At 32.6% G+C, this 53,734-nt stretch overlaps 4 protein-coding genes across 6 annotated transcripts; 2 read left to right on the forward strand and 2 right to left on the reverse strand.

Moving 5' to 3' along the window:
• Positions 1-10,055: 10,055 nt before the first annotated feature.
• LOC126660790 (thylakoid lumenal 15 kDa protein 1, chloroplastic) lies at positions 10,056-15,213 on the forward strand. 2 transcript variants are annotated; one of them, XM_050354465.1, is made up of 9 exons: positions 10,056-10,226; positions 10,318-10,398; positions 10,482-10,577; positions 11,118-11,190; positions 11,905-11,966; positions 12,047-12,128; positions 13,211-13,271; positions 13,489-13,624; positions 14,963-15,213. In XM_050354465.1, the coding sequence occupies exons 1-8, from the start codon at positions 10,113-10,115 to the stop codon at positions 13,538-13,540; spliced, it is 621 nt and encodes a 206-aa protein (XP_050210422.1). In that variant the 5' UTR covers positions 10,056-10,112; the 3' UTR covers positions 13,541-13,624; positions 14,963-15,213. The 2 variants fall into 2 exon arrangements, with proteins under 2 accessions (XP_050210422.1, XP_050210423.1); XM_050354466.2 differs by lacking the exon at positions 14,963-15,213 and having other exon boundaries at positions 13,188-13,271; positions 13,489-13,627.
• On the reverse strand, positions 14,990-21,144 carry LOC126660789 (uncharacterized). Its single transcript, XM_050354464.2, has 3 exons — positions 19,941-21,144; positions 16,023-16,568; positions 14,990-15,297 (listed from the first exon to the last, which is right to left on the reverse strand). The coding sequence occupies exons 1-3, from the start codon at positions 20,778-20,780 to the stop codon at positions 15,187-15,189; spliced, it is 1,497 nt and encodes a 498-aa protein (XP_050210421.1). The 5' UTR covers positions 20,781-21,144; the 3' UTR covers positions 14,990-15,186.
• A 6,454-nt stretch (positions 21,145-27,598) lies between these two features.
• Positions 27,599-31,765, reverse strand: LOC126660702 (uncharacterized). 2 transcript variants are annotated; one of them, XM_050354335.2, is made up of 6 exons: positions 29,921-31,765; positions 29,572-29,716; positions 29,334-29,481; positions 28,996-29,241; positions 28,446-28,706; positions 27,599-28,026 (listed from the first exon to the last, which is right to left on the reverse strand). In XM_050354335.2, exons 1-5 carry the CDS (start codon positions 31,593-31,595, stop codon positions 28,455-28,457), a joined length of 2,466 nt encoding a protein of 821 aa, XP_050210292.1. In that variant the 5' UTR covers positions 31,596-31,765; the 3' UTR covers positions 27,599-28,026; positions 28,446-28,454. The 2 variants fall into 2 exon arrangements, with proteins under 2 accessions (XP_050210292.1, XP_050210291.1); XM_050354334.2 differs by having other exon boundaries at positions 27,599-28,706; positions 29,921-31,764.
• Positions 31,766-47,610: 15,845 nt separating this feature from the next.
• Positions 47,611-48,369, forward strand: LOC126661983 (probable transcriptional regulator RABBIT EARS). The gene has a single exon (XM_050355866.2). The coding sequence runs from the start codon at positions 47,736-47,738 to the stop codon at positions 48,345-48,347; it is 612 nt and encodes a 203-aa protein (XP_050211823.1). The 5' UTR covers positions 47,611-47,735; the 3' UTR covers positions 48,348-48,369.
• The last annotated feature ends 5,365 nt before the right edge of the window (positions 48,370-53,734 follow it).

Consider the following 53,734-nt stretch of genomic DNA (forward strand, 5'->3'; position numbering starts at 1 on the left):
TTAATAATTGAATTATACTAATTAATGAAGTAACTTAATATGATAGTTAAATTTAAAATACAATTATAAAGGTCACTTGAAAATTTTAAAATGACATTAATAGATAATATATATTTATTTATTAAGTTGTTTTATTTTTTATTAATCACTACTTTTATATAAGCGATTGTGAAAATTACATTCAAGACATGATGCTAAAATATTATTTTGTATATAAATATTTTGAAACACAAAATAAATTTATGTCTCAGTAATTTAGTTTATTTGTTAAGTATATGTAATTTTTTAATTTTTTTCAGTTTGATATACTATTATAATAATTTTTATTAAATTTATCTATGATTTTAAAATTAATGCGGTATGGTATTATACATTTATATTATACATAGATAATTTTTATGGTCTAATAATTTTATAAAAGAAAAATCAATTGATACGGGCTCTCAGTAGTATGAGTGCAGATGCTTCAGTACTCTAATGCCTATATCTATCTCTTCATATATTAAATTTTAAAGTCATTTCATGTGTATTTATGTAAATAAATTGATTAGATAATCTAGTTAGTTGAGACAAAAAAATTATATATATCTCTGTGATGTTTATTACTATAAATGCATAGTCCCTGTCCATTTTTAGGTATGGTCACTCAACAACCACATGCCGTAAAATGGTATTAAGTTGATAAACCAACTCTAGTCTACCCTATTAATTTTTATGGTTATAATTACTAAATGTACCAATTATTAATTTTGTGGAAGCTTCTTACTAAAACTAATTCCCTTGCATAATTCCATTCATTAGCTTTTTGTACTGTTACTTATTTATTCTTAAAAGGCATAGTGCTTCAAAAAAATTCCGACTTTTTAGCATCTTTTTAATTCTATCCGACGTTAAAAACTGGTCAATTTTATCCTACTTCGCATGTTTGTATTTTAATTGTACCCTGAAATTTTAAATTGACGTTTTTTTCGTTTAAAAAAAATTAAAAAAGTTTTCCATGTCTACAATATATTAATTGTATATGTTAAAAATTTATTTAGATTCAGTTAAATTAATTAAAAATTTAAATTAGTTTTAGTTTGTATATGGTTTTTAGTTAGTTTTTAAAAATAAAAGATTTATTTGTATTTTTTTAAATGGAAATAAATTTATTAGGTACAATTGAAATAAAAAAATGCGAAATATGGAAAAATTAACCAGTTTTCAACATTAGGATAGAATTGAAAAGAAGATAAAAGATGCTGGTTTTTTGAGGTATTAGGCCTTCTTAAAATAAAAACTGCAATAGTTCTATTTCTTTTAGTAAGAGTTTCAATGTAAATACAATATTGAGCCGACTCAAAAATAAAAATAGAAATACTTACTTTTTATAATTACTAAATATATAATTTTCTTCTTAACTTTATTTTCTTTTATGAAAATTTAGTTTATCATTCTTTTTACAAATTAAAAAGAATTTTATTTTACTACTTAAAATAACTAGTTATCAACCCTGCACAATTAAGTTAATAAGGCTGTTTTTTAAATTAAGTGAGTTTGCGGGTTCGAACCGTAATCATGTATGCAGTCGTTTAAAATTTTGAGCCGGAATTTATTTTACGAAAGAGACCTACACAATTTAAGTGAGAATTAGTCTAAATATAAAAAATTTAAAAGTATCGTCTTATAATCAGAATCCATTTAAAAAATCTCATATACCCTAAACTAAAATAATAATTAGATTAGTTTACTTATAAATTTATTAGACGATATGCGAGCAATATTACATATTCAGTATTCCTATTCAAATAACTCAGTTTATGTTGGGTCAACAAGGGGCGGAGCTAGTTTTTGTGAAATGAGCGAACAAAATTTTAAAAATTTCCATATTGTTATTTTGTGAATAAAAAATAAAAGTATGAACCAGAAATTAGGGTTTTGTGGGTAGTGGAAAAGACGTCGTCAGAGTCTGCAAGTGTAGACAAAAGGATCGAAAGCCAATGTGATGTAGTGAGCCTTTGCCTCGGCTGTATATATAGTGAGCGGTGCGTGCACATCTATACTATCTTTTTATGTCTTTGTCATTCCTTTTCCTACTTTTTTCTTTGGAGTTATCAATTTTCAAGCGGTAATATTTCCAACTTTCTCATAAATCTAAGTTGAGATGTGAAGGAATAATTTAAATTAGAATTTAATTTAATTAATCTAAATTGTTAATTTAATTTATTTTTAGATATAATAATAATGTAATTTTGATTTAAATAAAAGTAATTAATCCAGACGACAGGATGCCGAAACTAATAAAAATAATTAACTCGTTCTCCTTCTTTCATAAGAAAAAGGAACAGATCGGCTCCTTCATTTCATGAAAAAAGCTACATGAAGGAGGAGCTCCTCCTTCCATGAAAGGAGGAGCACGAGGACCGAAAAATAAAGAGTAATAAATTTTTTTTAAAAAAATAGTAATGTATTCGTAAATTGGAGAAGTAAAATGGTAGGTAGGAAATATTTTTTAATAATTTAATTTTTTAATAAATTTTTTAAAAATAATTAATTATTAAGATTTATTTGAATATTTTTAAAGATGAAGAATTTTTTTGTACATTTCTAAATAAGAAAAAATATGGTATAACCCTTCTATTAGTTGTTATTAACATTTTTATCTTAAAATTATTTAAATAGTTAATTCTAATTTTGGTTTGGTTGAGGTCAAACATGAAAATCCAAAATAGGATATGAAAAGATAATGAAGAGCAAAAAAACTCTTTTTTGTATTAATTGTATTTGTTGTCTTTACAAGTATGAAATCTACCTCTATTTATACACAAAATGAAAGGATAAAAACAAAGAAAGTTGTTACAGGATGGTGAGGTCACCAGACAGAAAATACTGAAAAACACAGCAAAGGAGCAGTGGTGGAATAGAAGCTTCTGTACCAGAAATCCTAACAGATTTCCAGCTCAGCATGAAGAGCAGATTGGCTGAGGAGAAGACCACAGTAAGAGCAATGGAGGAATCTTGTGAACCAAGGAATTGTACATCCCCTCCTCAAGTTGGAGATTGATGAATGTCATACAATCCCAACTTGAAGAGCAGATTGGTGAACTGAGGAGCTGAGAGTGCCTTGGTGAATAAGTCTGCCTTTTGATCATGAGTGGAGATGTGAAGGGGCTGAATGAGACCTGTCTTGTACAAATTTTTGGCAATGTGGCAGTCAATGTCAAGATGTTTTGTGCGTTCATGAAAGACAGGGTTAGCAGTGATGTGGATGGCAGCTTTATTGTCACACCACAAGGGAATGGGAGTGGTGACAGGAACATGGAAATCCTGGAGAATGTAAGTAATCCATTGCAATTCACAAACAGAAGTGGCAAGACTTCTGTATTCTGCTTCAGCAGATGACCTGGAGACTGTGTTTTGTTTCTTGGTCTTCCAAGAAATCAGAGAGGTGCATAAGAAGATGCAAAAACCAGTCAAGGATTTTCTTGTGTAAATGCAGGAGCCCCAATCTGCATCACTATAAGCCTGTAGCTCAAGTGAAGAATCTGCAGAATATAGTAAGCCAGTAGAAGGACATCCTTTGAGGTATCTGACCAAATGCAGAGCAGCCTCCCAATGAGCTTTACAAGGAATATTAACAAATTGACTAAGCTGTTGCACAGAATAGGTAATGTCTGGTCTGGTAATATTGAGGTAGAGAAGTCTCCCTATGAGTCTTCTGTATTTGTCAGGTTCTGAGAGAGGAGTATCCATTTTAGTAGCAAGTTTCAAACCTTTCTGAAAAGGAACCTTTGCAGGTTTAGCTCCCAAAAGACCAGTATCTGAGATAATGTCTAGAAGATATTTCCTTTGATTGATGGTAGTACCAGAAGGACCTCTAGCAATCTCAATGCCAAGGAAGTATCTAGCATGGCCCAAGTCTTTGATGGTGAATTATGTATGGAGATGAGCTTTCAGAGAAGTGATCTCAGCTTTTGAAGTGCCTGTGATAAGGACATCATCAACATATAACAGGATGGCAGTAAGAGAGGTGGCAGTAGACTTGATAAAAAGACAGTGATCATGAGCAGATTGTGTGAACCCCCCCGACAGTACACCTTGGCACAAAATTCAACATTCCACTGTCTGGAGGCCTGTTTCAAACCATAAAGAGAACGTTTCAACTTGCAGACTTGATTCAGTTAAACTTTAGAGTATCCAGGAGGAGGTGTCATGTATACTTCTTCATCAAGAAAGCCATGAGAAAAGCATTATTGATGTCAATTTGATAAACAGGCCATCCTTTAGAGGTAGCCAAAGCCAGAAAAATTCTTACAGTGACTATTTTGGCAACAGGAGAAAAACTTTCAAAGTAGTCAATGCCTTCAACTTGATTAAAACCTTTGGCAACAACTCTTGCCTTATATCTGTCAATAGTACCATCTGCATTAAGTTTAGTTTTAAAGATCCATTTGCAGCCAATGGCTTTCTTTCCTGCAGGTAGAGTAGTGAGTTCCCAGGTATTGTTTTTCTCAAGAGCAATAAGCTCTTCTGTCATGGCAGTGATCCAAGCTGGATTAGATACAGCTTGAAGATAGGTTTGTGGTTCTTTATGGTGAGAAACATGAGCAAGGAATGACACATAGGTAGGATTAAAAGAGGGATTAGTGAGATAGGGAAAAGTTGGTGAAGTATAAGAAGTGGAGGTGGAAGATGAGCTGCAGATATCAGCAGAAGTGATGAGAACAAAGTTTATGACATAGTCATTCATCCAGACAGATCTAGTTTTGGGTCTAGTGCTATGTTTGATGATAGGTGTAGGATCAGGAGAAGAAGGTTCAGAGGTGATATTTAAAGGAATAGGTGATGTGCACTGAGTCCTAGGTTCAGACACTATAGGAAGACTAGAATCTGTGTCATCAAAAAAACAGGGAAGAACCTGAGATTCTACATTATGCATACTGCTAGTTTTAGTTTTATAAGGGAAAACATTTTCATGAAATTTTACATCTCTGGAAATAAGAATTTTGTGATTTTCAAAATCATAAAGTTTATAAGCCTTTTGAGCAGGACTATAGCCAATGAAAACACAAGTAAAAGCTCTTTCTGCAAATTTATCTTTGTGAGGAAGAGTGTTTGTCACATAGCATAAGACTCCAAAAGTTTTAAGATTATAATAATCAGGAGGTTTTGAGTATAGGATTTCAATGGGAGTTTTCCAAGAAAGAATTATTGAGGGTGTTCTGTTGAGAATGTGAGTAGCCATGAGAATGGATGATCCCCAGAACTTTTTAGGAAGACCAGATTGAAACATTAAAGCCTTAGCAGTTTGAAGCAAATGCTTATGTTTTCTTTCTACAATATCATTTTGTTGTGGTGTGTAAGGACAGGATTTTTGATGAATGATGCCTTTATTAGACAAAAAAGTTGGAAATTCTGAATTAATGAATTATATGCCATTATCAGATCTAATGGTTTTAATTTGAGTATTGAACTGAGTTGTTACCATGTTTGAGAAATTTATGAAAATTTGGGAAGTTTGAGTTTTGTGCATCATTAAGAAAGTCCAAGTAGCTCTAGAATGGTCATCAACTATTGTAAGAAAGTATTTAGTCCCTTCAATGGACTGTTGATTATATGGTCCCCAAACATCAAGATGGACAAGTTCAAAGATTTTTGAGGCTTTAGTGTGACTAATGGGAAAAGGTGTTCTTTGTTGCTTAGCTTTGTGACAAACAGCACATTCTTTAAGATCTTTGAAATTCTTGTTTTTCAAAATATTAATGTGTTTTAAAATGTTGACTGGGCAGTGACCAAGCCTGCTATGCCAGAGATGTGTATGAGAAGAAATGGCATTTTCATTTACAGTTCAAAATAAGAGAATATGTTTGTCTAAACTGAGACTTCTTTTGATTACATTTAAAACTAGCACTATCCAAAATGTAGAGAGTTCCTAGAGACTTTCCTATGGCCATGATTTCTTTAGTCTGCAGGTCCTGTAAAAGACAATCAGTAGGGGTGAAAACACATTTTATATTTGCAGATTGAGTGAGTTTATGGACAGATAGAAGATTGAACTTAAAACTAGGAATGTATAAAGCTTGTTGCAGAGAAATTTTGTCAGAAAAATTAATGTTTCCTATGCTGTCAACCACCTTGACAGAGCCATCTGGTAAATAAACTGGTATGGGGTTCTTGGGTTGTTTAAGGTCATGAAAATGTTCTATAATGTCAGACATACGATTAGTTGCCCCTGTATCTAAGATCTAAGAATTTTTTCCAATCACATCAGTAGTAGCACAGCTTAAAGCAAAAGCATATAATGAAGGTTTACCTGAGAAGTTGTTCATAGTGGCAAAATTTGCATAATTTCCATCTTTCATGATCCTCAGTAACTCCTGCTGCACCAGATTAGCAAGATCATTTTGCTTTTCTCCCTTTGATTCTCCTGTCATCTCAAGATCAAGAGGAGTTTCAGCCATATTTGCTATGGATTTGCCTCCATCCCTTTTATGTTGATCTTTTAGGTCCTTGTACCAGTCAGGTACCCCATGAAGCTTGAAGCAGGTCTCCCTTTCATGCCCTTTGGTTTTGCAATGATCACAAAACTTGTTTTCTTTGTTTTTGAAATCGGCCTTAGATGGATATTCCTTTTTGTAATTGTTCTGAGTTTTAGCAAATAACCCAGTAACTTCAAGTTTTTCATGATAGTTGCCATGAACCTCCCTCTGTTTCTCCACACTAAGAAGCATAGAGTAAGCTTTGTTCACTGTAGGAAAGGGATCCATGACAACAATTTGATTTCTTGTATGATCATAGCACTCATTTAATCCCATAAGAAACTGCATCAGTTTATTCATAGACTGCAGATCTGAAACAGCTTTAGAAGCTCCACAGGTACAAGATGGAAGTGGCATGAGGCAGCTCAAACCATCCCATAGAAGCTTAAGTCTAGTATAATATTTTACAACAGAATCATTACCTTGATTAACTGAAGCAATTTCTCTTTGAATCTGATACAATAGAGGACCATTTATGTCACCATATCTTTCAGCTATCTCCTCCCATAGCTCTTTAGCAGTGGTGGTGTATAAAAACCCATCCACCATCTCTTTAGAAATGAAATTCAGAATCCATGAAGTAACCATGTAATTAGCTCTGGTCCAGAACTCATATTTTTCATCACTTTCCTTTGGTATAGGAAGTCTGCCATCAATGAAGCCAAGCTTGAACTTAGCCCCAAGAGCAATCTTCATAGATCTGCTCCAAGTAAGGTAATTGTTTTCTGTAAGTGGTGCTGTTACAAGCACCATTCCAGGATGATCAGACCCTTGGAGATGATAAGGATCTCCATTAGGGTTATAAGTAATTTCAGCCATTTAGAAACGAATACTGGATCAGAATAGCTCTGATACCATGAAAAGATAATGAAGAGCAAAAAACTCTTTTTTGTATTAATTGTATTCGTTGTCTTTACAAGTATGAAATCTACCTCTATTTATACACAAAATGAAAGGATAAAAACAAAGAAAGTTGTTACAGGATGGTGAGGTCAACAGACAGAAAATACTGAAAAACACAGCAAAGGAGCAGTGGTGGAATAGAAGCTTCTGTACCAGAAATCCTAACAGATTTCCAGCTCGGCATGAAGAGCAGATTGGCTGAGGAGAAGACCACAATAAGAGCAGTGGAGGAATCTTGTGAACCAAGGAATTGTACAGGATACAATTGCATTTTTTTCTAAATCAGAGATAAATATAAAAACGTACTAATAAAATGGACGGTTTTAAAATAATTAAACTTTTATCTTTTTACTATAATATTATTTTGTTTCACCTGCCTCAACTCCAGCAGTTATAAGTATTGCATATATTCTTTTACCTTATATTCATGCTAGTGGCCAAATCATCATTTTTGCTAAGTATGTTATGTAATTTAATGCTAATGTTTCTTCTTTACTCAAAAATATATGGTTGAGTTGCTTTAAGTTAAACAAATAGATTTCCAATACTTATATAATTATATTTGAGTTTATATGCTATTGTCAATCGATATAAAATATTATGCACAAAATTCAGACGTAACTTTTAGATTTGAAGGAACAATTTTTATTATTAGGAGGTCAATAGATCTTAATTAAAGCAATGTTATCTGCAATACTTGTGCTAAGAATGATGTGCTTTATGCAATGAACTTGAAGGCTCAATTTCTCGATTGATTGATATTAAATGATTGGCTTAATCACTCAAAACCCCCTCACTTTATCTTCTTTAACAAATATACCCTGACGTATGAATTTCTTCAATTATACCTAATTTGCCCTTTTATGTTTCAATTGTATACCCTAAAAGCATTAAATTTACCTTTTTTCATTTATATAAAGTTTGAAATAATTTTTTATTTTTTAAATTTTTAATAATATTAGGGTCTAATTTAAATATAGGATAAAAAATGGAGGATTAATTTAAATTTTTTTAAGTGAAAATAGATTTAATTAATACTTTAGGGTACAATTGAAACATAAAAGAGCAAATTAGGATAAAATTGGAAAAATTCCTACATCGGGATATATTTATAAAAGGGACTAAAATTTAGGGTGGTTTAAGTGATTAGGCCTAAATGATTTACTAGTTGTTGTTTGCTTTGTAAAGTTGCTTACATTTTTTAGTTGTTGATGTTCGTTCAAGTATACTAGTTTCTTTGTAAAATTTGCAGGATGTTAAATTGCTCTATTTTTTTAATTATTTGTTTAAAATGTGTTCTCTAAGTATGTGAATGATACAACAAAATATAACTCACCGATTTCGCATGAATCTAATGACAAATAAATAATTCACTATAAATTAATTGCATAACAAATATATAACTCATTCTCACATAAACCAATACGCCCTTTCTTAATATGGAGTGGTTGAGGCTGGGTTGCTGGCCATTATAGCCCGGATTTATCAGGTATGTGGGCTTGCGGGCGGTTCACATCCCGGGATTTGACAATGATATTGAGTTTCGGCTCAGTAGAGTGAGTCCTCGTCACCAAAAAAAAAAAATTCTTATAATTATCAAACAAACTTATTAAATATATATTCATTAATTCACTCTCGCATAGTTTAATACATATTTTAAGTTTAATTTTGATTCTAACTTAATTTTTTTATGTATTTAAATTTGATTTTTAAGAAATATTCTTTTATCCTTGAGACCGACCTAAGCCAAAACTGGATCTGCAAACTGTAATTGTCCACATGTTCCTTGAATTATAAACATACAATTTCAAAATATAATGGTTGAACCGTGGCCACCTCTATCTAAGTAGGATGGCGATCGGAAAGGAATTTTTCGATCCTTAAACCCGCCAAACCCCACCAATTGTCCCTGTGGGTACCGAGATGGGGGAAGATTATTTCTATTTACGGGGATGGGGAGGGGACGGGGTGTAGTCCTCATCCCATGGGGATCTCCATCCATGTTCCTATATGGACCCAATTTATTTTTATATAATTTATATTGCAAATTTTAATATATTGATCATAATTTTTAATAATTTTATTCAATTATTAGGATATTGAGTAATAACTTTTTATTTTATTTTAATATTTAAAATTACTGAATATTTTAGATGATTAATTAATTTTTAAAATAATTTAATTTTATAATAAAGATTAACCCACTTTAAAATCCTTCAATTTTGCTGGTTTTGTTTATCTTGTCTTTAAAGTTTTATTTGGACTTACATGATCCTTTAACTATACGTTTTTTGTTTATTTGGTACCTAAATTTTCATTTGGGCTTATATGATCCCTTAACTTTATATTTTTTCTTTAACTAATCCCTCAATTTTGTGGTTTTTTATTTACATGATCCTTTAATTTTACATGTTTGAGTACTTGAGAAAGGGAAAAATCAAAAATTGATGACATATAAAACTAAATGGAAGTTTAGAAATCAGATAAATAATCTAAAGTCAAAGGATTAAATAACACTAAATAAAAATTTAAGGATCAGATAGACAAAACTCGTAAAATTAAGGGACCTCAAAAATGAGTTAATCCGAAAATAAACAAAAAGTCTTCTTTAGCCAATCATATTACACTCCTTATCCACTACCTCCATTTTCACAGAAACAGTGTATGAAAATTTCTTCAATCTTTTAGAAAATGGCACTTTTCAACGTATCATTATGCACCAAAACCCCTCAAAAACCTCCTCTCTCATTTCCCTCCACAAATCCCCAATTCTCAAACCCTAATTTTCATTCTCTCAAATCCCAAGTAATCATTGCTCATTACCCAATTTTTCCATTTTTTTCAAAATTAATCATGATTTATATTCATTGATACTACCATTTTCTTTAATTAACAGGCTGAAGATCTGGCTAAAACGAGCTTAATTGCTGTTATTTCTGCTTCTGTATTCTTGATTGATCCCGCATTTGCATTTAGGGTAACGCTAATTCAATTGGGTTTCTTGATTTGTTTGGATTAATTGTTTTGTTTTAATTATTGACTTTGAAATTGTGTGTTAAGGGAGGTGGTCCGTACGGTGCTGGAGTAACAAGGGGTCAAGATCTTACTGGAAAAGATTTCAGTGGCCAGATTTTAATCAAACAAGATTTTAAGACTGTAATAATTTAATGGTTTTAATTGTTTCTTGAATTTAAATATTTTTGATATGTTATGTTTAGGGTTGTAATAAATGAGCTAAGTTCGAGTTTTGTCAAGCTCGAGCTTGAATAGGCTTAAATTCTCGAATTCGAACTCGAACTCAACGACATTTAATCTTGTATTGAATAAGCTCAAGTGCACTAGAGAACAGAAGTAATTATTGATAAGATTATTATATGTGAAGAATTTCAACTTTTTAATAATAATATATGTAATTCAATCGATTAAGATGATATATACCTAAATAATATAATAAAAAAATAGTATTATTTTATATTTGTAAGAAACTCGTTTAGACTTGTGAGCTTCACGAGTCTTTTTATCTAGACTCGAGTCCAGCTCGAGATTAAACTCAGGTAGCTCAAGTTCAAGCTCAACTTTGATCTCTCGGAAAACTTACTCACGATTAGCCAAACTTGTTTAAATTCAAAATATGCAAATCTTGAATTTCTTTATGTACATGACAAGGAAGTTGTCTTAATTTATCTTTTGTTTCAGTCTATACTTCGTCAAGCCAATTTCAAAGGAGCAAAATTGTTGGGAGCTAGTTTCTTTGATGCTGATTTAACAGGTATTTCAATCTATTGAACTGTTAATAATTTTGTTTTGTTAATTTAATATATGCTTTGCAGTATCAAATAATCAAAAAAAATTCAAGGTGGCGCGACCTTATTCAAATATTTAACTAATCAAATGAGGTTATTAAGAATCTAGATCTTTTAGTTATAGAAGCTCTCGTACCATATTATATTACCAGTTCATCCAAAGGTCGTATTGTTTGGTGAAGTTACAACATTGATTTTACTGCCTCTAACACGCTATGTAGCACTGCTGTTGAAACAGAAATGGTAAAACAAAAAGTGGAGAAACAAAATTATAAATATAGAGTCTAAAAGCTTTCGTACAATATTAATATATCCGCGTGTCTAAATTTTACTTGCATGTCATTTTGTCTCACTTGTCATTTGAGCTGTCGGCATCCAGCCATTGACATTATGCTTATTAACGTAGTTATGATTACAATGACGGAAATGAGTGTTGATTGATTCCTAATAAAACTCGAGTGATTTAGGTTATGAATTGTAAGTTAGAGACAATGATGGAAGAGAGCAGATAATATGAATAATGTGGCTAAAAATAAGGCCGAAATCCTGTTTTCTGTGTGCAAAAACAAGAGGCTGACTAGTATGCTTACATAGCATTGTGTGTTTTCGTGTTGCTATACGTGCAAGCTTGAAAATTAGCAAACATTAATGACTTTTGCCAATTTTGGGGCATAATGCAGGAGCTGATCTTTCAGATGCTGACCTTCGAGGTGCAGATTTCTCATTAGCAAATGTAACAAAGGTGATAAACGCGACATTATCGGATTATCAATTATTGTTATTGGACTTAACAATAATTGAGTAGCTTACCATTTTGTGCAGGTCAATTTGAGCAATGCTAACTTGGAAGGTGCACTAGCTACTGGAAATACATCTTTCAGAGGTTCAATTATAACTGGGGCAGGTATGTTTGTTCTGATTCTAAACTCGAAAACGTGTTGTTTACGTGTGCTTTACCTTAGGCAACCAATCTTGAACGATGAGTTTATCTGATATGGTGACCGTTAGATATAATAAAATTATAATTGAAAATTCACCGAACAGTTTTACTTTTTGGGTTGATTAGACTTTGGAGCGCTTGTGATAAAAAAAGTATACAATTTTTATATCATAAATGGTCATGTAGTATGAAATTTTTCAGCAAAAAATGCCCGATATTTATAATAAATTATATATCTTCTAATAAAATATACTTAATTGATATAAATTCTTTTTTAATTGCTCAACTTATTTCAGTCCAAATATAAATATTAATATAAAACAATACATAAACAAACTATTATTATTATTTATTTAGAATTATTTTTGCTTATTTGATTCTTTAAAAATAATACATTTTAATATTTTTATTTATATGTAGACTATTTTAATGTGAGAATAAGTTAAGCAATTAAATTACATTTTATTTATGTCAATCCAGTCATTTGAGTAATTCTACTAACCAAAATTGAACATTTTTCGCTAAAAAAATTCATAGCACAAGACCCTTTGTGATGTAAAAAGACTTTCATAGGACTTTGTGTCAAAAAGTTGAAACATATTAAATGAACTTAACTCATCTTTTATAGGACTTAGATGTTAATTTGTCTAAATTTATATGTAATGAGAAATTAACACCAAAAATATTTTTTTCATTTTTAAGTTTGTTTTTTAATAATTAATATAAATGAAATTCGATTACTTAATTAACCAAAATAATCAAACTGTATAATTGTTCCGTTTCGGTTATAGCACGGTTAAGAAAATTTGGAAAAACTCGGTCACGGTAATTCAATTTGGTTCAGTTTGATGAAGGAACTGACCAATGCACACCCCTAAGAATAGGGGTAAGCAATCGGTCTATTCGATTAAGAATCGATCGAGCAACCTAAACGAAAATCTAATTTGCATAATTAACCAAAAATCATAAAAATACAAAATCGACAGCCGGTCGGTTTGTCTAATAATTTCTTGTTACTTTCAGTTATTAACAGTATGTCTGATCAGATTTCACAGATGTGCCCTTGCGGGATGACCAAAAGGAATACCTTTGTAAAGTTGCAGATGGGTATGTGCATGATTATTAATCTTTACAGTCTTCTCTATTCATTTATTCTGTATGTTTCTTCTACCAAATTATCCATAACAGAATTTTTCTAATTTTTCATATGCATAACTGCAACCAAAATATATTTAACCGAGCTGTAAGCGAATCAAAATATTTGTTCGGTTTGGTCGGTTATTTTGGTTAACCAAATTTCATTAGCTAACTGTTATCCGATCAGGGTGAATCCAACGACCGGAAACGCTACCCGCGAGACACTGTTTTGCAACTAGTTCTCTTTTTGTGTTCTTGTATTGAAGCATAGAGAAGAAAAGGCATCATCTGAGGTTCAAGCTGCAATTTTCACAAGAGCCGAGGTTTGTACTTTGTACATTACTTTGTTTGTTAGTAAATAAATCATTTAACAAAATAGAAATATTTATCAGTGATTTCATAAAGTATGATTGAAATGCAATCTCAGTTTGTTATACTTGTTAATATGAATTTAACATGTGTATTAGAAATCTGTGTAATGTTCAATGATATTCATTAAAAAAATCAAATATATTTCAAAATAGTGTTATAAAAACCAAACAGGTAGCCACATCAATTATCGGTCCATGGTTCAATCATTGGTTCAACCAGTTAAAAAAAAATGTTTATACAACAGATTGGGATTCCCTTGAACTTGAGGGGGTCATGTTCACGATCTACACCGTTCATTACAAAATGAACAGTATAGACCAAAAAAGTACAATTTTAATCAAATTAATCTATACCGTTCATTATGAACATGACCCCCTCAAGTTCAAATGAACTTGAGGGAATCCCAATCCTTATACAACATATATGATGTACATTTATTTTAGACCAAATGTTCATGTTTAAAGTTTAAACAGGTATATAAAATTCTAACTAGCAAATGGATTTCATCAGTTAAATGATTTTCAACTTTTGCAGTTTTTTAGGTTCATTGACTCGTATTTTTCATTTGTACAAAACAATCGAATTGGACTGGCTTCTAATTTTTAATTAAACCAACCGGTTCGATTTGGTTCTTAAAATACTGGCTTTAAATATTAAAAAGATGGAATCTACCTTTTTTTCTGAATCATCTTTAGTGACTCAACCGCATTACATGCACACTAATAGAGCTTTAGCTTAACCGCTCAAAAATAGTTACTCTATCTTTTTGAACTTTTTTATCTATATTTTAACATTTTAAGAACTTCAATCATAACCTAATTTCAATAATTATGTTTCAATTTTGATAAATACTTTTTCGTTGAAAAAGAAGGAAATGTTGGACCTTAAATAAAACAAAATTTATTTTTTGTTTTCGATGAATATGTCTACAATTAAAATATGTTTATCAAAATTGAGTTATAATTGATTTTTTTAAAAAGGCTAAAATATAAATAATTTTTTTTGAAAAGTGAAGTGTTTTTTAGTGATTAGGCATTTAGGCATGAAGCTTTTAGGTAAATAACAATTTTTACTAATATAAATGCTCAATGAATCATAGAATCTCCTTGGTGGAATGAAATTTTTACACTTTTTCTTTGGTAGTGCTGTGGAGTTGTTTTCAGCTTTAGTCTTTTATGTTATTTCATGAAGAGCTAAACACCAACTTTAATTTATAAAGCTAAACACTTTACTAATGGTCTTTCAAAAAATGTAATTTGAATTCAAAAAATTTAATTTTTTTAAACCAGCTAAAACCAAAACTGTGAACCAAAATCGACCCTCAAAGCGCCCAAGGAGCGGTTCAGCTGGATTTCAATTTTTTGGAACTATGAATTGCCAGTTCCAAACCGGAATTCCTGAGGTCTACAACAAGAAATTATGTAAAACAATATATCCTGTTCTTATTTTAGTGTTTTTTTTTTGTATAACATTGTAAATTTGACTATTTACATTCCAAATTTTAAAAAGCTAACTACCTCTGAATGGTAATAGTTTCCCAGGGCCTGCATTTTCTAATTCTAATCTGCATACTGCTCTGTTTGCTTCCTCTATTAGTAATATCACAGCATTGTCTTCTTCTTTCCTGTGCATACAGCCACATCAAAAATGTGAGCATAATATTTAAAATACATGTCAAATTGAACAACTAGTGACATTGGCGATAACTGATTATAACTCTTTAAATTGGACTAAAAATGGCTAAAGTTGCTGCTAACTTTTTTAATTGGATTAAAATTAACAAAATTTAAAGTTTTGGCATGATTTGCAAGAAGCCAGAAACATTTAAATTTCTCGAGGCGCTTGGTGGGTGAAATATATTAGCGGGTATTGAACTGTAGACTTCTTATTAAACAATTACCAACGTATTATTTGTTATTTTGCAATAACTTAACTATGATTTTTACAACATCAAGTTATCCGATCATTTTAGGCTATTTTTTGCTATGTGGAAAACAAATTACCATACTATATAATTCAATATTTTTTTATATAACTTTCAATTAAGTAACTACTATATTTTGTCATCCACATAGATAAAAATTAGCCTAAATAGTATAGTAACCCCCTACTGTTGTAAAAATAATAGTTAGATTATCAAAATATAAAAAATGAAAAGCTAACCGTTCTGTAATCGTAAAACTATTTAACCCACCATTTAGCCTAATAATTTTTGAGTTTTGGGGTATCATAATAGTTTTCAGAGATTAAAATTTAATGTCAAAAACATAGGATTCAGATGAGTTTCTCATGCAACATGGGATATAACTACAATGTAGCTTAAATTTCAAAAATAATATAGAAACTTACCTTAGTCCACCACTCTGGGTCTAATTTCAAAGCTCCTATAACAATTCTCTGCACCGACATTGTTTGCGCATACTCTGTTTTATTGCACGTCTTCTCCGGCTTGGGGTCAATCCGATGGTAGATAGTTCGAGATCCGCTAGAACCGACTTCCTCAGCAGTCTCCAACATAAAAACAATAGGAAGTTCACAAGGATCAGACTTCACCAATCTCGTATTAAATGTGAAGGGTCCGTCACTGCCTGTCCTCCAAGTTTTAAATGTCCGCAGCGGCGTTTGCAAGTCCTTAGCCGGCATTAGTTTAGGGTATAGCTGAATGGTGTAGCCCCATGCTATCGATATCGACCATTTGCGGTTATAGTCATGGAAGAAGACATGTTGAAGAATCCGCGGCGGGTCGACATGGTATGCATTGTTGAGAGATTTGAGTGAGTCTATTTGGTTTAGGTTTGGGACTAATGAATCCACATAATCAAGGTGATGAAGTGATACAAGTGGTGCTGGTGGATGTGCTGCTAGGATTCCATAAGCATTTCCTCTGATATCAAACTGTAAAAAAATCAAATACCACCAAAAAATTTAGCCACGGATTAATTCAAACCTGAACCTCTCGAATTGGAATTTCTTCTATTATTATAAGACTTACTTGCTTTGAAAATTGCGAATTTTAGCATCTTTGGCAATTTTAAAACTTCTAATTTTGACAATTCAAAAGACGAACGATTGTAAAATAATACAAAATACCTTATAACAATGTTTATTATAACAATGTTAACCTGAACTCTGAGATTTGCATTGTTCATGCGTACACATCAGCAATTTTTAAAATTTGGTGATTCGAATTACAAATATTCAAAAATTGGTATCCGACATTGCAAAAATAAAAAACTTGTGTTAAATTTATCAAAAGCATTAAATTTGTGGATTTTTAAAGCAATTAAACCTTATAATAATAAAATTTAATTGCAAAATTTTATAAATTTTGGCATGTCTTGTATTTTTACTAAGTAATTTCAACTTTAACAATTCAAAACATGAACTACCGATTAATTTGCAATTCAAAATCTGATTTAGATTGTTCTATCTATTTCTATTATTTAAGCCCAATTATAAAATAAATTTATGCGGACTCGTATTTTGTTTTTTGATAATTAGGGAGGGAGGAGTGTTTGTGGGAAGAAATGAACCCACGACCTTAATACTTTGTGTCCAGCGTTTATATCATGTGAGTTACAGCTCGTTGGTTATGCGATTAAACTTGTAAAATCTACATAAAAATTGAATTAAACTAAAAAATAAAAAGATACGTGGGAACATTGTGTGTGTATTTCAATTTTCCTGGGGTACTAAGGACAAGCTGACATATAGGACATGATAGTTAATAAATGTGTTTGTACATTTTGTTTTTTCAAATTAAGTAATTTAATTAGTATCCATTTCTAAAAATGATGTAAAAATGATTATTACACAACTTGTATTGATGATTTGTGTTGACTTAATGGCCAAAATTACTTTTCATGGCCGATTACATATAATGTGCAAGTAATTTATTGAAACTTAAAAATTAAGTACTAATATTTCTTCTATCCCAACTTGATTAACATTACATAACAAATATAAATATTGATAAAAAAATCGTAACTAGTTTAGATAAATTAAATTAGTTATAATAATTTTATACTTTTTTATATATAACTAGTGTCGTTTTACGTCTTTCACAAGTGGCTCGTGGTGAGATTCGTCAAATTATCAAATAAAATTTAAAATAATAGTTGATTTGGAATAATTTATCTTATTAAATATTTAAGATGACGGTTTTAATTATTTAAAAAAATTAAATTGGTACTCAAGTTTTATATTATAGATAATTCTAATAGAAGATATAAAATAAAAATAAAAATAGTAGTTCATTGAAATAGTTTACTTTATTTAAAATTTTATACGAAAAAAAATAATTAAAATAGTAATCATTAAATAGTTATAGTCTATTTTAATTAGTACTCTATATAATTATCTCAACATAGTAGTTTATTTTTGTTAGCACTCTAACTTATCTTAACATAGTAGTTTATTTTAATTAGTACTCTAATTTTAATGATTATTTTAATAGTTTTTAATTAATAACTAAATTTTATAAGTGAAAATGACATTAACGTGAATGAGCCCCCCCCCCCCCCCCTCCCCAACCAAACCAATCCGTGCTTTTATATATAGTATAAATTAAGGAGGAAAGAGCACTTGAGGAAGAAAATAAATACAAGACCTAATAAAACATTATCCAGCACTTATATCATTTGGCATAAAATTTTATGTAGTTAAACAAATATAATTTGTAATTCACATTAAATATATTTAAAATAGAAAAATTTAAACTATTTGGAAATTAAATTCAGATTAGAAATTAGAGGGTAAATTAATTAAAAGTTGATAAACTATAATTTTTTATTTAAAATAAAAAATTAGACTCTTCGTCAGTTCTTCACCAATATCAGTACCTTTGCTGAAATCTGATAAATATAAAAGAGTACATATCATACCAAACATAATCTTACAAGATTTTCAATCCATAGAGTGTTGACACGTGCTAATTAAATTCTAATCGACTTGTTTCCCTCAGTGAGACTGTGACTCTAGCTAGCATGTGGTTACATTTGTTTTTTCTCTCTATCAAAGATGTTAAATGCATATATTTTATTTTATTTTTACAACATTTTATTAACTTCTTATATAAATAATGTGGCGCAAAAAATGCATCATATAGTGACTCCAAATTTTATTTACATCATCAATAATACTGATATAATTGAAGTTTTAAAAGTAAAACCACAATATTTGTTTAGTACACATAATAAATATTAGAAATCAATTTAATTCGGTTTACCCTTAAGACTCAAAAAATACAATTCAATTTATTAGAACAAAAATTATATGTAAAACTTAAAATTGTTTAATCGATTGATTTCACTAGTATTTATAAATTCGATAATTTTAATATCAAATGAAGTACATTTGATTACTAAAAGAATAGAATACTTCAATTATGATGTTGTACAGCTAAATAATTAGAACTAAAATTTTAATAATTCATTGTTTATATTAATATAAAAATTCATTGTTAGTATTTTAGAATTATTATTAATATGATGTTATTTTACACAATGTTAGTAAGTAAAATAAATTAAAAATGTAAGCTAACATGAAAAACAAATATAAAAAAATCTAAATTTAAATTTTTTTATGATATGAAAAATATCCATATTTAAATTAGTAAAATTATAAAATAAACTGGTCATTAACGAGTATTAAAATAGTTATAATCAATATTAGACTTGTCAATTAGCCAAATAAGGAGATTGTATTAAGTCTAGCATGGCAACCTTTCACGTACTGATTTGAAGGGATTGGCAGCAGGAATATATTATTTTCTTAATATTTTATTAGTTAAAATTGTAGACATATTTTTAAATTTTAAATATATATTATATAAATATATTAATTATTTAATTAATTAGTTAAATTGGCATCGTCATGATTTCGATTTTACTTCTTCGACAATTTAACACCTCGAAATTTTAGTATTTTCAAATTCAGACAAGTAGTTGAACCAGTAAAGCTCCTAATCTTTGGTTCAATTATCAATTTAATCAATTATATACATGGTTTATGGTCAAATCGGTTTAATCTGATCAAGTACCGGAACGATCATCGATTTAACTTGTAGTTCAATCTGATCAACCGTCTCAATTTGGTCCAATCCAGTTTAATCCGGTCAATTTTTAAGTTTTAGAGTCAATCGGACTGGAAAACTGGCCGATCCCAACTCCAACCGGTCCGGTTCTTTAATCACTCAAGAATCCATTGCCCTTACGCCAAGTGTACATAAAACCTTATAAAAAGAACCAAAAAAAACAGAGGCCGTACCTGATGGAAGCCAGCTTCTCTGGTAAGCGGCACACCAATCTCCGTAATACACGCCCAAATCCGCTGATCAGAGCCGTACAAATAATAATACCGATCAAGACAACCGTCCAATATGCTGACTAATTTCTCAGCCAATGGATAACTGACAGCAAATCCACCGCCACCAAACGCCATGTCGTACGAGTGCATCACGTCCTGTTCAACGCTCTCAGAGTTTCCTCCAATGTACATCATCTGATTATGATCATATCTCGCCAACACCGTAACTAAGTTGTGTGTGTAATACACCGTATCATCGTCTCCCATCACGTACCACCGCACGTTTTTTTCCCTCAGTTTAAAACTCTCCCGTATAATTCTCGCGATCCTGACCGCTGATCTTGAGCTGGAGAATTTGAATTTTTTCCACTCCGGGGAGGATATTCTATACGGTATGCTCGTGTTTTCCGGCGCGTTTTCTCTCGCCGGCGTTTCGTCGAGCCAAACGAAACCTCTGGTTTCGTTTGGTCGCCACCAGAGGGAGCTGTAGCGGCTCCGGTATTTCCACGTGGCGGCGGATCCTCCGATGCAGAAGAGGATGTGCGAGATGTTTGTCGGCCCGGTTTGGTTGGCGAACTCGGAGTTTGGCGGCGGAGCGGAGATGTTCGGCGGCGGGAAATGGAGGTAGTGAGTTTGAGGGAATAGACCGGTGTAGAGGACGAGAGAAATTGAGGAGATGAGACAGAGGACGAGAAAAAATCTGGCGAGAAGAGAGAAAATCTCGCAGTCTTTGTTTTCATGAATTAGTTTCAGTTTTTTGACCGGGTCGTGACTCGGTTTTAACCGAGTCTGTTGACTCATTTCCCGTAAACTTTTGCAGAATGCTCCTTATGAGGTTTTGAATTCACAAAATAACCCCAGTTCGCCGGAGATAATGTTCATCTATACCCCTGATCACCGAAATTGATTGAATAACGAAACAACATTGCAATTCTGGATTATGATTTTGCTTCGTCTAATTGAAGAAAAAAAGCAAGAAAAAGGATTGGATTGGTGTAGAGATAAAGAATGAAGCTATAAGAATTCAAAGGACAAATTTATGGGTCGGTTTAGAAATGTTTTTAACTTTTGTGAGATTTTCTTCGGTGGAAACAAAGAGCAGAGAGGTGGTACGTAAAAATGATGATGATGATAATGGTCAGGGCAAATTGTGAGAGAAGAAAGTAAAAATAAATTAGGTGGTGTATATATAGAAAGAGTACTATATTAATAAGTAAATATTATATTTATGGTGTATCTTAATTTTTTTGAATCTATTAATTTATTTATTTTTGATGAATGAATCTATTAGTTAATATTCAAACTTGTAGAAGTGAAAATTTTTTAGATAAACTCAATTCATCACATCATCCGTGGACTAAACCAATCAAATTATAACACCTCATCAAAATAAGGGTATTTTTGTTATATCATTATTTAAAAGTGTATGTAAATAACAAACAAAATTATAAAAATACTTTTATTTTAATGATGTGTTATGATATGATAGTTCACGGATGACGTGATATACTGAGTTTACATAAGAATTTTTGTAGGAGTATATATTTATTTAATCTTTTAATAGTGTATTGAATGAGTGTTATTGGTCATTTAAATTTACTAATAAATTCAGGTGTGATTGTTTAAAAATGTCCAATTTTTTTATGAGCTGTTCAACAATTCAAAAACATTCATTTTGCCTAATTTTGATAAGCGTATTTCAATTACAATCAATAATTTAAATTTGCATAAGGAAAGTCAAAAGTTTTTTTATTTTTTTCTTCACTTAAAACTATTTTTTTCAATTCTACCAATTGTATTTTGTAATCTAGTTTTGATAAGCATTTTATAGACAAAAGGCTTGGTTGAGCTATAAATGAAAAAAAAGTTAAAAATGTTTGATCTTTTTATATATGTATTATGTGTGAGAATGAAAATCTGAATTAATTTAACTTTTTATTGATATATAATATTAAGTAAAATAAAATTAAACAGTTAATTATATGATAAATTTAAAATTTTGATTTTTTAAAATTAAAAAGTAAATTTTTTATAAAAATGTTGATTGTTTTTTATGAAAAAAATTGCATTATTATTTTTATTAAAATACCTTTATAATTATATATTATTTATGCTTTTTTAATTATAGTTTACTAAATTTAATTTTATTTGTATAGAAATGAAATTTGATTTTCAGGGTAGTTTTATTTTTAAGTTATATTTAATAAAATAAATTATAAGAAAGATGATAATTTCTCTTTTTTTTTTATTTTCTCCTATATTGTTAAAGAACTTACACCCCTTAGGCCCCCTTTGGAACAATTCTTTTTACTCACTGGAATTCATTTATAAATGAATTCCACAAAAATTCATTTGCAAATGAATTCCGCTGTTTGGAATGAAAAACTGTAAACTATTAGAATTAAAATGAATTCTGCATATTTATGTTTGGAATGAATTCTAGAATTCAATTCTTTTTAATCTATTCCTATATTAACCTTATAACCATTTTACTAAACATTAAAAATTAACTAAAATACTATTAAAATTTGTTATATGCTAAAAATAACTAACTATATTAAAATATATAATTTATTTTTTAAATTTTAAAAAATTAAAACATAGCAACATAAACCACAAAATTAGTATTTCTGGAAATTACCGTGGGCACGCTTTAACTGAAGAGATCTTCTGTTTTTTTTTTTTGTTCAAAAAATTTCCGAAGCACCGATTTTTATAAATTTTATAAATTCAAAATATAACAACATAAATCACCAAATTAAGCATAAGCTACTATTTTAAACAAAGATCAAAATGCATAACTTGTTCTTCAAGTTTTACAAATCCAAAATATAGTATATACTTTGTTAAAAGTATATGCTATATCAACATATTTAACATACATATTATTGAATATATTCATAAGCAACAAAATAACAACTAATATAAAAAATTTAAACCATTTAAAAATTATACACATATAATTAAAATCAAATACATAATATATAACAAGAAAAAAATAAAAAAAAAATTCACTAGTTTATTTACCTAATTATAAAAATCTGAAAAAATATTAATAAACTATTTGAAATAGTTAATTAAAAAAATAAAAATAAGTTGATAAAACTAAGCTTTTTGGTTTGAGATTTGTTGTAGTAGGTATTATAATGATTGGTTGTAATATGGAGTAGAGAAAATTAAAAAAAAAACGAGAAGGAAAATTGAAATTAAAATGGAAAGAAATAAAATGAGAAGGAAAATTGAATGAAAATGAAAAGAAATAAAATGAGAAGAAAAATTAAAATGAAAGTGACAGCAAATAATGTCAAAAAGAAAAGAGAACCTTTAAAAAGTTGAGGATATTATTGTCAAAAAGGATTATTCTTTTTGTCATGTGTTGTTCATTTGTAATATCTATCTATTTTGCTTGAATTTATAAATCCACAAATTATAACTAACATTAATTCTTGATTTTAATTCCAAGAATTGTATTTGTCCATTCATTCATTTCAAACATAAAAAACTGGAATTATAAATGAATTCCAACTTTTTTTAAGAAATTCATTCATTCCAAAGGGGCCCTTAGTTGGCGAAAAAAGAAAAAAAGTTATTTATAATTGTTAAAAGATATAGATAGTTCATTTATTTTGATAAAACAAATACTCACAAAAAAATGTTATTTTATTTTTATTTTCATTTTCTTCTATATTTTTTAAGGAACTTGCACCCTTCGGCGGGTGAAAGAATAATAAAAACAATAAACATGAATATAGAGCTAATTTTACGTTAATTAGATGATAAATTTGTATAATTTATAGAATTTGGTTATAATTTAATATTTTATTTATTATACAACTAAAAATCAATTATATATATTTAGATAATTAGTCACTTTTTACAAATCTAGTTATTTGACTAGTTATAACATGCAACAAGTTTTTTTGATCTTGTTGACAAGGCTATAACATGTATTTGACCCTGTTTTAGTTTTTTTTTTTTTTGAGATAAAAAGTTCTATTAATCAAAAGCTGATTGATCAGCCAATACATAGAATTTGATAATCGGAGGGACATGCCCCAACCAATTAGATAAACTAAAATAGTCATATGCTACCACATGAGATTTTCTATTAAAACAACATTTATGCATCTCAATTAAGCTAAAGTAGTCATTTGCTATCAAACTGATAATATTACAAAGCAAAGAGTTGTTGTTGAAGGCATCCATTACAACCTTTAAAATAAAGGGAATTAGATTAGCTTCGCTTGCCATGATAATATTAACTTTAATCGCACGACTGCTACAGCTAGCAGTTATAACTTCATCGTTAAAGTACCTAATCACATCTTCTGTGACATATCTCTTCTCTTGAACATTAAAGACATCATCGATATTGACGCAAAACATACCGATATTTGGTGAAATCCGTCGTAAGATGGTGGCTCTAACTGTTTTAGAGATCCAAGTCGCTTGCATCGCAAAAAACAATTTCATCTCTAACGATGAAAAAAAACTACTCTTAATTTCGATTAGATCAGATCTAATAAAATTAAGATACTAGAATAGAAAATAATTTCTAGATCTAGACCATAAATGGACAAGAAAGAAATTTTACTAGTCATGACTTTAAAATAGGAAAGAAGATCTCCCTTTTGATGATATATAGTAACTATAATCTCATGACTTTAAATCATTATTACTACTATTTCAAACTTTTTTCAAAATTAACTATTACCTCCTAATTTTGAAGTTACTGAATTGTTACACCCTTGCGAAATTATAAAATCACCAAAAAACTTAACCCTTGCTTGGTGGCTCTGGAGCAGGTTCTTCGACTAAATGAAATTTAACTCCTCAATTTATTTTTAATATATTAGTCCAAAAAATTATACTATAATTATAATTAATATCTTTCTAGTGGTTATTTAATTTTTAATGTAAAAATTAAATAAAAAATAAAAATAAATTAATTATTTTAAAGGTATTATAATGATAGAATTGATTTTATTTATTAATCATTGTTATAATGTATATTATATTTTTACAAATTTGGACTAATTATGCTAAAAATAAGTTGAGGGGCTAAATTAATTCTCTTTGAACAATTAAGTCATTTGATGATATCATCTTTTAACACAAGGAGAAATAATAAAATATTTTAAATTTAGGGAAGAAATAATTCACTTTTGACCAAATCCATCTTGAGGACCATGTATTTTCAGTTTTTTTTATCTGGTCTAGTAGAATTAGGCTTAAAAAAACGCCTAAATCGCATACCCTGAACTTTAGAGAATTGCGATACTATCATTATCCAGTTTCACGCTCCATTTTCTCCAAAAAAAATCATTTTTTCATCTGCACCCACATCAACAATTAATCCTATAGTCTAGTAATATTAATATTATAATTCAATTTAAAAGTCATGTGCTCGATTTTATTTTTAATTATAATACAAAATATGCAAAAAGAAAAAACTGTAAGTCGGAGAAAAATTAACACATGATTTACGATAATTTAAGTGTAATATGCAATGTAAGATGATAATATTTATAAAGTTTGTATTATAATGCTTAGTAACTTTCAAACTATATGCCGAAATAATTCAACATCTCTTCATTTTGCAATGCTATAAGTTTTATCATACAAAAACATACATTAAATATTTGATTTGCATGCTAATATAGTTGTTTCTTATCAGAGATAAATTATATCAAAATAAATATTAAAATATATGCAAATTAAAAAAATACATATTAATGTTGTTCACCCTAAGCTAGTTAGAGTACATTATTTAGGGTCTAATTTAAGGTTAATTTCATATAAAATCACCACTTTTACATATTTTTTTATTTTAATCACATTTTTTTAAAAAGTGTCAATTAAAATCACCACCTTTCATTTTTCTACAAATCTATCACCGATGAGAAAATCTGGTGTCTTTTTTCTCCCAAATAAATGTCTTATTCTGACTAATGCCCTAATTAACACAAAAAATATCTTCCTCTTACACTTTTTTTGTTGACAAAAAATATTTTTGTCAAGTTAACAAAAATACACCGAATTTTCATATTCATGATAGATTTGCAAAGAATGAAAGACTGTAATTTTATTTAACACTTTTTAAAGTACATAATTAAGATGAAAAAACGTACAAAAATGGTGATTTTATATAAAATTAACCTTTTAATTTATTGATTGCCGGCAAATTATGGTTCTTTTACTTGGAATTAAACTCTAGTACCTGACTCTTTTCCTTTTGTTGTTCTGGTGCAAGACAAGATGGCCCGGCAAAGTATAGGGAGTTCTTTCTAAGAGTTGAATGTAACTTTTTTTTTTTTTTTTTTTTTTTTTAACAGAGATAGATATTACATACTACTACTACAAACAAAGCTACAAATCTACAAAGCTACAAACAAAGCTATATATATACATACTACCCTTTTTACAAATATGTGCAAATTCGCCATTCACGCCATCCACACCGTTTACGTAATGCATCGCCGAGCTCGCCAAGATGACGGAATGATGCCGCAGCCGTTGCTTCTGACGCTTCTGACATGTGAGCCTGCTCCAGATGTCTTCTTCATAAATCTTCTTCTTTTTCTTCCTTTTTGTCCGCAAGGGGATTTGAACCCAGGACCCTTGGGACTTATGCCTCACTCCTTAGCCAACTGAGCTAGAGATCATTGGCAAGTTGAATGTAACTATGCAAGTAAAAACAATCTCTCAATAAAAGGAAGGAAAAGGATCAAATATGCCCTTTTTATATTTGGACAGAAGATAAAGTTGATCCTTCATATTTAAAAAGATGTTGAAATGCACTTAATATTTACAAAAAATAGTTAAAAAAACCCTCTTTCTAACACCGTAGAAAGATCATCAATTCTTACTTATGTAGAATATGATGTGGTGTCTTAAATCCGAGGTAGTTCAAATATGTATTTGATGTTTGACCCATAATTTAAATACATGTCATTCATATATAAAAATGTTCAAATATTATTTATTTGGCAATTTGAACTAGAGCAGATTATTTAAAAATTTAACAAAGTCGGATTAACTCGCAAACTATTCAAACTATTTAAGATTGACTTGAGAAATATTTAAAATCAACTCGATCAATAAAAAGTCGAGTACAAGTTTGAATTACCCGAGTTAATTATCGAATTAAATTTAATTTGAGCATCAAAATACTCCACTCGATAAAGCCACAAGCCTAATCGAGCTTTACTAATTTATTTATTTCATTTTTTGCAATTATATATTTTTTCAATAATATTTTTATTTCTCATATAAAATTTAATTTTTAAATATTTATATGGATAAATAAATCAAATCGAGCTCAAACTTCAATTATTCTACCAAGTTCTAATTTCTAAAATAAAATCAAGTCGAGTTTGATACTTTAAATTTTAAAATCAAGCCGAGCTTGAACTTAATTGTATTTCTCTTCAACTTTACTCTTTTACATTGTAATCGCAAATGACATTAATGCCTCTTGATACAGAACTAAATCTTGACAAATGAAAATATAAGGACTCAATTGACAAATAAAAACAGAGGGACAGAGTTAAAAAAATACTAATAGTCCAGGAATCCAAATATACGTTTCACCAAACATTAACATATGGAAATAGGTGTATGGAAAATGCAGCAGCAAAAGTATGCATATTGTTCATCTTTATTTATTAGACTTCATTTAGCACATTTTAAATGTACAACTTGCCAGAACTAACAAAGGTAAAATCCACCTTCTATTGATCCAGAAGGCCATATCACAGCCTGTACCGCATAGAATAAGCATACAATTTTAGCGCCACATCCAAATTCTCGGGCACCAAGTTTTTGCAGAAGAATTGAGATCAGCCTCGACGGAAAGCTGAAAATGAGAATCCAATCTTCGAAATTACACAACTTTTTCAATAGCTTGAGCAAGAACCCGTTAACTGTCAGAAGGTAAAGGCCAACTACAGCACAATCTCATGGGTCGCGACTAGACCTAGTTAAGCCGGATCAACTGGCAGACAGCTGAAGCAGCTAATCAGAGTAACGAGTTTTCCGTCTTACACTGCAAGTTGCAGAAGTGAGAAGAATATGCAGCTATTATATGTAGCCCATCAACAAATCTCAAGCTTCAGTCTAACTTCCATAACATAGCTTGGGACCTTGGGTTAACTACCCCAGATTTTAGCAACCAAATGTATCATATCAAATCAAAACAGAGATTTAAGCAACCAAAATATTAACACAGTTTCTACTGATAAACAAGTTATGCCGATATTGTCGTTATAATAAGGATATTTTCTAAGCAATCATACAACAGCAAAATCATTGCATACTCACGACTAGCAGAACCTCAAATTAGAGGCGAGCATCGGTCAGTTCGGTCTTTACTTATTTCTTTAGATTATAAGTGGCAGAGTAGTCTCGTGATAAACTGCATGAGGAGTTTAAAGGGAAATAAAGTAGGTCAATCAAAATATGCACCTTAATTATTTAGAGTCGTGCATTTGTTCCATCCCCATTCAATGGATCTTGAAGAGTATCGAATTTGGAAGCTGTAATTCTACTAACTTGTTGGGAACAGAGGTAGGATAGCGACTGCAACCAAGAAACTAAGGCGGGCTTCCGAGTTACATCGTCAGATTCAGCAACCTGAGCATATAACTCATTGAGAACAACATTTTGGCCATCCTTAGGTAGCTGAGTGATCAGCTGCGCCATCAACTTCATTAAGTTTGGTAGCACCTGGAAAACAAAAAAATTGCTAATATATTTACATCCGAAGATAATTTACAATTTATAATGTATTTATTTACATAATTAGAAACAATCCTGAAAGATTTGCAATATCATATATGAAAAACAAAACATGCATTCTTCTCTGGAGGACTAAAATGAGAAAGAACACAGTAATGTTGATTTGAAGTGTCATGCAAATCAAAATATATAAATTACATTAGTAACCAATTCTCAACATGGACATCAGAAATGAAGCATCATAGGAAGTACTGTAATAAATAAGCATAGCACTTACTTGTATATCCACCAAGGAAATGAGCCGTAAAAGCAACTCTAAGATTTTCTTACAAGGCTCTGATTCTCCTGGCCAATTTTTCCATATATCGGCCTCCTGAGAGTAAACGTCAGTGGACAGCATGTTTGCTTTTTCTACAAGACTATGGATACAATAAAATATAGCTGGACTTCCAGCAGGAAGATTCCGAACTAAGGTTACAACTCCAGAAGCCATACCCTCAAAAGATGTGACACCGGGATATCCCTGCGTTCAGACAAAAGAACAAAGTCAGCATCTAGAGTTTGAGATCAGAAGCAAGAAGTAAGATTTGATCAATACTATGGCTGCTTAGATACCGCTAAAGATCTCTGCAAGTAATAGAAAGCAAGTTGCTCCTTTAGTAACATTCTTTCATCATCGTTAGCATCCATCCCCGAAGATATAAAAGCCACAAACATAGAATGTGAGGCTTGCGTTACTTTTCCGTTTGTATGTCCCATGAATCTAATTGCATTTGTATTAAGGACAAACTCTATGAATAACATATAAGAAGTCAACTACAGTAAACCTACTTGGTTGTTTAAAAAAGGATACAAGAACATAGCAGGAGCTACAACCCTGCTAAATGTGGAACCTGGCAAATGCTCCATAAATGTTGGAATAACTCGCAAGTAAAATAAGATACGGGAAGTTTGCACATCATCCTTAAACCATATGTATTCCACTTTCTGCATGAATTCTAAAACACAGCATATCAAATTTGATGGACTCCGATTTCACAATTAAAAAATGAGAACCAAGAAATTATGCTGCCTAATATGAAAAGAGAAAAGCAAATAATAATAATTCAAACTTCACAAGGAACAAACTCTTTTACAATATTAAAAAAAAAAAAGAGACATGCAAAATGAAAAAAAAAATCAAGGAAACAAACCAATAATACCTTCAGGATTCGTCAAATCAGCATAACAGGGCATAGATTCTGTGAAAGAGATACTTGCAGCCTTACTATCCTGCACACTTAACACTACACCTCGAATTGTATCCATGTACTCAGGCAAGCGCATGCGGCGGAAATACTCTACACAAGAAAAAGAAACTAGTATCGAAACAGATGTCTCCATCTGAGCTTCAATAGAAAATTTCGAATTTAGCCTGTGCTTGGTAACAGCCAATGCAAAAACTACAACCATAAGGAAAGCAGACTCGGCAATCTTCTCAATATCACCAAGCAGCTCATCTTCTTTACCACGAAGTAACAAAGCCACACGCCGATGCCCCAAATAGAGCTCTTGGCAGAAATGCCATATCTTCTTTTCGACTATCGACTTGTTCTCTTCATCTATCGACACATATTGATTGCAGAGAACACCACTTATGGCTCCTGCCTCTTTAAAAGCAATACTATTCAGGTGTCCTTTAACATCGTCAATCACCATTTTAGGAACGCCATATGTTGAATCAAAAATCCCGGAATACAAACGCCGTAAAGGAAATATTTCAATTAACAATCCTGAAGCAATGGAAATAAATAGAGAAGCTCTGGAAGACACTGGCCCACATCGACCCAAAGCTAATGAAACGCATTGTAGCAAAACACTTGTTCTTGTATCATTTTCTACACAAGAGAAACCTCCAGCGTCAATAATCAAATCATGCGCAAGCCGCTCTATCAGGTTTTCCGCAGAAATCCTTAATCTCGACATAATCTGTACGCCATGGCCATCTGGTATCGACCTATTTAAAGCTCTGAGAGCACCAGCTGCAGTCATGATGAGAGCAAAAGGAACACGGCCAGACATTGGAGTGTTCAAAATCTCTTGAGAAAACATTAGTAGTTTCTCATCGGAGTGCGATTTGATGTACCCAAACACAATCCAATCAACCAAATGGAAAATCATAAGCCCATGAGAAACACTACACTCTGGTCCATCCTCCTTCCCCCAAATTCCCAACACCACATCCCAAATTCTAACACAATAATCATTAACAGAACCGCACAATGAATAACCAATGCCAGCAAGTACCTCAGGAATCAGTCCATCAACAGAGCTAACCAATCTATAATGCTCATCCAACATACTACAAAGCAACTCCAAACAAACTGTCCTAGAGGCTTCCGTTGCAGCCGCCACAAACGAAAACGCGCCCAGAACAAGAATTGCTCCGGCAAAAAGCTCAGGGCTTTCCTTAACATGTACATTACTATTCAAAACCTTAGACAGAACCTCGACCGCTGAATCAACAAGCACCGGAGAGGGCCGGAACGATTTCCGAACCCAGATATAAAGTAACCTAACTAACAAAGGATATGATTCAAGTGGAAGCAACGTACTTTGAGCTGACAAAATTGAAATCAGCAGCTTTGCTTGTGGGTCCGCAACATGAAGAGATGTCTGATACTGAAGCAAAATCTTCAATGCTTGTAAATGATTAGATTGAAACGAGTGATGAATAAGAGAATCTCTAAGCTCCGACCACGCGTGAATGATAGCTCGGGCAGACGATGATGACGTTAAAGAACCGCTCGCGGTGGTGGCCGCCGTGGTGGTGGTTGTTTTACAGTTGTTTCTCAGCAATTCTTCTAGAAAAATTGTGTCTTTAACTTGCCTAGCCATCTGGGTATATTCTAACTGTCAGCAAAACAAATTCTTTGCTCATATAAATTAACTAGCAATCAAAATTGGGGATATTAAACACGCTATGTCACTGAACTTGGGAGGAGGAAGAAGAAGAAGAAGTATAGTGTGTTATTTGGTGTAGACAAAGCGGGGTTTTGGATTGATCGAACGGTGTTGGTTGTTTGTGCGTGTGATCGAATGGGTGGAACGAGCGGTTTGGATGATCTTAATTTTTGTGCTCAATGGGTGTATTGTTGGGCTATTGGGCCATATTATATCCTGAAACAATAGCCCATTAGTGGTCAATCACGTAGATGAGCCTTCTGTCTGCTACAACAAATCAAAACCCATCAACCAAAGTGAGTCCTTATTTGTAAACCGGTCCATCATATTATAGTTTTCAAAATTAAACTTATATCTAAAATTTAAAACAGTTAATTATTTAACCGGTTAATCATTTAGTAGGATGATTTGAATTTTTAATTTTATGATTTTTAACTATAGAACCACAAATAGGTAAAAATTAAATTTTAATTGTAATCCAATCTAAAAGTTTTATTCCATTTTTATAAGGTAAATATTTTTGTAATGTTGTTTACTATTTATAAATTTATGAATTTTTTTATTAGGAAATATTTTACTGAGGAAAATATTTTCTTCCTATATATATATATATATATATATATATATATTCTTTTAAAATATAAATTATTTTTTAAATAAAATTTATTTTGTATATATTTTAATTTTTAGAATTTTTTGTGAGTATATTAGAGAAGGTATTTTGTTTTAATCATTAAACAATTAGGAGATATATATATATATATATATATATATATATATATATATATATATATATATATATATATATATATATTCATATTTTATACAAAATATATTATTCATAAACTGATTAATCGATCAACCGCGGTTTTTAAAACTCCAAATTTTAAACCTAAATCATTATTCAAAGGGTTAATTACATATAAAATCATGACCTTTGCATCAAGTTTCAAAAATTACATTACCTTTAAAACGTGTCAATTATAGACAGCACCTTTCATTTTTTTTTTTAATTTCATCATGGACATATTTTTTGGTGAAATTTTTCTGATTTGGACAGTCGATGGGTCTGCCATGTGTCATGCCACGTCAGCAAAAATGCCACTAAAAATTGCCGATGTTATTTTTGAAAAAAATGAAAGGCGGTGTCTATACTTCTCACTGAGCATTCCGGAAGGTTTGGGGTTAGACTCCGCCTTCCGTAGGCCTGTTGGTTGAGCTTTTTAAAAAACATGTTAAATTTAATTCTAAAACTAAATATATCTAATGGTAAATAAAATAAAATTGAATATTTGACAACTAACCTCTGTTTGGGTACTTAAGAGAGAATAATTTATACTAGTTTAAGCATCATTATCATCTCATAAAACCATCTTTGTTCTTTTGTAATCAAGCCATGTTTTTTAAGAGATAATTAATATTTAATTAATTTAAATTGCTTCTTCCACAAGTTGCTAAGAAAAGAAGATATGTTAGGTTGAATAACCAATTAATGCATGAATTTTTAATGAAGGATCAGTCTTCAGTAGTCAATGATTTTTGATAATATAATCAATTAAGTATATTATGCATGTCCTTTCTACTACTAAATATGCATTTGGAATTATATAAGTATCTAATATTGACAAAGAATTAGAATAAATAAATAAAGTAATTTTGGAATTATGGGATCTGGCTATTGATAGAAAATAATCATTGCTTGCAAGTTGTCGAAATAGCCAACTTAATTAGATAAGTGATAGTTTTTAGAGTTCCATCAATCATTGAACCATTTTATGTTCTAGTTAAGGGATCTAAGTAATAATTTTTCATGTTCTAGTTAAGGGATCTAAAGTAATAATTTTTCATAGTTAAGGTGTAGAAAAGAGTAAAAATAAAATTCAGAAGCAGTTTTCTTTTTAAATTAATTTTTTTCTGAAAAAGACTACAAAAAACGGCAAAAACCTCTCTACACAAAGTTCACGCACAAAATGTGGCAAATATTTACGACTTTGCAAGAGAAGAAAATACAGAGTCAACAAGATAAAATACAATAAGAATTCTTTAAAAAAAATCCAAATTCAAATTGAAAAACTAGAGCTACTAGAAGTGAAATAAAAAATTACATAAATATCATAAAACCGTTTAATCAAATCGGAAAGAACTCAATTTCAGCCTCTGTACATTCCAAATGGTTTTTTCAAACTATGATGCTGCTGTTGATCTAAATGCAAAATCAGGGTTCATTGCGGTTATTGCCAAAGATTCCAATCTTAATATCATTGCTAAATTTTCAGCGACCTTTCGCCATATTTGAGATCCAGATATTCTAGAGTTCTTAGCCCTTCGTGAAGCTTTAAATTGGCCATTAGTCGAGGTTGGAATAAAGTTGTTTTTGAAGGTGACGCCCTCCAAATTTCCTCTACCATCAATGCTGAAATTTGTAATCTCTCCTCGGTTCAGGGGATTTGTGATGATATTTGGCGTCTTAAAAAATTCTTTTAATATATACTATCTTCCGATATATCTTAAGATTAGAGAATAAAGATCAATGTGATAAATTTTTAGCTAGAGGATGTCAATCCAATCATATGTAAATTTCTTATTGTCTGATTTCTCTGTATTTTTCTTTTTTATCTATGATAAAAAAATTACTCCTTGTTAAAATACCTAAATATGTGTGTTATCCTATAACTAATGGATAACTTCAATTATATGTAGTGGGCATCAATCCATGGTAGAACTTAAATTGGTTAAAATTATCATGGATGGATGGAATACTATGTTATAATAGTTTAGCTCTCGCTAACAATTCTATTCAAAATTTACAGTCAGTTTAGAATAAATACAAATATTAAATTCTCAATTAAAAATTTATATTAAAATTATAAAATATATGCTTAAATTTATAATTTATTTTACAATATAAACTATTGCTAATATCATTACTATATATCAAATTATGTGTTCAACGAGATGTACCAGATAGTGCATTATAATTATTATTATTTTTTGATAATATTATAATCATTTTATTAATTGAGAATTATACCACTAATTAATTTGGTAACTAACATATTTTATTTTATTTTGTCAACCAAAAAAAATGACAAAATAAATTAACAAAGATAGACAAAGATGATCCTTGTCTTCATACATATTGGAATATATATGAGACTGATTTATCTTTCTTTATGGACTGACACAATGAAGATGGAATAAGTTTGCAATTTGGAAGTACTTCTTTCAAATTTAATAGTCATTTTTTATGTTTTTCATAAAAATATGTTTAATGTTTTAAAATTCTATAAAGATAAAAATTATTACATTATAGTATAATTATAATTTAATAATTTTTATTCTAATTTAGATATTGGCCTAATGTCTTAAAAAAAAAACCTTCTTTAGTCCTCTCTTCAATTCTATCCTAACGTTGAAAACTGGTTAATTTTATCATATTTTGTATTTTTCTGTTTAAATTGTACCATGAAATATTAAATTTATCTTTTTCATCTGAAAAAAAAATTCAAAAAAACTCTTTATATTTAAAATAGTATTTAATGTTATAAATAACACAAAATAATATTCTTACCCACAAATTCAAATAATAATAATAAATTTTTAATTTCTTATAATGTGATGCCACAATTATTTTTTAAATAAAAATAACGTCACTAAACCTCCTTTTTTCGGCCACCGCCACCCATCTATTGCCGCCTCGAAAACAAATTCCGACCAAAATTCGATGTAATAATTAAAATTAATATTTTTATTATTTTTTATCTGAGAAGACGAATAGAGCCATCCGTTCGTCTTCTTAGATGATGTTCATCAATGATGAACAGATCTGGGTCTATTCATCAGTGATGAACAGACATGGATGTTCATCAATGATGAACAAATTAATGACTTATTGTTTTCTTATAAAAATTAACAAGTAATATATATCAGCTAAAATAGTAACAATTGCCAAATAAACTCTACGAGTATACATATAAACATAAATGATGGATACCGAATCCTATTGTAAGTATAATGGAGCCGAGTTACAGGAGATCCACTCTCAGGTGATACCGGACTCCCCCTGAAGATCCGAAGATATGAAGGAAATGCCGAATCTCTTTAGATTCGGTGACATAAAGACCGAATCCCACGTGATCCGCCGAGAGCGCATCGAGTCCGGGATTCGGGTAATCGACTAAGTATGGAAATATTGTCCTATTCTGACACAAACACTAAATATGGAAGGATAAGCTCTACTTTAGGAAGATAAGACTGTTTAGGAAGACGTTCCTAAATAGGACTCTTATCAGATTAAGGTAGATCACGACAAATCAGGAGAATCTCTACGATATTGTTGAATCCCTATAAAGTAGGATTCACCTGCCTAATACAACTCTACTAGGTATATTCGACTACTATAAAAGGAGCACGAGGTATGCCTAGAATCACAATTACATTCATATACTCAAAACGCTGCTCAAAGCTCTAGACTGACTTTAGCATCGGAGAGTTAATCGGACAACCACCGTCCGGTTAGCTTCTACCCTGTTTTGCAGGTTCACTCGCCGGTTCAGAAGGCAGACTCCATCAATTGGCGCCGTCTGTGGGAAAAGTTTAACTAAACTTCAAAAGAAGGAGCTTTTCTGAACTCAAAAAACAAATCTCATTGAAGAAGATGACTTCTGAAAGAGTAAACCTGAAGGATCAAACGTCACAGAGAAAACGAAAAGCAACAGAACTCTCAACTCCTCCTCCAGTAACTTTTGACGGGGAAGACTTCGGGAGAATAGCTGAAGAGCACAACGAAGCTCTGGTAGTGGCCATGATCATCGAACACTGGAACGTTGAGAGAATCCTGATCGATGAAGGAAGCGCAATAAACCTAATAACAAAAAAGGCCTACGAAAGCCTAGGAGGAGACCTAGCGGAACTAAAAAGAAATGCCACGCCTGTGGTAGGATTTGGGGGCTTGCCAATTAAGCCCAACGGAACAATTACACTCGATGTCAAGCTAGGAAGGACAAGGAAAAGCGAGGAATTACCTACACGGTTTAGCGTCGTAGAAATCGACCTGCCATACAACGCGATACTGGGGAGACCTTTCCTCCACGACTCAGCCGCCGTGACGAGCATAAAGGCACTAACCATGAAGATACCGACGAAACAAGGAATTATCACGATACAAGGAAACCGAGTCGAGGCGAAAAAGTGCTACGAACAAGCAATAAAAGAATCAGGCGAAGCAATGGCAATAGAAGAAATCCTTAATCACGACATCGAAGAAAAAGAAACAGCACCCGAAGGCGAAACAAAGAAACTCCAACTCGACAAGGAGAAAAGAGTAAATCTCGGCGCAAACATGAACCCAAAGATCGAAAGCGAAATCACGGCCATGCTGAAAAACAACGTCAAAACCTTCGCTGCTAACGCATCAGAAATAGTCGGAATAGACCCCCAAGTCATTACTCATGATCTAAATGTAGCAGAAGCGGCGAACCCAGTGAAGCAAAAGAAAAGGAAGTTCTCGGAAGAAAAACAGAAAATAATCGCTGAAGAAGTAGAAAAACTGGAGAAAGCAGGATTCATACGAGAAGTCCACTACCCCGAATGGGTAGCTAACGTAGTTATCGTAAAGAAAGCCAACGGAAAAAATAGAATGTGTGTGGATTACACCGATCTAAACAAAGCGTGTCCTAAAGATAGCTACCCTCTCCCAGATATCGATCAACTCGTGAACTCTACTGCTGGACACGCGATGTATAGCCTAGCCGACGCAGCTCAAGGCTACCACCAAATTCAGATGAAGGAGCAAGACCAGGAAAAAACTTCATTCATCACGGAAGGAGGAACTTACTGCTACACGGCAATGCCTTTCGGCTTGAAAAATGCTGGAGCAACATACCAAAGACTTATGAATTTCATGTGCAAAGACGAGATAGGAAAACGAGTCCAGGTGTATGTAGACGACCTAATCATCAAGACCGAGAAGGAAGAAACCCATGCAAAAGATCTTGAAGAAACATTCAACATACTGAATAAGTTTGGAATGAAGCTGAACCCTGACAAATGCACGTTCGGCGTACAAGGCGGGAAATTCCTGGGATTTATGATATCTCAAAGAGGAATAGAGGCGAACCCCGAGAAGATCAAAGCAATTATGGACATGAAGGCACCAAGAAGCATAAATGAAGTTCAAAAACTCAACGGGCGAATCACAGCACTCGGTAGATTCATGTCTTGCTCAACAAAAAGATGCTTGCCTTTCTTCAAAGCCCTCAAAGGAACACAAAAATTTGAATGGAATGAAGACTGCGAGAACGCTTTTGAAGAAATAAAGAAGTTCCTCGTCACCCCTCCATTGCTAAGCAGACCGCTGAAAGGGGAGACACTATACCTATACATCAGCACCACGCACGAGACCATCGGGACAGTGCTGGTGAGGGAAGAAGATAACGAGATGAAGCCAATCTACTACATTAGTCGAGTCCTGAAGGGCGCGGAGACACGATACCCCGAGATCGAAAAAATGGCACTGGCCGTATTGACCACAGCTAAAAAGCTGAGATACTACTTCCAAAGTCACAACGTTGTGGTAAGAACAAATCAACCATTGCGAAAGGCGATCCAACGACCAGAAACTTCCGGAAGATTAGTCCACTGGTCCATCCAACTCAGCGAACACGACATAAGATACGAACCTCGTCCGACTCTAAAAGCACAAGCTTTGGCGGACTTCGTAGCAGAAATAACTCCAACCGAGACTGGCCAACCCAAACCAGCCTTGGTATGGGAACTCCACGTAGACGGAGCATCGAATGAAAAAGGAGCTGGAGCAGGAGCCATCCTCAAAGGACCCGAAAAAATCAGAATCGAATATGGAGTAAACATCCAATTCGCCGCCAGCAACAATGTAGCTGAGTATGAAGCCCTAATCGCAGGCCTCGGCCTCGCATTAGAAATAAGAACGGAAATCCTAAAGATCTATAGCGACTCCCAGCTGGTGGTAAATCAGGTCAAGGGAGAATATCAAGCCAAAGAAACAGGGATGATCGAATACCTGAGTCAAGTCAAAACACAGCTCCAACAGCTGGAAGCACAAGGAGGACAATGGAAAATCATTCAAATCCCGAGAGAGGAAAACACCGAAGCCGACGCCATCGCCAAATCAGCATCAGAACTCGGAGATCTATTCGCTAAAATGCAGTTAAAGGAAATTCTCGAATCGCCAAGCACCAGAAAAACAGAAGTCATGGCAATCGAGGAGGCCGACTCCTGGATGACTCCATTGATCAAATATCTAGACCGCGGCGAGTTACCAACAGACAAAGTCGAAGCCATTCGCACCATCAGAAAATCTGCCAACTACTCTTTTTATAACGGAGTTCTCTACCGAACCTCTTTGACTAATCCATGGTCTAGGTGCGTCTCGCCTCAGACAGGAGAATCCATCTTAAAAGAAATCCACGAAGGAATATGCGGAGCACACGAAGGAGCAGTCACCATAGCGAGAAAAACAATACTACAAGGATACTACTGGCCGACCATCAAAGAAGACGCGAAAACACTAGTCAAGAAATGTGATAAATGCCAAAGACACGACAACATCAGCCGTGTACCAGCAGTACCTCAAGGATCAATGGAAAGCCCGTGGCCGTTCGCCACATGGGGGATTGACATAGTTGGACCGTTTGAAACGGGAAAACACCAAGTGAAATTCCTAATCGTCGCAATAGAGCACTTCACAAAATGGGTAGAGGTAGCGCCTGTCGCAACCATCACCGCAGCCAAAGTAGAGGAATTCTTCAAGAACGAAGTAATATGCCGATTCGGCATACCCCACACTGTAATAGCAGACAACGGCAAACAATTCAATTGCAAGCGGTTCAAGGCATTTTGCAAAGGACTGATGATCAATTTGAAATTTACTTCGGTGGCGCACCCTCAGACAAACGGAATGACAGAAGTCACCAACCGAACCATAGCACAAGGAATAAAAAAGAGACTTTCTCAGTATAAGGAGAACTGGGCAGAAGAACTGTACAACGTTCTATGGGCATACAGAACAACTCCTAGAAAAGGAACTGGCGAAACACCTTTCAGGCTCGCCTACGGTACTGTAGCAGTAATTCCAGTAGAAATTGGCATACCCAGCATCAGAGTAAACTATCTAGAAGAAGAAACTAACGAGGCTAGAACAAGGCTATGTCTAGACCTACTAGAGGAAAGAAGGGATGAAGCGGCAGCCCGAGCCGCTACATACAAGAAGCAAGCAGCAAGATACCATAACAAAAGAATGAATTTTAGAGAATTTCAAAGAGGCGATCTGGTCTTACGAAACGCGGAAGTGGGCAGAGGAAACGCAGGAGTGAAGAAAATGCAGGCTAATTGGGAAGGCCCCTATATTATAGAAGAAGCTACTGGCAAGGGCGCATATAGACTAAAGACAATAACTGGATCCATGGTACCCAGATATTGGAATGTAGAGCACCTGAGAAAGTATTATCAATAGATTAATTCATGGCATGTACTTATTTCCATTTTTGAAATAAAAAGGCGACTTGGCGATAAGAAGCAAATTTTATAGGCTCGCTCGAGACCTAATACATACAATTTAACAAGAGTCGTTTGAATCTTAGTTAAAAAATATTTAGACTCGTCTGAGTCAAATAAATAAAAGGATCCGTTCGGACCTACAAATAAATCACACCAGTAGAAGTTTAGATTAACTTCTCAAAATAACAAACGAGTTTAGATTAACTCTACAACTAAAGAAAAGTAATGGTCAAAAGATCATTATATTCACAGAAGCAAAATTACAAAGGATCCGCCTACGATCCAATAAAAAAAAAGGCGAAAGCAAAAACTAAACAAAAGCAAAAAATACAAAAAAACAAAAAATACAAAAAGAAGAAAATAAAAATTAAGCCTTCTTCAAAGCATCTTGCTTCTGCTTATCAAGCTTCGCCTTCACCTCCTTCGCCAAAGAAGCAGGATCCAACTGATTGACTCCAGAAAGATCGACGCCAGGATTCTGCTCCCGCAGCTTTGCCCCGATCGCCAACCGGTATTGAGTCATGACTTGGGAATAAAAGCTCCCAGAGTCACCCAAACGCCGGCGGAGACGCCCCTCTTCTTTCTTCAGATCATCCCTCTCCTTAGTGAGAGCACCTGAAGAAGACTGTAGAGACTCGACATCCCCGTACAAAGTTCGAACCCGAGCCTCTAAAGCGGAAATCTCCCGAGTCTTGGCAGATACGGAGGACCTCAGCTGTTGGATCAGACCAGTCGCCTCGCCAGCCTCCTCCTCCATCTTTTGTTTTTCGGAGAGCCAGGATTCGGAATCTCTCTGGAGCTTCTTCAATTGATCCACCGCATCCCTTCGGCGGCGCTCCAAAACAGCGATGGACTGGACCACCTGCGAAAGAAAACAACAAATAAGAAAAAAGGAGAAGCAAATCATAATATAAAATAAAAGAAAGAAGCATACCAAAAAACCGCCGAGACAGACGAACTCAGCCAAACTATCGCCATGTTCGCGATCAATGGACTCAATGTCCTCTTTTATCATAATATTCTCCATGCAAGCATGAAGAATGGCGACGTTTGAAAGACGAGGCGGATTTTGAGCGTCCGCCCAAGCTGCAAACCGAGGTGCCTCCTCGATAGACACCCCAGAAGATTTCTTCTTCTTGGGACGCTTGGCAGAAGCTCCAGCCTGGTCCTCAGCAGGACGCTTCTGGCCGGCGGTAGGCAACCCCTTCAGAGAAGGACCCGATTCCTTCGAAGGAAGCAGAGGCGACTCGGAAGTCGCAGCAGGAACTTGATCGCCAGAAGCAGGATCAAGATCAGGATTCACCGAATCAGGCGTCGGATTCGGCACGGCGATCGTAGAAGGATTAAGAACACCGCTAGTCACCTCGCCCATATCTACAGTCATATCGACATGAAAATTATCAAGCAAATGTTCAAGAGAAGTCGACATCCTACAAAACAAAACATAACAACAAAAGATTAGAAAAATACCTTTTAAAGGAAGACCCGCCAAAAGTATTTCACGGCGACTCAAATATCGTTCTAAAAGAACGCTGTACTTGGGCTTATCAAGACGACAATCCGACAACAAAGACAAGGCGAAGTCCCTCTCCCCATCAGCTAGGTCAGGTACATCAGTAAGCGAAACTTTACTAGAAGTAAAACTCCGCAAAAAAGAAGAAAAAGAAGAATGTTGAACCAAGAAAAACTTAGGGGTCCAACCCTTCAAAGAAGATGGAAGACTAAAAAGAGACCGATTCGGTCGACCACCCGCAAAAATAAATTCCTCACCCTTTCGGCGGGAGAAAACATAAAAATAATGGAAAAGAACAAGCGAAGGCTCCTGCATCCGAACCCTACACGATTCCATAAAAGAACAAAGAAGGCGAATCGCGTTCGGATGAAGTTGACCCAAAGGAACACCCAAATTATGACAGACCTATACAATTAAAGACTCTAAGGGAAATCTAAGACCCGCTAAAAGCTGTTCATGAAAAACTACTATCTTGGAAGGCGAATCGGTGCTATGATTCGCCCGATACGATTTTGCCGGTCTCAGAATAACATATGACTCAGGAAAATTAAATTCCTCGGCATAACCAAGTATCTGCTCTCTTGACAAGGAGCTCCGGGTATATTCTAGCTCGTCACGAGCACCCTTCGCCCCCTCAGTTACTTCTGACATTTTAAAAAATTTAAAATGGGGGGGAAACACGGAGTGATGATGAAATTAAAATCCTAAAAGATCAAAAGAAAGGAAAAGACGAAAAACAAGAAGAACAAGAAGAACAAGAGGAATAAAATCAAAACTGCAAACTACCAAGAAATTAAATTAGTGAAAAGGTAAAATACCTCGCAAGCAAGTACGCAGGATCGAAAGAAAGATAAGGAGCAACTTGAAAACGAGGAATCTTGAAAGCAGAAGAAGGAAACCCACAGAAAGCTTGAAGAAATCGAAAATTTAGCAGTTGCAGAAAAAGCAAAAATTGAAGAAGAAGGAAAATGAAAGAAAATGAACAATTATATAGCCTGAACCAAAGAAACTGAAAAGACGAGATCCCATAATTACAAATAAGGACCAACTAATAGCGCACGAAGACACTTGTCCTTCATCCGGTCATAACCCTCTACTGATAGACGACACGTGGCAACGAAGAATCTTACTAAAGATGAAACGTCGCCCACAAACATATGAAACGACTCGCCCGGAATACAAAACGACTCGCCCGTATAAAAGAACTCAGCTCCAAAAGAGCTAAAATCCACTAAGGCATAAATGCCAAACTACTTCAGCTCACTTGCGGGGGGGCTAATGATGGATACCGAATCCTATTGTAAGTATAATGGAGCCGAGTTACAGGAGATCCACTCTCAGGTGATACCGGACTCCCCCTGAAGATCCGAAGATATGAAGGAAATGCCGAATCTCTTTAGATTCGGTGACATAAAGACCGAATCCCACGTGATCCGCCGAGAGCGCATCGAGTCCGGGATTCGGGTAATCGACTAAGTATGGAAATATTGTCCTATTCTGACACAAACACTAAATATGGAAGGATAAGCTCTACTTTAGGAAGATAAGACTGTTTAGGAAGACGTTCCTAAATAGGACTCTTATCAGATTAAGGTAGATCACGACAAATCAGGAGAATCTCTACGATATTGTTGAATCCCTATAAAGTAGGATTCACCTGCCTAATACAACTCTACTAGGTATATTCGACTACTATAAAAGGAGCACGAGGTATGCCTAGAATCACAATTACATTCATATACTCAAAACGCTGCTCAAAGCTCTAGACTGACTTTAGCATCGGAGAGTTAATCGGACAACCACCGTCCGGTTAGCTTCTACCCTGTTTTGCAGGTTCACTCACCGGTTCAGAAGGCAGACTCCATCAATAAATAACATTGCATATATTTTATCTAATATTTTTTTATTAATATGGGTGTATTACACCCAATATCTTAAAAAATAAAATTATTAAAAAGATTATATATATATGCAATTATTTAAAACTTTTTTTATAAATTAAAAAGATGTAAATAATCCACTCTTTTCCCCAAATGCAATAACATTTCATATAGTCCTCACTAATACATTAATTTATTTAATTTTCAATTTCATATCTACATTGCTTCCCATTGATGCAACTCTAGTTGCAACCCTACCTCTAATTAATGATGTAGTTTGGAATATAGTATAAATTAAATAAACATTATTTATTCCACATCCAATCCAACTAGTATTACGGCTGCACTTTCGGGGATGGAGAGGAAAGTTACCCCAGCCATGAACCACAACCTTATCAGAGCCTTCTCGGACGAGGAAATTAGAAAGGCAGTGTTTGCAATTCATCCGACAAAAGCACCCGGTCAAGACGGGATGACGGGTCTCTTCTACCAAAACAACTGGGACGTGGTTAAGGAAGATGTGTGTACTGCTGTTCGGAATTTTTTTGCCGGGGAACGGCTGCCCCGTAGCCTGAACCATACAACAATAACTCTTATCCCAAAGATTAATTCTCCAGTGACTATGTCTGACCTTAGACCGATTAGCCTGTGCCCAGTTTTCTACAAGATAATTTCTCGTATCCTTACCAACCGGTTACAACCCCTTATGCCGCATATTATAGGAGAAAACCAAAGTGCTTTTGTTAAGGGTCGTAACATCTCCGATAATATTTTACTCGCTCATGAGCTGACGCACCACCTTAAGACGAGAAGGGGCAATTCTATTTTTGAGGTCGCACTAAAGCTTGATATGAGTAAAGCTTATGAGCGAGTCGAATGGATCTTTATCAAACGAGTCCTTCGGAAACTTGGGTTCCACCATGCTTGGATTAGATGGATAATGAGCTGTTTATCTTCAGTTACATACTCACTAAGCTTCAATGGGTCTTCCTATGGGTTTATTGAGCCGTCTAGGGGCCTCCGGCAAGGCGACCCCTTATCGCCGTTTTTGTTCTTGTTTTGTGCTGAGTGTTTTTCGTCCTTATTAAGTCAGGCTGAGCGTAATGGTATTATTACAGGAGTGAAAATATCAAGAAGGAGTCCCAGCATCTCTCACCTTCTCTTTGCCGACGATTCCTTGTTATTTGTGCAGGCATCGGAAGCTCAAGCAATTTGCGTTCGCAACATCCTGGATCTATACTCAAAGGCTTCAGGACAAGAGGTAAATTTGGCCAAATCATCTCTGCTCTTCAGTCGTAACACGCCACCTCAAGTCAGAAGGGAGATTGCAATCATTCTAAATGTGCAAAGGATTGGAGGTCAAGATAAATATCTCGGTATTCCTGCTCTTGTCACCAAGTCAAAGAAAGATTCATTTAGGGAGATTTGTTTAAAAGTGAAGCAGAAGGTAGCTAACTGGAAGGGTAGTTTACTCTCTCACGGTGGTCGCGAAGTCCTTATTAAAAGTGTGGCTACGGCGGTTCCCATTTTTTCCATGTCCTGTTTCTTACTACCGAAATGTATTCATAAAGAGATTAATAGTATCATCTCCAATTTTTGGTGGGGTAGAAGGAATGAGGAGCGAAAATTGCACTGGGTTTCGTGGCGTAAGATGTGTCTACCTAAGGAAGCGGGAGGGCTTGGGTTCCGAGATTTGGAGCATTTCAATTTAGCTCTCCTGGCCAAGCAATGTTGGCGTATTTTATCTCAGCCGGAATCGCTTATTGCGAGAGTCCTCAAAGGGAAGTACTTTCCAAATGAAGCCTTCATGGATGCTTCGGTGCATTCTAATAGTTCGTGGGCTTGGAGGAGTCTTATTAATGGAAGGAAAGTGCTTCGGCAGGGTGTTCGGTGGCAAGTTAGAAAGGGAACTGCAGTACCTATTCACAATTCTCCTTGGTTACCAACTGCCCCTCCCTTTTTGGTCTCCAACACAACGGTTCTTCCGCCAAATATTACAATGGTCTCTGATTTGCTAACTGCCGATAAAACCCATTGGAATGTTGCTTTGGTGAGTTCTATTTTCAGTCCGGAAGATGCCAACTCCATTCTCAGCATCCCGATAGGTATTACGAGACAACATGATCGGCTGGTCTGGCACTATACCAAAAATGGGCAATTTACGGTTAGGTCAGCTTACCATTTGTCCTTTGATTCATTGAGAGGACCACCTAATTCTCCAGAAGTTGCGGACCCTTGGAAAGTTATTTGGAAGCTGAAATTAACGCCCAACGTCAAATGCTTTGTTTGGAGAGTCTTACGAAATGGTTTAGCCTGTAATGAGAATATCCACAAGCGATTAGTTCTTAAAACGGAGCTCTGCCCTCGGTGCAACCATTCGGAATCTCTGGAACACTTATTTTTTCAGTGCCCTTTTGCGGAGGCGGTCTGGCTTGGAGTGGATATTAAGCCTTGGACAGGGAATCTGCCAGTTCACTCAATTCAGAGTTTCTGGGCAGACCTGTTTTCTACCTTAAAATCCAACAGTGACAGAATCTTGATCATGAGTAAAGCAGCTTGGATTTTCTGGGCGATTTGGAGGGCGAGAAATGCGCTTATCTTTAATGCAACGGACAGCGACCCGTTGACAGTTCTTCGGGAAGCAGCGACGTTGCACTCCGAGTTCATGGCGGCAAACTCCAGTTCAGCTCAGGTTCATGGTGCTCCCATTGCGGCCCAGGAAAGGTCAAATGTTGAGCTTTGGGTTCCTCCCCTGCTGAATGAATACAAGATTAACTTCGACGGTGCGTTCTCTCGGGACTTAAAGGTCGGAGTAGGAGCAGGAGTAGTGCGTAATCACGCGGGAAAAGCTATCTTCTCCTTTGCTAGGAAGTTCAGTAATGTCTCATCTCCAGGTATGATAGAAGCATTGGCCCTTCGTGAAGCCATTCTCCTTGCCCGGAGATGTCAGATCGCCAATCCAACCTTCGAAGGGGACGCCAAAGCCATCATTGAAGCGGTAGATACAGATATTCTGCTGGACTTGGACTGCGAGGTTGTGATTCAAGATTGTAGAGCCCTTAGTCGGGAATCCAATTTTAGTAAATTTAATTTTGTTAGAAGGAATTGTAATTGGGTGGCTCACGATTTAGCCAAAGAAGCCCTTCGAGATCCTTGTTTCTGTAACAATGCGCTAGCACGACTGGTGTGGCTAGACTCGAGACTGTAATAGTCGATTTCAATTAATAGAAGATTTTCGTTCTTCAGGTAAAAAAAAAAAAAATAAACATTAAATTAACCGTAGCAATTAGATTATATACAATCTTATATGTCCTCTATTATTAATGGCCGTTAGGTCTTTCATGCATGTGGATCAAATGTTTTGACAGTTGCTTTTAAGAGTCATCTCGAAATATTTCCAAAATAATACCTAAAAACAGTGACTATAAAAGTATCAAACCAACCTAAAATCCAATAGTGTAGCTTCACTGCAAATTCCAAATAATAACACCATTTCATTTCATCTCTTCATCTATAGATTCTTAAGTTGCTTTCGTGTATTCAATATATATGAGAGGATCAATATATAGAGAGAGTATCATAAATAATTATCTACCTTATAAATTTAAATTTTAAAAATAATATTTTTCACTTACAATTGAATAATAGAGTTTTATTCACTTTAAAATATTTATTTTTTCCATCTTATAAAATAATAGTAAAATATATATCACTTTATACTTTATCCATTTTATAAAAATAATTAAATTCACATTTTTCATATTTATTAAATTCTTTAAATTTTATTAGTTTAGTACTCCAGTTATTGTTTAGAAAGTCGCTACATATATTCACAATTCGTTTAGAACATGACCAATCCGATATTGAATGTCTATATGTACGATGTCGGGCTAATTCAAAACGACTCGTGTGTTTATTTACCAGTGCTCGAAAATTTTGAATCAGACTGATAAAATCTAAAAGTCATGACATATATGACAAATAAAGTTATATTTATCCATAGATAATATACATAGGAAGAGAGAGAAAATGAATTGAGAGCTTCCCTTCTTTTTATTTCTTCTCTATATTAAGAGTTAGACCTTGAAGGTCTTTTTCCCATATTCAATAACCTCATATTATTCATTTCTTGAGCAAATTTAAAGAATGGAACAAGAAACCCAGTATTGGATGCTGATGAAGAGGAGACAAATCTTGAAATCAAATTTTGAAGCATGGAACAATAATAATTCGATTCGAGATTCGTCGAAAGCTTTCGAAGAAGATCATCATGCTTCAAATCATGATCTTTGTGGATACATATGGCCTCCAAGATCTTACTCTTGTAGTTTCTGCAAAAGAGAATTCAGGTCAGCTCAAGCCCTAGGTGGTCATATGAATATCCATAGAAGAGATAGAGCTAGGCTTAAACAATCTCTAATTACTCACAATAATGATCTTTTTCTTAATCTAAATCATACTCAAAGTACTCTAAATTCATTTGATTCTCATATTTCTTCTTTAGATTATGTTCTTGATCCTCTTACTTCATCTAGGGTTTCGTCTAGGGTTTCATCTTCTTCTTCGATTATTCAGAATTCGAACTCGAGACCTGAAACGGTTACGAATAATGTGGAAACTGATTTATTTATAGGTTTTAATAATTATTCTGTGGTTAAGGGAAATTTATCAACAGTTTCTTGTGGTAATATTAGTTTTAAGAGGCCTAAGACTAGTTGTTCTAGTGATGGCATAGATCTTGAGCTCAGGCTTGGTTAATTAAGTAGCCTTTTAATCAATAATTAAGAAGAAAGATATATATTAAATATACAAATGTATTTATATTAATCAACCATTTTAATTCAGTTCTTCTTTTTTGATGTTTAGTTATATTTCTCATTAGATAATTGTCATTTTCCTATAACAGATAAAGATCTGTGAAATGTTGTACACATTAAAATCGAATTTGCATTGGATCGGATCGAAAATATAAGTTAGTGGATATGTTTATTATATAATGATTTTTGGTATTATTTGATATGTTTATATGAGTACATGTTGCTTCAAAGCTTATCCAAAGTTCTAATGATTCATATATTCTCTAATAATTCATGTATTCTCTACTAATTTTATAATTTTAAAACTTTGCATGGTTATTAAAGTACGGCATGACAATAATCAAAGTTTATTTTTATTATATAGCTAATCAAACACCTATTTTCAGCAATGAGTGATAATTAATTACACGGTATCTTTCCGGTGTATTTTTATTTACGCGGATGATGAAAAAAGAATATACCCCCTATCAAAAATTATAAAAGTTATCAAATCATACACATTATATTTTAAAATTAATATTGGCTTTAAATTTTAAATGACACGGAAAAATTGAGAAGACATATTTATTTCCGTTAGTTGTATCACTAAATTAATAAATACCACAAAATTAGTTTTCCCACGTCATCTATATATTTTCCAGCAAAAAAAGATGATTAATTAAATGATTTCCGATGCATTTCCATTTACGTGGATAACGAAAAAAGAATATACATCGTATCATAAATTATAAAAGATATCAAATCATACACTTTATATTTAAAAATAAATATTATCTTTAAATTTTAAAGGACGGGGAATATTTGAAGCCTACATCGTCGTCTAAGTAAGCAATATATCACCGGAAATTAATAAGTTACCACCTTTTACTAAAAAAAAATTTAATCATCTATAAAAATACAATAATTTGTATTCACATTTTGTTTTGAAAGTATCCGTAAAATATCTTAAGCCTTCTAATCTGTTTATATATTCATATGCACTCTTCTGTTGAAAAATAATAATTCAAAAGAAACCAACTAAAACTAATAATTATTTTTTTTGGATAAATACCAATTAATAATTTATGTTGAAGATGGAAAACATTGGAATGCCAAATCTATGGGTGTGAACAGACTGAAAATATTTTGCCAAAATTGTAAGGAGGTCATTAATGTTTTCTTTTGGACACTTAAGTACCATTAGTCAACTGCAATTTCACAGTGAAATTGATAGAAAGGGGAAGGAATTTAACTGTGGTGTTTTAAATAGGATTGAAAGAACTGACAGTAAAAAGTCACTTCAGCTACATATTAACATAATAAGAAGTTACATCAGACCATTAATTCCATTTTTTACTGTTATATAATTATCATCACCAAAAAAATATCATACATTTTTAGCATATAATTTCAAAAATATCAAATTTGTCGAAACTGAAAAAAAAAATTGATAAGTACGTGATAAAAAAATTAATTGTTTGGTCCAATATTTAAAAATTTTGACTCTTGAATCAATCAATCAAACAACAAATAACAAATATGAAGAGTCTAAATAATAAATAAATACAATTATAATCTATGTTTATTTTTATGGCAAATTAGTTCATATTTACAAAAAAAATCACAATTTTTTAATAACAACATGAGAAATTAATTATAAAATAATTGCTAACTGCATAAAATATTTATAAAGATTGATTGATAATTTTTTAAACTTTTATAATTTTTCTGAAATTATGAATTAAATTATCATAAAGTAAATTAAAGAACTAAAAATAATTTACTTTTATCAATTAAATTGTTCATCCCTTATATTTGATGTTTAAATATAATGGACAGAAATAAAAAAAATGATGGACCAATTTAACACCTTTCTTTATTCAAGATAACTTTATCATTTTTTATCATGTAAGATATATTAATTAATTAATTTGGCTTAATTTTTTTATAAAATAATTTTTGCTTTTATTTTTTATTTTTGGTAAGCCCATCCGGTTTTCAAGGCTTCGCCTTGACTAATCCGGATCCGACCCGCGTCGCGCACCTGGCATGGTGGGTGAGTCTGCCAGTGGGAATTTTCTGCATTCATAAGGACTCGAACCCGAGATCTTGATTAAGCGATACCAAGCCGCTTACCACTTGGACCAACTTCCATTGGTAATAATTTTTGCTTTTAAATTAATGAAAATTCGACTAAGAAAAATCATACTATATATACTCTTACAATGTGAATTATATCAATATTAAATAACTAGTGAGTTTTTAGCCTTTTCCAGAAAAACAATAACTAGTGAGTCCAAGATAGATTATAATTTCATTATATTTCTAAATATATCTCATCATAATTATGTTTAAATACAATAATTAATTTAATATAGGTTAATATAAATCATACTTTAAATCTAAAAAAATTAATATCATGTCAAATAGTCAATGTATTATCCAATGCATAGAGTTAACATGTTAGACGAGTCTCTAACTAACTATAACTTTATTAATTATTATCAAGCAAATGAATTTATCTGGTTCTCCAAACTTGTGATGTTGAAATTAATTAAGGAAAAAACTGTACAAAATTAACAAGTCTAGGGACTATAATAATTCAATTTCGTCCTCAACTGCCCTAAAAATGGAGAGTATTATCACTAATTCACCCAATAATTGAGATTATTATCCTTAATTAATCAAAATAGTCAAAATGAGTTATTTAACTCTGAATTATAAATTTAAGGATCAGACTGACTATTTATTATCTACTTATCTATATTGCCCCTAACCTATATTGTATTTCCCGATCAAAACCTTCTAAAAAGTCCAAAATTTTCACCAACTCCATGGAATCAAAGTGAATAAAGTATTTTTACATAACAAAATTTGCTTAATTATCAATATAATACAATAACAAGAGAAAATTAAGAAAAACAAATACATGTCTATATCACATACTTATCTTTGTTTCTACTATTGTAATGGTACTGTACCAACCATAAAACCCTAAAATTTGACCTAAAAATATTATAGTTTACAGAAACCCTAATAATTAAATACACAGTGTCTGCTTCTAGGGATCGGAGTAGCTATTTAGCCACCTTATGATATAGAAGGTTCTTCCACAATACACGGCGAGTTCTTTGTGTTGTATTATTGTCATTTGCACGTTTCTTGATAAAGGAAATTGATAATTCATCGGTTTTGACTTATTTCTGTAAGAATTATAGAAAAGAATTTAAGTTATACCCAACAAAATTCAGTACTATTTTGGTGTTTTCTTGTGTGAATCTTGAAATAGGTCTTTCTTTTGCATTCATTGTCTAATATTGAATTGCATTAATGATGAGTAACATATCGGTTCGGTTAAGAATAGACTGGTTTACTAGAAATTGAATCATTTTATCTTTTTGACCGAACCAGTCAAATTATTAATCTTTTTAACCGAAATCAATATTATCTTTTTAACAGAATCGATTGATTAGTCGGTTAATTTACTTTGAACTAATAAAACTAAAAAAGAGATTATAAAAAAAATATAAAAATATTATGTTAACTCAATTTTCTGGATTTTTGAAACTCGCAACCATAATCAAACCATAATTTTTTAGGGTTAATTGCATAATCAATCATGTACTTCATTGCATTTTATAATTTATCATGAACTTGCATCTTTGATAATTAGTTAAAACACATACTATTTCAAAATTTCGAATAATTTTCTGACTAAAAATAATAATGCGAGCATCGAAATATATACTGCGCTAGTGTTCACATTGGTATTTTTTTATTCAAAATCTATTCAATCTTGAATTGGAAAAATGATAATTCATGTTGTAAATTGCTAAAATTAAAAATGTGTTTTTAAATTATAAAATATGCTAGTAATATTTATGATTTTTTTATATGATTATCAAAAAAATTATTGGTTTAACCAAATTAATCGAAATCAAACTTAAACGGAATAAATTGATTAAACCGATCGGTTGAACCAACGATTTGTTCAGCCTATTAATAATAGGTACAAAAAGAGGTAATATAAGAAAAAGTGAGGCTGGTTAATTGGGTTTCTATCACATACCTTGTTTTATGTATAAGTAAGTAAGAGGTAGTTATTATGAAGTTTGGTTGAAGATTTAAGAGGTTGAATGGTGAGTTTTAGGGTATAATACAGAGTGACAGACATAGAGTATCAGAAGGTGGCATTTTATGATTTGTCTGTTTCACTGTTGCTTTCACAGATTCATTAATGTTTAGGAATATAGTGAGGAATTAAATGAGGATATGTGTAATAATATTCTCTCTACCGGACTTTTATTAATTTTTGTTTGTTTTTTTGTTAGAGTTTCTTGAACTTTTTTGGTGTTTTTTTGGTTAGAGTTCCTTGAGTTTTTTGAATAGTGTTGACATTAATGTTTCAGAACCAAATCAAATCAGACCAATCGATTTAACAGTTTAACTGTGAATTAGTGGTCAGTTCGATTCGATTACTCTATTAAACTTTTAATTCAACCACCTTGAACAATAAAAATTACTACATAAATCGATCATTGAACTGTTGAATCAATTGAATTGTGATCACCGATCATCTTGCATAAACTTAATTATAATTTATTTAAGGCTTAATGTCTTAAAAAAAACCCGACCTTTTATCCCCTTCTCAATTCTACCTTGACGTTGAAAATCAGTCAATTTTATCCTATTTTGTATTTTTTTTCATTTCAATTGTGCCCTAAAGCATAAAATTAACCTTTTCTTATTTGACAAAAGTTCAAAAAAAATCTCTATTTTGCACTAAATTAACTTTTTATATTAAATTGGCCATTTTGAAAAACTATTTAAAACTTTTGTCAAATAAATAAAGGCCAATTTTATGTTTCGCGGTACAATTAAAATAAAAAAAATGCAAAATAGAATAAAATTGACAAATTTTTAACATCATAATAAGATTGAAAAGAGGATGAAAGGTCGGGGTTTATTAAGTCATTAAGTTAGCTTTTATTTAATTGTACAAACATCATAATAACTTTTTAAAAGTTGACCAGATTTGCAATAAACACTCAAAAGGTTTGATTATTTTGACATAATTTGGTGTATATAGTATGGTTTTGTAGGTGACAAAGTGTATAGTTTAATGTACTTCAAATAATCTTTATTATAACAGCTTTTTGGCTTTTGGGTAGAGCAGGATTTACTATGCTGAACTAGAGAAAGTGTGACAAGTAATTAAAAAAGGAGTTACTTTAATTGACTTTATATAATGGAGTATAATTAAATTTTACCTTTTGGTAAATAATGATAGGTCAATCTTGAAATTTGAAGATAGAATAGAACTGTGTATTTACATGTAAATCCCATTGA

This window comes from Mercurialis annua, linkage group LG8 (genome assembly GCF_937616625.2).
Source record: "Mercurialis annua linkage group LG8, ddMerAnnu1.2, whole genome shotgun sequence".
NCBI classification, from domain to species: Eukaryota; Viridiplantae; Streptophyta; class Magnoliopsida; order Malpighiales; family Euphorbiaceae; genus Mercurialis; species Mercurialis annua.

What these genes read in the sequence shown, in the direction of transcription:
- LOC126660702 (XM_050354335.2), bottom strand. Translation starts at nt 31,595, where the DNA reads ATGGCTAGGCAAGTTAAAGACACAATTTTTCTAGAAGAATTGCTGAGA. An exon ending in TGATTTGACGAATCCTGAAG is followed by an intron (nt 29,717 to 29,920) that starts GTATTATTGGTT and finishes GCTGTGTTTTAG; the next exon opens with AATTCATGCAGAAAGTGGAA. An exon ending in ACTTGCAGAGATCTTTAGCG is followed by an intron (nt 29,242 to 29,333) that starts GTATCTAAGCAG and finishes GTCTGAACGCAG; the next exon opens with GGATATCCCGGTGTCACATC.
- LOC126661983 (XM_050355866.2), top strand. Translation starts at nt 47,736, where the DNA reads ATGGAACAAGAAACCCAGTATTGGATGCTGATGAAGAGGAGACAAATC.
- LOC126660789 (XM_050354464.2), bottom strand. Translation starts at nt 20,780, where the DNA reads ATGAGTCAACAGACTCGGTTAAAACCGAGTCACGACCCGGTCAAAAAA. An exon ending in GAGAAGCTGGCTTCCATCAG is followed by an intron (nt 16,569 to 19,940) that starts GTACGGCCTCTG and finishes ATTTTTTTACAG; the next exon opens with TTTGATATCAGAGGAAATGC. An exon ending in ACCCAGAGTGGTGGACTAAG is followed by an intron (nt 15,298 to 16,022) that starts GTAAGTTTCTAT and finishes CTGTATGCACAG; the next exon opens with GAAAGAAGAAGACAATGCTG.
- LOC126660790 (XM_050354465.1), top strand. Translation starts at nt 10,113, where the DNA reads ATGGCACTTTTCAACGTATCATTATGCACCAAAACCCCTCAAAAACCT. An exon ending in TTCATTCTCTCAAATCCCAA is followed by an intron (nt 10,227 to 10,317) that starts GTAATCATTGCT and finishes TTTAATTAACAG; the next exon opens with GCTGAAGATCTGGCTAAAAC. An exon ending in TTCAATTATAACTGGGGCAG is followed by an intron (nt 12,129 to 13,210) that starts GTATGTTTGTTC and finishes ATGTCTGATCAG; the next exon opens with ATTTCACAGATGTGCCCTTG.